Source organism: Rhea americana, unplaced genomic scaffold (assembly GCF_003343005.1).
Source record: "Rhea americana isolate MKP2758 unplaced genomic scaffold, rheAme1 scaffold_240, whole genome shotgun sequence".
NCBI classification, from domain to species: domain Eukaryota; kingdom Metazoa; phylum Chordata; class Aves; order Rheiformes; family Rheidae; genus Rhea; species Rhea americana.
In genome coordinates, this window is record NW_028186358.1 from 1028862 (window position 1) to 1100950 (window position 72089).

Sequence of the window (72089 nt, forward strand, 5' to 3'; positions counted from 1 at the left end):
CGTCTCAGTGTTGAAATCAGGGAACTCTCTGAGGTGGGACTGATTTACTCGGATGCCACCATGGTCTAAGTCAAAAGCTGACCTGGCAGGTTCCTTCTCTTGGGCACAGACCAACCTCTTTCRCTTGAAGAATGAAAGTAGATGAAAGCTTTTTAAACAGCAGGAGCGAATGACTTTTTTTCCAGCTGAATTCCTTTGGAAGAAAAGAGAAGGGAAAAACTGAAATCAGGACCCCAATTCTGAATTTAAGGGGAGGTGGATACTCTGGATCTGGGAAATGCTTGCTCAGCTGAACCCCTGGACAGCTGCATATGGTGCAGAGAAGGGCTGAAGCTTTAACTCTCATTTGGGAGAGGTACATTTGGCTTTGAGGGTCCTTACTCTGTTGTGCCCCACAGATTGGTTGAACAGTTTTGGAGCTGTGTGTCTACTTTGATGTGATCATTTTGTTCTAGCCACTGGCTCCTTCATTCCACCTGGCAGAACCAGCAGCAGGTTAATACTAATTGTGGACAAAGCCTCCAGCACACTGGAGTTGTAGGAAGAAAAGACTTCCTGCTTCTCCCTCATGGACTTCCCATCCCCAGACATGCAAAGTCTACATAAACCTCCATAAATTTCAGTCATGACTGTAGTTTAGCCTGAGCTGAAATTTCCTTCTTATTAAAGCAGTACTCAGAGTTGGAGCCTGGATAATTAGGGAGCTGCCTTGTTTGCTTTGTGATTTCAGGGAGGGAAGGGTCATTGCAACTTTATGGGGTGTTTGCATCTCAGACTGGCTTGGGCGTTTGCTCCGCGCTTTGTGGTCAGCAATGTTTGGCAAGTCAGTGCCCTTCATGGTGCTTTAGTTATCTCAACTGTGAAATGCGGGTGTTTGTTGTCTATCTTGTCAAGCTGCCGTAAGACTGAGTTGATTATAGATCTAAAAAAAGGGATGTGAGTAACAGTAGAAAATCGAGACAAAACACACATGCTCTCAGCAGTATGGGTTGCTGCTGCATACAGAGCACTCACAAGTGGTACAGACTCATACCTACTGGAAAAGAGTAGGCAGCTGGAAATTAAGGAGAAGAATGTGTAGCTGTAGGGTAGTAAAGGCATCCTCATTAATATGCTTTATTAGTGCTGATCAGTCATTTTGTAAGGGTTTCAGTAACCTTTATAAGATTTGGGGGCTGTAGAACTCGTGATTTCTTACCCATGCTTCATATTTTCTCTGAGATATCCAGAACATTATCATGATGCTGATGTCAAAAAGTCTGAAAAAAAATATTTTGGCCTATTATCATGATGCTGATGCCAAAAAGACTGACAAAAATATTTTGGCCCATTCTTGTTTTGTTCTGCCAAAATAGCACCTGAATTCAGCTGAGGAATTACATGGTGGAGGAAGAAAGACCCAAGAAATAGTTAGGTGAAATTTTTTTTGCAAAGAGACTATTGATTTTTCTTCTTATGCTTTTCCAATGACTTTCTATATTCGTCCTAATCAGAAATGAGGTGTTCTTGCATGCATTTCTATCTGTGAGGTGGTGTGCTCCTCAGTGTCTATTAGATAGGTCCATGATACCTCAGGATGAGNGGGGGGGGGGGGGGGGGGGGGAAGCATCTAGCTTCTGCTTAGTTTGGACTGTGTCCGTTTCAGACAGGGATATCAGCTCTTATTTTCTATTCCTTTATTGTAACCCTTTCTCTTCGTTGACTTTCCAGCCCTTAATTCTCCATGGCATCCTTATGAACGTATCAAAAAGTCCAAAGATGTCTTGAGATTGTATTTAAATGGGGACAAGCCTTTTGGAAAGGGGAGATTCTTTGCCAGTGATACCCCAGTGTTATTTCAGAGACCCAACACTGGAAACAGGTCACAGTGAATTTCACTGGGGTCACAGCAGCGTAGGAACACTTGGGCATACTGCTACTACATCTTTATTTGCGTTCCTTCCTTCCTCTCATTCTTTCCATTCTCTCTATGCTAAAAAGGGAATTTCCTCACTGCTCTTCCACGGTTCATGAGACTTAGGAGACAACCAAGCATTGACTCCATGGAGGTGAACTCCCCTGAAGTCAATACGATTTTGTGCATGCCCACAGGGTTCAATAATGGACAGGAATTTTGCAAGGAGTCCCTGGGACCCTTGCTCTGAGCAACCTCAGTTTCCATTCACGGATTCAGCTTATGTGATAAAAGTTAGCTTTCTCATTCGGTCTGCATCACACTGTAAGCAGCAGAGATTAGAAATAGCTGAGGGGATATAAAAAGAAGTAATTTTCATTGCCAGAGCTCTTGGCAACAGCTTATAGCCTCAGGGTCCTACTGGAGACTGGGTGGGAGAGTTGACTGTACCACTGGAAGTCACAACAAAGCTCAAAAGAAAGTACATCCCTGTAGCGAAGGAGGAGATACATGGTCATGGTTATTGCTTAAAAATAAGTGTTGAAGCACAATATATACAAGAACGCAAACCAGACTTTTAGTATTTCATACCGGACAAGCCATATGCTTTTCTTAGGTCACTTTGTTCTCTGTATCAGGATTAAACCCAGGTGAATTCATTACATTGGCCAGCCCTCTCCCTGCAAGTCAAAAAAACAGCAAATACTTGTGTTGAAAKAAAACATAGATTTATAACTTTTTTTTCAAGAAAATGGCTCATCTGAAAAGACTCATTCAGCTCAGGCTGAAATGTTGCAGTTGAGCTCAAGAACACTATTTCTGTTTTTGTTTGAGTAATTTTGCCTTTTCTAATGTAAGTCAGTTTTACCYTGGAAAACATTGCAAGCTTACCTATTAAGACTTCAAAAACAAATTATAAAATTCCCAAAGAGGCTTACAATTGAGCAAATATGTGGAAAGTATGGTCAGTGAGGAAGATTTGCAAGAAACAATGCTGATTCATTTAGTGGAGAGAAAAGTGTGGCTAAAAAGCCACTGCAAAGAGAAAGGGAATAAATGGTCAGTACGGACAGGACAAGTAGTTGTAGGTCTTTCAGTGAGGGAAATTAGTGCTGACCATTAGGAAATCTCTTWAAGGCTACAAGAATTGGAGTACTGYGATAGACTATCTGGGAAGTGGGATTTTCCATCACSTAACACTAAGTACAAGCTGGACAGTCTCTCGGAAATGGTGCAGGTCCACCAGACAGATGAGATGACCTTTTAGGGACCAGTCTGACATTTCTGCAATCCCGTTGTTTCCGAAGTGAAACAGGCTTTTAAAGTCTCCTTTTTCTCCTTGACAATCTTTTATTCATGCATTTCTGAAATTATTCTCCAAAATTTGACTGTATCTCACAGATTATTTCTGCTCCTCTGAAAAACAGTAAGTCTGCTACTGATCAAACGGTGTGCAGAGCCTCTCAGGGTCCTGTCAACATAGATGCTGTACATGTAGGAGGCAGAGCAGAAACAGAAAACACAAGGTTTACAGAGGAATTCTTTGCTACTTGATGAGGGGTGCAGAGTAAATTATTCAGTTGTCTGGGATGTCTGGGCTGATTCGCCAATGGTTGAATCCATAACTTTTGGGGGATGAAGGTTTTAGGAACAAACTCTTTGTGCTATCTATTTAAGGATCCTTATGGCCAAGGGGTAAACGAGGCACCTGGCCTCACACCCCAGGTTCACGATGGTCCCTTTTTATTACATTACAGTATATCCTTGTACTCAGAAGCTCACAGCCTCTCCTTTTCTCAAAGTCATTCAGACGGCTGTGCTTACCCACGCTACAGTGGCACATGGATAAGGACCATTARGTCACCCACGTGGTCCTCCTAAGAAAATATCTCTCTTTTCAATGAAGCCCCTGGATAAGAAAAGGAAAACTCTGAGAAAATGCCATGGGCAGAGGAGCTAAGAAGTTATGGGACTTCTCTCAGTCTAGACAGGTACCTACCCAACATCTGAGCCACCATGGCATCTGCATTTATGTGAATAGCTGCTGAGGATGAAGGAAGAGCTGAATTACTTGGAACTGAGAAAATGGGGAAGGACATCCCAGAATAGCTGTATGGAAGGATGATGTTTGAGAAATGGGCTTTGAGTGTAGGTTATATGAGGCTTATGGAAAAAACAAGCATAATCAGTAACTTGGGATGGAAGGAGGGAGAGCTAAGACCATACCAAGCAAATGAAGGAACTTAGATAAAAGCTCTGGCCTGACTCTTACCTCAGTTTTTCCCTGTTGTATTTTACCTATTTGGACTTCAGTGTTTGAGAAGCACAAGAAGAGGAATGTAGCCATTGATGGGAAGCTTGCATGGGAAATTACTCCTTTTCCTGTGCAAAATGTCAATATACTTTTTGTGTGTGTGTGTGACAGAACATGGATTGTTTACAACCGAGATGTTAGCCAGGTGAGAAGAAATCCTGATTGTATAAACCCAGTGCTGTGTGGGCATAAACCCATCATGTCTGTCCTGCCGACATTAGAGAGAGTTTGGACATCAGCAAAGCAAGATTTTTTTACTGATTCTATGATTCTGGCTCTGATAGGATAGAATTAGACTAGATCAAAGATGAGATAATCTGAGAGCAAATCAGCCCCACCACTTCCGTGCCATAAATAACGACTTCTGCAATAGAAGTGGCTGGAATGTATTGGCCTCATTCTCTCACACTTCTGTCTCCATCAAGAGACAGCCTGAATCTCATTTTTAATTCTGAAAGTCAAGCTCAGCTTCTAGTGTTGAATAAGTGGTGTGTGTGGAGAAACAGTGTTTTATCCTTCACTCCATCAAATGAAGGATAGTGAGCCATGTTCTCACTGCTTCAAGTAGCCAGAATATGCATGGTGTAAGCAGGGTGGAGAGAGGAGGACTGATGTGGGGAGGAGAGAGGAGTCGGTGCTGTCACACTGAGTGAGGGTAGGCTCCAGGTGAGCAAGAAAAAAAAGTGCAGGGAAGGCTCTGTCAGGGCTGATCCTGCCCCAGGGCAGAAGTTGGGCTTGGTGCTTCTTCTGTGGCTCTTTTCTGCAATTRTTCGTACTGATTCCAGCCAGTGGAAATTCATACTTTTATGAGGCCCCCAAAATGAGTCTGTTTAAAATAGTTGCATTTCCCTCCATTAGTTTTCTTTTTCTGTGTCTGTGAGAAAAAGAAAAAAGCTTACCATCTCCCTTGAAAAATGACTTTCATAACTGTGGCCAGACAAAATCTCTGCTGTTGTCCTTTCGGTAGAATTCCCCTTAGTTACCACCGGCCAAAGCCACCACTGCATTTTCATCCYGGTCCCTCCAGATAGCACTGCAGTGCCCAAAGGATTCATCAATAAATAATAACAGCACATAGAGTCACCCTCTCTAGAGAGCCCATCACCGTCCTTGCAAAGCCCAGGGCAGTGGCGGGTGCCCTGGATGCCCTGGAAACTGGGGCTACACAAGAAGCTGGCATCTACGTATCATTCTTTACACGTTTAGGGCAGCAAGTCTACGACCAACCTGACAGCTCGCACAGAGGGACAACCTGTCTCTCAGAAAGCAGAAACTCGGTGGGATCCTAGTGTCCCGGCAGACAAGCAACATAACCTGAACTCTCAAGCTGGGCTTTCCCAGGCACAGTCCAGGAGTCTGCATGGGAGTACAAGGATTTAGGTGCAACCACCTTATTTCAAAAGGTGACCAGACCAGAATGTTCCCACTAGCTGCAAAAGCAGAGACTKGGCCTTGATACTGTTCATTTGACTAGAAGTGATGTTACTTGGAAAGCTTAGAAAGTCTAACTGCTCAAGACTTGTTGGTTGATTATAATGCATAAGTACTTCTCTGGAGCAATAGTATGTGGCATTAAGCAAGTTTTTAACCAGTCAGGGGAGTAAAAACAGGAAGGTTCAGATGGTAAGTCAGGCACTCACTCTTACCAGGGAGGGAATGGGAAGAAAAATGTCTGTGCAGAACAAAAGCAAAGGTCTGTCTCACCCMGGTCCCTCACTGTGGTCAGACAATAAGAACAGTGTCTGGAGGGAATGAATCTTCTCATATATATGGTATATCTGCATCACTTGAACTGGCAGGGTGTAGGGAAGGAACCCCTGTGGTCAGAGGGGAGAGGAGAGGTGTATTCATCCCTCTTGATGTGTTTAAACCAAGGCCTGATGCCTTGGTTTAGGAGCAGATGCCTTAATGGGGCACTCTTGCTCAGTGTAAACTTGATGAAATGTCAAGCCCCTCCTGCAGTCTGGAGGTCTGAGCAGTGAACCCTGGTAGATGTGGGTTCCTCTTCCCATCGCCTCCTTTCTGGCTTTGCCAAACCCACAGCAAAASCCTGTGCGAAGTCAGCATGCTGGGAGGAGGTCACGTTTCCCATTCGGAGCTGGAAACTCTTGTTCACTCCTCCATCACTGCCTGACATCACTGCTGATGTGCCTTGTGTGGAGAAGGGTGGGAGATGACAACCTCTGCTGCTGAATGAGACTGCAGTCAACCCAATAGCATGGCTATCTGGTTGAGAAAATCACCATGGGCGGTTCTGGGTCATCCAGATGGAGGCTGAGCTCTCTCCATGGTCCACAGAGTGGTAAGTGTTAGAGAGGGGCTGCCCTGAGAAAGGTCTCTCTGTATGAGAGTGATGTTCATGCCATGAGCTGGACCTCTGGGCTTTGTGAATGTTTAAAAGAGACTAAAAGGTAGTAGGGAAAAGCTGTCCTAGGCACTGGCTAAGTCTTGTAGAGACCTRCAAAGCTACTAAAGAGCATCTGAGGAGCTACATTTGAAAAAAGGTGGAAASCACTACCAGACAGACCCTGCTCATACGGGTGAGATTAGAACTTTCCCTTYTAGACAAGTGAAGTAGAAGCAGGTGAAGCCCATCTGGACTGACCTGGGAACTGCGTACATGAGAGACTTTCTAGCTCTCTTTTTCACATACTTTCTCAATGTTCTCCCTCCATCTGCTTTCAAAGGACAGCCCAGGGCTAGCATTTCACGATTTCTGAGAAAGCAAGYTGCAGAAAGGCCTTCACTGTGGGGGTCTTCTTGACTCAAGATCTCACCTCAGACCCATGAGACATTGGCTTATCTAACCAGCCTGGAGGCAACAGGGGAGACACAACAGCAAAAGGTTCACACCTAACCAGGGTACCCGAAAACCTCCCTAGAATGTAATAGCTAGGGCTGCACCACATCTATTCCTTTTATTTAAACTTCTCAATTCTTAGCCATTTTGACTGTGACAGTCACTGAAAGGGTCTTTGCAGTAGTATGGCTACTACTGCTGGATTTCCCCCCCTTTTAAGAATAGGGAGGGTGTTTCAAATCAGAAGCAGGTTTCTGTCTGGAACTGCTGTGCTATCACCAAGTCGTCCCAAGATGACTTGGCAGTTGCTATTTTATTTCTAAGCCTTTGCTATACTTCGTAGTAACTCCTCCTTCCTACCTCAGCAGTGGATGGCAAGCAGCTTTCTRAAAAAGCAACTTCTCTTTTCATAGGAATAGGAAGTGAAGCTCACTTAGCAAAGAGCAGTCAGATACCTCAGATGTGCTCTCCACCAAAGGATGAGGTTCTGCTCTAAAGTTCAAGGCACTCCAGCTTCCCATGAAACTATCCTCCCCCAACCTCTGATCAAGTCCAGCACTCTCTTCTCTCCCCTGTCCTTGGCTAGAGGAGAATCAAGCTAGCAAAAGAAGGCTGAGGATGGAGAAGTTTAACAAACCTGTTTGCAAGGGCTTCCTCATTTCTGTATCTCTTAGGTATGCAAACGGCCACCTGCCTCTGCAGCACACCTGCCCAAGGGGGCAAAAGAGAGGGTGTTGGTTCTGGCTACCTTCAGAGACCCCCCTGTGCTGACCCAAACATGTGTCAGCACATACACATCTGTAAGGTGAGGGGCACAGCATGACCCCAGAGCAAGATACATACTGACTCCTGCTTTGGGCCTAGACCACTGTCCCGCAGACTTGCAGCCCGCCACAGGGTTTCCTTCCTCTCTCAGGAGCAAAGAGCCATTTCAGAGACTTAGTGATGTGCAGGGAGACTAATTTTCATGCCATATGTCCYGTGTGGCTTTTCTGGGGAAATATCAAAGGCGAGTGCACTCTACAGTCCCATTAGCAATGCCAGGGCAACATTTGTGTATCCTGGAGCAGCCTTGAAGCTACCTTCCCCAGTCCCATCTCACATAATGTGTCCTCAGCCAACTCTCCCCTATGCCTAGGTCTTGGGTCTTACCCATGTGGCTAGTAAAAGTTCTCTGCCTTGATGACCTCTGCTTCGAGTCACTTTGTGAAGTCTTTCCTTCTGTAAGCAATATTACCACTGTGTGGGTCAACTTTTAGTCTGTGCATCACACTCACAGCTATTCGCTTGTGTTTGTACTTTTCGGTAAGAACAATTGGAGTATGAGCTACATGAGATCGTTTCAGTCYGAAGATCTTTACGACCTGGAGTCTCTCCTCTCCTGCTCCCTGGTATAATGTAAAAACTACATCATTCAATCACCCTCAGAGGTTTATGTGGTGCTTTTTAGGATACAATCAACAGCTTAAGAAGACTAAATTGTGACCCAGCAGGTCTGTACCACTGTCCCTACATTAGTGTCATACACCCTGAAAACACCTCAAAAGAAGACAATTCTTTTTGCACCCTGTGGGAAGCCTCAGGCATCTGCAGAAAAAAAAATCTTAGTTCTTATATTTATCTCTTAAGACAGGCATATTTYTCTTTCTCTGTTGAACATGCTGAGGCAGAATGAGAAAGTAACTTCCCTAGAGTCACCCACAAGTCCCTATCTAGGTCTTCATTCGTCAGACTGCTCTGCATCCTCAATGCYATAGTTGAGTGAGTTCATAGAGGGCTGGGGCTGATTGGTACAAAATGCATTTCATTTAAAAAATGTCTATTATAATCACAAAAAGTAAAGATCGTTGTAAAGCCCGTTTATTCAGCTGTTTCCTAAAATTTAGTGGTTTGCACAGTGGAAACACCACTCATTCACAGTCATTGCAGCTGTTTTTAATGATAGCTGTTAAGTGTCCGTGGGTTTTGCAGGGTTTTGTATCTGGGTTCTCTTTGTGTTTCTTGCTTTTCTCACTGTTATTTTGTTTGGCCAGGTTCTCTGGGAAGTGCAGTTTACACTCCCTCCTAAATGGATCGTTTTGATATTCAAAATAGAGCAAGGAATCCTTAGCGAGAAGAAAAGATTCAATTCTGACAAAGACCTGATTAAAAAAAGAAAGTCCATTAAAAGCATCTGTAAAATCAGACTGCTCCTGAAATCTGAGGGTATGACACTCAAAATCATCAGGGTATAGTCCCACAGATGGGGTGGATGAAGTGTGAACAAGGGATACCTTCTGGAGAAATTCTGCAAGTGCTTCTGCCCTCAGCCCCATGGAGTATCTGTCATGGGTCAGACCAGAGGTTCATCCATCCTTGGTGATGGCTCCAGCAACAGCTGCTTAGGAAACAGTGTAAATAGGGAGCAGTCCATTGCCTTGTACATTCTCCTGACAGTGGAGAGAAGCCCAACAGACTTTTGACTATCTTCCTTTCTCCTCTCCACTCTACATGCCCCTCTGCCCTGTTTCCCCTCTCYGTGGGGCATAGAGATGATGGGACATGACCTAACATCACAGATTCTGGCCAAGTGAGCATGGCCTGAATGCACTTCCATATGGCTTAAACTACATTTAGGGGTGGCCTGTGCAGGATGGTTCTCCCCMGTGTGCTCCAGATTCACCCATGAGCAAGTTTGGCTCCTGTCCACTTTAATCAGCAGATACATCTGGCTTGAAATGTAAGCTTCAGCCACCGCAGAAATTGAGATTGAGCAATGCAACCTAGCGATAAGCTCTCTCAGTCGGAGAACCACAGACACATATCCGGCACAGAGCGCCCCCTCCCCAAAGAGATTCACCCACTTTTGCTGGCCACATCCTCTTCCTTCGACTCTCCAGTGCGTCCCGTCCCAGCTCTTCCCCGTCCCTATGCTGTAGGAGTTCAGGTGCTGTAGACCTGTCCCAAGCAGGCGTCCTACCTGGATGACACCATGCCTGGGGTGAATTCATGAGGAGAGCTTGTTTAAAGGAGACAAGAAGGGAAATCTGTCCTCCTGACCTGGAGGCTTGTTCTTACCTCCCCAGGACGTGGGGCCATGGCTGTACTTGCTGGCTTGCTGCCTCTTGCAGCTCAGCCAAGCATCTGCCAAGCTCCAGCAGGGCGCAATGCTCAATGTAAGCAGCCATTTTTCCTCCAGACAGATGTTTTGATTACCAAACGACTACTCTGGCAGCAGGCAGCTGTTTTCTACTTCTAGAAAGAGCAAGAAGCTTTTATTATCTTTCTCTTTTTCCTCTCCTCCCCTGTCAAGAAACTGTTTGCATCTGCTTAAACTCAAGGGCCTGGAAATCTGTGTGCTCCTACCCCAGCTTCCCCCACAGCTTTCTCCAATGGGGTGTCTCAGCTTTTTGGCTAGGCCTGAAATAACTGAATTTGCTGTTGAGTTTGTTTCCTTGGGTCAGAATCACCTGCTGCAATGAGAAATCATGGCATAAGAAAAGCCTAAGGTTTGGGACAGACATAAGTTGCAATGGAAATAGCAAGATGGCCAGGTTTTGATCGTACCAAGTAAGAGATCCCCAAATAACCCAGCAGACTCCAGTCTCTGTTCTGCAACAAATACCCTTTGCTCAGGGATAAATCAGGAGCACAGAGCTCCTCTTGAGTTGTTCTCTGGTCCCCTAAACACTGGATGGCAGAGGACAGCCCCTGCAGAGGGCAGTTCGGTCACATTGGCTATGCTTGGGACTGGGACTTGTAGTAATGCCACACCAGCTTGGGCTGACATTCCCTAGGGAGCCTGACTGCTCCTGAGGGACGCTCTGAAGGGCTCCTCACACTCCCTGGAAAGCATTTTACATGAGACAGAGTCTTTGGAAGATGTGAGCACAAATCCAGCCTGCTGTCTCTATCTGATAAAGACCAGGGACTGGGTGGGATCTGAGCATTGCCAATAGGATATCCACATTTCTCAGCTTGTCTAGCCAGGATTTAACATACAAGACACAGACATCTACCTGCTCCCCTGCAAAGATCATGATGCTTCTTGCTCCAGGCTCTCCAGCTCTTTACAGGCACTTTCTGCATTTCTGTTAATTCCTCCACGCACAATCTGCTTGCCCCTAGCGCAGAGTAAGTTTTGCCCATAGGAGCCATGCWGATACTAGGTGAAGACCCAAGAGTGTGCATACATTGCCAGAGGTCTCACTGTCCTCCCTCCTTCAGGGAGGAGGTCTCCATCTGGACATCAGCAGCTGCATCCTGCTGCAGAATGGTGATCTTTTCTCCACCTTCTGCTTTAGACAGGCCTTCTGTATCTGCTGTTTATAGCAAGGCACCTCCTTGTTATCGTTCATAGCTCTCTTCTAATCACCTCCTAGCAACAAAACTACTAATCATTTAGAGACTTAAAAATATATTTTTTTAAAAAAAGGCATGACTAAACCCCAGCAAAAAAAATAATAAAAAAAAGTAGCAGCATGGATAATAGATAGCAAATTTAAGATCTAACCAAGTTTTTCAGTAACTCTCCAGCTTTACATCTTGCAAAGCAATCCAGGAGTGCCAGCTTCAGGAAATGTAACAAAGAGCTATTTTGTTGAGGGGAAAAGAAAACTACTACAGCATTTAATGTGTCTGGGAAGCGCATATAACGGGGGAAATTTGTAGTGGAACCTTTTTGTTTTCACTAATGCAAAAGGGCAAATCTGCAACAATAAGCAAGTATTTCAGTAATTTGAGTAGGGGGAGGACACACAAATAGAAATTCAGCACTTAAAACCCTCCATAACTGTCTATATCTGCATTTTAAAAATAAAAATGTTAGAAGCCTTTTCCAATGTCATTTCCTTTTGAAATGTKTTTTTTTTTTWARGATATTTTTWAAAAATTTAAAATGAAGTGAAATATATAATCTTGGTCAAGCACAGAAACACTTGGTAGACCCACACTACAGTCAGAATGGAAAGGGGGGGCATCATTTTGTGATTACACTAGGCTTGGGTTAGGGKGGTTTGGAGCTGCCCTCACAGTGAAACACTATAGGCTTGCTCAGATCTAAAGAGTTTTTTCCATGGCACAGTTTCATGGGGGTGAGACAAATGATGAGATGAGACTTCTGCTTTTCTCCTAGAGTCTGTCTTGTTTTTCCCCCATGGCCGCCCATGCAATCCTATTGCTATCTGCCTGTGTCATCTACATCCCTGTTGCAGAAGACATGCACATGTCAGATCTACTCTGGAGACTCAGGACAAACAGGACACACGGGCAAGGCAGGTCCCCAAACCCCACAGTAAGTGAAGACCAGTGTCCAGCTCTGCTGGACCTTGGTTTCAYTGGGGTTGTTGGCAGAGCTCAATGGCTTGCTTCTCTGCGAAACATTTTCTAGCTTCATTTGAAGAAAGGCAAGTGATAAGACATATGGTCGCATCCTTTCATCTCTGCTGCAAAGCTGTCACGAAAATGCTAGCAGAAACTCTGCTTGGGCAGTGGCCTGCAGTGAGATTTTTCGGAAGAGTCCAGCAGGGCAGGTCCCTTCACCTATTGCCACTCAGAGCCTAAGTCCTTTTGGCTCTCTGAAACATCCCACCTGTATGGACTGAGGCTGAAACTCTATGAGATATCAGTTCCATTTACTACCTTCYGCAAACACGGTATCTGCTCTTTACAGTGTGTTTATAACACCAGCTGGTTCGGCTGGTGTGAATTTGTGGATATCCTTTGGTTTCTCCCTGCTGAAGGCTGGACAAGGGGGATTTCTGCTGGTGCATTAGATGGAGTGGGACAAGCTGCCATCTTTGGTGCTGGTGCAAATCAGTGGGCAGAAGTGCATCACGTCCCATTGGCAACATCTGGTGCTGGAGCATCTGTGCCTGCATCTAGCGCTCTCAAGCTGAAATGTCGGTTCGACYGCACCTCTGAAGGTTCCTGAAATAACCTTCTGCTGCACTGCACCTATACACTGACCTTCTCGCTGCAGACAAAATGAAAATGTGCTATGCTCAGTGAGTCAGGGCTCCCTTTTACAGGGCTGTAAAACAGCCTGAGTAAAATACTGCCTTTTGTAACAAGAAGGGCTCTGACCATCCACTTGGTTTGGGTTAGCCATGAGGAGAGAYGGAAAGATGCATTCAGTACAGAGGAGGTGGAGGAGGCAAAGGAGTATCATGGTCCAGGCCCGTTTCTGCCTTCCTCCATTTGATGCCCTGGTGTCTGTCTCTCACCTTACCAGGGTACAAATGTAACTGCACYGTCAAAATTTTTGGTAGCCACAAGCTCAGTTCTGGGTGCCCCTATGCATYAGTTCTTGGGACTAGGAATAGACTATATCCTTCTTTCCATTTAAAAAGCATACAGCAAATTTCGGAGGTCCTATGCAAATATTCTGTGTCTGTGACCTGCCTGTTTGTCCCACACAAGGTCAGAGATGGATGCTACACACCACTCACTGTCTTGTGTCTATTGACTTCCACAGGAAAAGCTCMCCGGAAAATATAAAGTATCTTGAATTTCCCAGAGAGATTTTTGCATGAMAGATTTTTACTCGAAACTTATTGCCAGGCAAGCTAGACTCTATATTGCTAAAGCTTCTTAAACATATCTATGATATGGAAAAAAAAATTGCTTCACCTTTGACACTTTTGTTCCATTTTGATTTCCAGTTACTTAAAAAAGAATTTGTTTTATATCTTTTCTTGTTTGGGACTTTTTTTTTTTTTTAACCTTCTCCTTTTTCAACTGGTAAAGAGGAAATGATTTTTTAAAAAAAAAACTAGAACAGTTTAGTTAAACATTGAATTGAAGTGATRAATAAAATAATATTTTCATAGAATCATAGAATCGGTAAGGTTGGAAGGGACTTCTGGTGATCGTCTAGTCCAACACCCCTGCTTCAACAGGGTCACCTACAGCATGTCAGACAGGGYTGCATCCAGACGGGCCTTGAAGATCTCCAGAGAAGGAGACTCCACAGCCTCTCTGGGCAGCCTGGTCCAGTGCTCTGTCACTCTCACAGGGAAGAAATTCCCCCTCACGGTCAGGCGGAACTGCCTGTGCTTCAATTTCTGCCCATCGCCTCTTGTCCTGTCACACGGGACAACTGAGAAGAGTTTGTCCCCATCTCCCTGACACCCTCCCTTCAGGTACTTGTACACACTGATCAGATCCCCCCTCAGTCTGCTCTTCCCCAGGCTGAACAGGCCCAGCTCTCGCAGCCGTTCCTCACAGGGCAGGTGCTCCAGCCCTCGGATCATCTTTGTAGCCCTCCGCTGGACTCTCTCCAGTAGCTCCATGTCTCTCTTGTCCTGGGGAGCCCAGAACTGGACACAGTACTCGAGATGAGGCCTCCCCAGGGCTGAGTAGAGGGGCAGGATCACCTCCCTCTACCTGCTGGCAACACTCTTCMCAATGCACCCCAGGAGACCATTGGCCTTGACCACAAGGGCACATTTTCTTACCCTATTCAAAAATATTATTAGAAAGTTTTTCCTGAYGTTCAGTCATTAAAAATAAAGAAGCAYTTTTAGATGGGAAAATTTTGTTTTCTTCAGATTTCTTTTTCACAGAAAAAAAAATGGCAAGGAAAACTATCAGTTACTTTTCTCAAAATTTTTGTTGCAGCACTTATTTTTAAATATATTAATCGAAAACATAAAACACTGTGGAAAAATGTCTATCCAGCTCCATCAGTTTTGGAAAGAAAATTATTTTTTAAAATGCAAACTCTACCAGCTGTGGGATGGGAGCTTATCAGAAGCTCTCAGCATCTGACAACATTTGTCTATGGCACTATTCTGGGATTTTGTATAACATCTACTGGCATGAAGGACTGTCACGTTGGCTAGCAAAGTCTTCAGAGAAGACCTGGAGAGTGTGAACTGTGGATTTTTTAGGAACAGTAAATATCTAGAGCTATCGTAATGTCTTTATATGAAGATGTGTGTGGTGGTGGTGGTGACGTCTATGGGAGACTTTTTACCGGTGTCATTTCCCACCCAAGCTGAGACATTCTGTTTGCGTCTCTGCATCACCTCACAACAAACTTTTCTTTGCTACATGCATGTGCAGAAAAGCTCTGGTTTACGCAAGTGCTCTGATTTGTTTGCGATAGTGTGTGTACCTAGGCTAGATATTGGTCTGGTGGTTAGCACGTGCAGTAGAGATGTGTCCTCATCTTGACGTTGTTGGATGCCTAAGGTGATGCAGCGGAAGGGCTGCAATGCCCACTTTGGCACAAATGCAGCATGGGGAGACACGTCACAGCCAGCTGCATGGTCCCTGCCTCCCACAGACCTTGTCAGGATGACCATGGGTAGGATGTCCTCACCCCTTCACCACCTACCTCCTTGTCCCTTTCTGGTCTGTCTCACTAGTGTGACTGAGACCCAAAACACACATCCACCACCCCACAGACAGCCCATCAGTCCTCTCCTAAAGTGATCTTGGTGACATGATGGGCCATCGAAGCATATTGCTGACTTGCACTACACCTTGTGTCTCCTAACTTTAGAGAAAAGAGAGCAATTGCTGTGTCTGTATGTCCCCTTTGAAAGCGGAGGATACCAAAGACCCTGAGATGCTCCAGTGAAATAGCAGCAAGGACCTTACAGAGACTTTCARTGCACATGTAGACTCTGGGCCTTTTTAAGATTAGTAGCAAGTGGTATCTAASACTTATTTATCATCCTGCCGTGACTAAAAGCAATACCTTGCAGCTCCCTGGAGGAAAAAGGAACATTAGGTACTCACAATTATTATCCTGATAAATAACATCATTCAGAATCGGAAGTCCTGGCACGAATTTATTTTCCAAAAAATTGYAAATGGAAGAGATGGAAGAGCTCCCTTAATAGGCAACCAGATCATCTAAGCAAAGTAAAACCTGGTTAAAACCTGGAGAAGAGACTGTCAAATTTAAATGAGCATGCTTGGGAAATGCAGTGGCTGATTTAGCAGGTGATACTTCCCCTCCAACTGTGTTGAGTCAGTGCCCAGAGCAGTGCTGAGACCTGTGTACAGATGGATGGACCATCTGAAAATTCAGGTGTGAAAAGAACTCTGAAATTCRGATGCTGAAAAATTTTCAATTGAAAATAAAAATAAAAATAAAAACGTGCATTTGGTATCCTGAAATATTTCACTAATTCATTTGACTTTACTCAGTTTATCAGTAAAAGTGAACTTTTTTAAAAAATAACACATTAAAATGTTAGAATGCCTCTGTTGGAAACAGAAGTCTCCATTTGTGAAGCATTATGAACTTCTTAGAATCCCCCCTCCAAAAAATATTTGACTAGACGAATTTACTTTTCTTGCAAAACTGTTTTGCTGAAAGTTTCTTTGAATGTGTTCTTTGGTTTCTGACTATCATGCCATAGCACCAGATTGATTTTTGTGGGAAYTGACTATCCACAAAGACATACTGATCCCTGGACCTTCAATCCCTGACACTCTGTGTTCACTATGGACCTTGAAGTATTTTAATGAGAACAGAAGTCAAAATATCTTTGCTCAGCCCTGAGAATTTGCACTTTTTTGGACATTTAGCCCACATGTTTCAATGCTTTCAGTTTGAACCAAGGTTTTACTGCTCTGGTTCTGTCTCTCAGAAACATTGTGATGTTTTTGACTGCAGYTAAACAGCATTTTTTTTCTTTTTATAGCATGAACAGCAAAGCAGGCCAGGTCTTAGTTTTCCCATTATTGTGAGGAGGTTGACACCTCCACCTCAACTTTATTCTCTAGAGCTGCAGAAAAGGCAGAAGATTACCAAGGGCATGGGGCTAGAGTGGACTTTGGTGCTGGATAGGGTAGATACTACTGGCAGTAGAGCTTCAGTGATGCTGCTCCCTACTTTTTCAGGGGCTAAAGTCTCAGGTTGCCATAGTTTGGCTATTTTGGCTCCCCAAACCTAGTATTACACTATGATTATTGGACAGAGCTGAAATTGCATTTCTAGACTTCAACATACACCCGCCCTCAGACACAAGGTTGGAAACCTTAGTGTGGAGCTGAGGACAGCCCATGGAAAGGGTTTGATTTGTTTGTGTTTAGTGCTCTTTGAGATGCTCCAGGATGTCTGGGACGCCCACATAGGGTTTGGAAACATAATCCAGGATGTACAGGAGATCTACACTTTGTATGACTTCAGGACATCTCAAGCAGCACTAGGGCACTGCACATGGACAAAAGAGCCAAGTCCTGGTGCATCTGCTTCACTCTGCACGGTGATATTCTCCAGGATCTCCAGCATCCCTTCAACTCCCTTGACCCTTCAGTAGTGCATGCATGCAGCATCTCTTGGCTTTGGAGCAAGGTGCAATGGCAGCTGGGGCATCTCCGCCTTGCAGAATGGACACGTTCGGAGTAGTCATTTGTGTCTCCTTTCAAAAATAGTACAGAGAAGTTAGAACTGGAGGGATATGATTCATCTCATCCCAATGCCAGCATCTAAAAGTATTACTGATGGACACCTTATGGTGCCCATTTTTTTTAGTGACTAACAGCCTCACCTGCAAAATGTGAATGATCAGACTTGTAGAAGAACAGCAGAAACTGTGAGGTGCAGATGGTCATAGGTAGAAACAGGACTGTAGATGGGATGGTTTCAGACTCACTCCTCCGCTATCCCGTTGCCCCTGCATTGTCATCTCCTCCAACTTGTTCTTTGTGAATGAAGAGGTCGTTTTGTCCTTCACTGCCTGCCTCTTCCCCTAGCAGTAGTCTCATTACAAAGTCCTTTCTGTTCTTCCTTTCAGGATGGGGTTGCTTGGGAGCAAAAATCAGCTGACATCCAACGAGAAATACACTTCTGGAAGTGACTTAAAATTCAAGAATAAATTTCCCCCTAACCTACCTAAGGTAAGTCTCTTGTTTCTTTCTAGAGTCCTCCACAGCTGAATTACTACTTAGAGAGAAAAAGGCAATACTTATGTTTGATAGTAGGAACCTGAGTGCTTTTATTTCSTGAAATTTGATCGACCAGTTGAGAAATGTGGTTCAAATGACAGAAGACAAATGTTTACCCCTGGCTGCCCCATTACGAGTTTCTTAACACCAGGAGAATTGTTCAATCAGCCCAGTCTACTCTTCCTCTGGCAAAAAGGATGCCCTTTTCTCTGTGGGGATATATTACAGTGGTGAATTGTCCGAGTGGGCTGACAACGATGGGGCTCTCGAAAGCTGGTTGTGTTGAGCACAGTTATTTGTGCAGGCTGGATAGGGGAATAGAAGAAAGGATGGGAGCAGGGGACACTGCTCCGTGTGCCGTGCTCCACTTGAGCAGAGTTCCTCCATGTTGCCCCCGTATCTCTTAGACAGGACTGCTGCCCTCAGCACTCTGCAACTCAGTCATATAGTGCTGATCTGCAAAATGGCACAAAGAAGGGCCAGATTCAAGTCATCAGATTRCAATCAAAACTTTATCATCAGGGAAGATAACAGGCTGAAGAAAGAGGGTCGGATGAGTACRACACTAGGTTAGGAGTCAGGAGACCTGGATAGACTGATTCCCTATATAAACCTGGGCAATCACTTCATCTCTCTGCCCATTGCTGTGCAGAGAGGATGAAGATGCTTTCTCTTTTCTGGCTTTTTACTGACAATGTTGCAAGGTTTCTCAAGACTGCATTAGACAGCCAGCACAAGAAGAGATCAAGGTGCAACTACCACGCAAGCCCATCTCAAGTCCCGACCTCTGAGGCTGTGGAGGAATTGCCTAACATTGTTTTTGGTGACAGATGGAGACTTTTTCACCCTGTTAGTTTCACAAACATCAGATTGATCAAGYGGATGTTCTTTTCCTAAATTTTCTTCTCCCCAACTTATTGGAGAGGAGCTGCTTTCAGTGCAAATATAACATCTTCAGTCACCTTCTGATACTCACTTTTTGCCACAGGCACCAACTCTCATACGTCAGGGAAAATCCATATTTATTTCAGTTAGATTAGAAAGAGTAGTGAGCATCTCTCCTACCCCACACTGCTGCTAAATAGGGATCAAGGAGTAGTATGGACAGCAGGCACTAGACATTTTTAACTCATTGACTGTGGTTCACTCCCTTTGCACGTGTATAAATACCTCTGGCTGTCGCCAAATACATACYTCAGTCACTAGGTACTATACCTTAGGCTGTTCACATGATCACAGGAAATGTGGTCTAAAGCAGGGTAGAGGGCMAGCGAGCCCACCTGGCCATTTCCATAATGTTAAACACAGCCTCCAAAACAAGGTGGTTGCATCCCAGTTGTCAATTAGGAATAACCTCTGACCCATGCTAACCCCTAAACCATTCCCGAGGTTGTGTGAGTCGGTGCTGGTTGGGCTGAGCCAAAGCTGTACTAGGGACCATGTTAGCATTTTAGCAGTGTGGGCAGGCAAGTTGCAGTGCCTCACTGCTGTTTAATGTGCTAGTACAGTTGCAGGCTCTGTTTCCTGAACATATCCCTGAGCAAAGAATGAGCCTTGAGATAATTATGGCAAAGTGTATCCTGGGTAGTCTGCTTAGAATAATACTGAGATTGTCATTTCTCAATGGGACTATTCACGTCTCATCCCCTATTTATCCAAGGTCTGGCACTAGTAAACAGAACTGAATAGACCAGGGTCTAAATGAGTGGGTAGCAGATTTATGCTTTTATTTAGAAAGGAGCCAAGGATTATTCAAGCAGACAGTCAAGCCAGCTATGAACACATCACAGCAAAATGTGCTAAAACMATCACAACACATAAGGAGACAGATGCAGGGGCCATTGCCAGCAATAGAGGGATAGTGACTGACTACAGTGGACTCCAAATCAGACTGTCAGTCATCTGTGTAGCTCGAAGCAGGTYCTCCTGCAAACATAAGTAATAAATGCCTCTTTTTTTTTTTTCTTTTTCTGTTTATATCAAAGGCCAGACAAGATATCAACAACCCTCATCTAAACCGAGCCTCTGTACAAGGTAAGATTCTTAGATCAATTGCTGTTTCCTTCACCTTCCCGTGGGGTTTTGCAAGATGGTGGTCTCTCAACAGCAGGTCTTGAGAACAAGTTGTCATGTAGCAAGCATGCGGTTTCCGTATTTTTACAGTTGCCAGGCAGGGAGTTTATCAGTATGTTTCGAAAGATTCAGTTTAAATCACTAAATGTTTCTATCTGCAAATTTCTCACACTCATCAAAGAGAGAAGGGGAAAAAATGTTCTTTCTTCGTTGATTGAGTAAAGTGAGGTCTGAGACATCAACTACATGAGATTTCTCTGTCTGTTGCCCCGTCTGGACAGTGACAACTTGTAGATGCTGTATCCAGCCATGTGAAAATTTCAGAGGAAATTGAAGGCATCAGAAGGCTCAAATAGACTGCAAAGTAAAAAGAAAGAGCAAAAAACAAAAATAAAGAACAAAATCAGGATGTCCAGAGCCTCTGCTTGGAGACTGGGTATTGGCTTCAACCACCTCTACAATTATTTGCAGATTGCAGAATTGTCTGATGGCACCTGATAGATGATCACCCTTTAGCAGAAAACTCTCTGCTACTTCTGCCAAACCTCCCACAGGAATTTGTATCTATTTGTGTCAAAAAAGATAGGGAGAAAGATAATTTGAAAGGGATATAAAATAGAGGATGCATGGAAGAAAGTAGATGGCAAAGGGAAAATCGAGGCCTTCAAATGGGAGAAAGAGTAGAGGAAAGGGAGCAGAGGGCTGTGCCTGAAGGAGAGAGAGAGAGAGACGAGCCTCTGGAGAAGCAGGTATACTGGAGAAATATGAGGCAAAAAGGGAAAAGAAGACTATGTCCGAGGGGCTGTTTTGAAAATGTGCCCCAAAAATTTTTTTGTAGGAGCTACTCTGAAGATGACACAATATCACCATGCTGGGCCATTTTATTCTTTTTAACAGTGAAGAGGGGAGAATACGAGGTGGAAGGAAGTGGGAAAATCTGTGGGTCATAAAAAAGGAAAAGATGGGGTGGAAAATAAATGGGAAAGCTGGGATGGTGGTTCTACACCTTCATGGTCTTAGGGATGACGATGGAGAGTCTCTCTCATGCAGCAGCCAGAGGAATTACTGCAATGTCAAGATGTTCTTCAAAACTGACATTTGTTACAGAGATTAGTATGGGAACACTAAAATGTTTTGTTTCGAGCTTGTTCAGTATTATTCTGTCTTTCCCCTGTGCTGGCACATGTGTGGTGAGAGATGTGGCTCTCCAGCTTTGTGTATTGGGGTGAGTTTCCACGGACATACCAGTTTTCCAGAAATGATGCTTTCTTCTGGGAAATTGTTTTCATGGCATGTTTCCAAGGAACTGTGCTCTTGTGTTTCCAGAACTGAGCAGATATTGCCAGGCCAGTTTTTCATGGGATTTTTATCAACGTTCTTACTCTGGCTAGAAGCACAACAAAAGCCAATTTCAGAGAGGCGGCTTTTACTTCTGCTTCGTGTCAGAAGGCAGAACAGGAAGGATGCTAAAAAAAGCATCAAGTAGCATGTTAGCCATATTCAGTTATCAAAAATGTTTTGGTTTGTTGGGTTCAGTTCCAGTTTGGTAGGAATACTCACAGTCATGGTATGGGGAAGTTCTTATTTTTCTCTTGTAGTGCTTGGATTTCCAGAAGTGACTCTGTCTGCCTCTGTCTTGCATGTCAAAATGGGCTGAGAGGAACTATGTGACATATTTGAGGCCTATGTTTATACTCTGGTGAGAGAAGGCAATGGAAGTAAATTTATAAAGCAAGCACAGAACCCAGACAATCTGATCACATTAAAAATCACTGATCTGAATTACATAACAAAATCAAAGACTTGAATTGTATTCTGTGGAGCAACTTATAAGTTCAGTCATTCAAAAATTAGTGACTATGGAAGTATGAGATTTTCTATAAAATTAAAAACAAAGTTTTCTTCTCTTTTTTTACACTGTTTGTATTCCTTGCATTTTGATTTTTTTTSCTTCTGATCTCAGTGCTGTGCAATTTGTTTCACAGCTTCAGATTTTCACTGACATCTCCAAAATTGTTTATTTATTGTCAATACAAGCCTAATTACTCTTGTATTTACTTGGCTTCTAGAAATAGCATGAAGAAAGGCAAAAAGTCTGTAACTCTGGATAAGACCGTAGTGTTTGCATTACTGCCAACAAACATTTTGCTTAGGGCAGATTCTTCTCTTGCGCGAGTTTCTCATTTGTTTTTCCTCGAGGATAAGCACTGATGATGTCTTTAAGGTCAGTGCTGGATCCTCTCTCAGCTCAGGGTGGTGAACTTTTGGCTTCTTGTCCTCAAGCATYAATTATAATAACCTAGAACTGCTCAGGGAGTCATTTTGGCAAGGGGGTGGTGGGGCTTTTATTCTGACTGAGGAACTGTAGCTTCAACCTCTCTGCTTGCTTTTTGCATAGTATGAATAGGGTTGACCGTCAGAGGGTGAGAGCTAAGTATGGTCTGGAAATTAAGGTCTTCTGAGGCATCTCATGATTAACATCAATTTTTACAGTCATTTTTTATTAGTTATTTTTGTAGTCTTTCCCTGCATGTGAATTTGAGTCTGAGAGGGACAGTCAGAAGCATAGCTATGAACTTAGTTGGAAAAAGGGAGGGTTGTTTCTGCTGAAAATACTARCTTTTCAAAGAAAAATGAAAACTGGTCAAAAGAAAGAGGGGGAAGGAAGATAAGGGGGATTTACCTAAAACATTTGAATTTCCTAACAAAAATGTTATGGGCTTGGGTTGGCATAGTTTTCTGGAGAAAGCAGAAATTACCTGCAAATATACTCACTGGGTCAAAACATGAGGCTCAAATATTTGGGCAGAAAACATTTTCACAGTGCCAGCTTGGATGCCCTGAGAGACATCTCCTACATGGTCACACCTGCACTTGCTAACTTCTGGGAGAGGCAACAGTGGCAGCACGCAGGCTCTGCATCTTCMTCAATGGGACCAACCAACATCCACTGCAGTGAGTGCAGCAGTAAAGCCAGTGTACAGTCAGCATCTGCGTTGCTCAGGCACGTTTTTCTCGCCTGCATTCACTCCAGCAAACTAGCCCATGCCGTGCTGAAATGGGAAGCTGGACCCATTTTCAGCAACAACATCTCRTAGCTCGGCGCACCCAGGTGGCCAACACATGCTCCGAGGAGTTTTCATTTACCCCACAACCATTCTAGCATTGTTCAAAACCAGCTCGCGGTCCTTTGAGGGACCTTGGCACAGTCTCAGCACGGCTCTGTAACCGTGGGAYGGCTGCAAAGGCCTCGCATTCATGACGGGACAGCGGTGGGAAGACTGTTTGAATCATTTCTATTAAGCCATCAAACTGGCACTCAGCCTACGCAAACTGAGCTGGTATCTAACTTCCCTGACAGCAACGCAGAGCCAAGACATATTTGGCTCACAATCAAAGTCTTTGGACTGTTAGCATTATCTGCAAAACAGCCACTCTTAGCAGCTCCAGCGGCTTCGCTGTGCCGGGTGCTGCACAGAATCGCTCGTGATCTAACTTGACCAAATGGGCCAAGAAAGTATTAGCAACACTTTTTTTTTTTTTTTTCCTGTGGGGTGGTAGACTAAGAGAGGGAAAGAGTCGCTTTCATCATGAGACAGCAAATCTTGCTGGCTTGAGCAGAGAGAGCTTTTCTTCTGGCTCGCTTAAGTGTGCAGTGTTTCTCAGTACACATGTTGAGATACATAATACATAATATTCTTCAGAACATAAAACCTTTCTGTCCTTGCTTTATTTGTTCTTTTTCTTTCCCCTTTTCTCTCTTGATCCTTTTTGTTTGTTTGTTTGTTTGTTTGTACCTCTTCAGTTGCTTCAAGATCAAAACTGTATTTTTTTAAATTTTATTTTTTGGAATGCATATCCATGCTGTGCTTGAAGATGTTTACACATTTGCTTCTATTTTTCAAAGCAAAAGTGCGAGCACTGTATTATTTTACCTTCAGAAAGAGAAGGACCAYACATGTGGATGAGCACATTCATTGTGAAGATCTTGCAGTAGGCATATGCCCAGAAACCTTTCATGTCAGAGAAGCTCTGTGCTAGAGGGTTTTGGACATTCCCCCACTGAAACATACCTGACATGACTACACTCTTGCATGAGTTGAAGATATATTAGGGTCTGAAATCTATGAGCTCACTGTTAGTTGAAATAATTAATCTTAGGGAAAAGACTTCCATTAACCTAATGAACAGATGAAGTGCAAGACCAAGGAGCAAGGTAGCAATTACACCACGAGCTGCATGGATGACTGTGAGAGGTGCTCACTGAGTGGCCTTCTCTCTTTTCCCAGTTGCTCATACCCAGATTCAAAAWCCGTGGTAACATCAACTTTCTCCAGGAGGCAACGAGAGTTTGGATTTACTTCTAATGCCAAATGCTTTGAGATCCCCCAAGGGGAAGCCTCCAACTGAGCAAGATATTTTAAGACTTCAAAGCATTCTCCCTTGTGCCTGACCATCCTTACCCCCATACATAGGAGTGGGTGAGGCTCTGTTGAAACCTCTCATTGATCTTCAAGTTCCTTCTTACAAGCCTGAAGGGAACTGCCCTTTTCTTTGGTTTGCAAAGCTACAGTTCCCTTCTGTTCTCCCCTCCCACTCTGGCCCTTTCTCATCTGACCTCTCTAATAAATCTCCAGGCAGAGCAGCAGCCTGGCCCCGCGTACACACAAAACCCGAGTTGCCTCAGAGACATGTTATCTTGTGATGACAAAGGGCCAGTCTGGCTCTCTTGCTCGTGGCGTTATTTGAAAAGGTCACACAGAGACAGTGGCTTGACAGTCTATTTTGAAAAACTATATATAGACCATCCACCACTCTTACTGCATTAATATGGCTGTGTACAAGCTAAAACCTTTCCACAGCCAATGTTCTCTGTTTTCTTATTCTTTTGTTTTTTGGTACTGTATTTTGGTTTGGTGCTGTTTTGCGTGCTGATCTTCTTTATAAGGTTTGGTCTGCCCTAAAATAGCTCCTTGTTTCTGCTTCAGTAGCTGTGAGCACACAGAGCACATGTGAACGTTTGCACAACCTCTCACAGAGCAGCACCGGCACGACCAGGACATGCAAACATAGCGATTCAGCTCCCCTGAGCCTCCCGCCTGCAGAGATCTGCACCAGGGTGGGTTAGCAGTGTTAAAAGTGATAAAAAGTGATATGTTAGGGTAGGGGACAGCCTCTCAGACCCACTTACAGCCCCAGTCTGCCCAGGTTGCGAGTGAAATGAGAGATAGGAAGACACAGAGCACCAGTTTCATGGTCTGGAGTGAGGAAATCCAAAATATATCATGGCCAGAAGAGGGGAAGGACAGCCTGGAGTGGCAGCCACCTCCATGAGAGTTGTAACAGAGTGAGCTGAAGAGAACAGATGGATTTTAGAGATGCTGGTTAGAGAACGGCAGTGAGATTTGAACATGGTCTGCAAGTCATCGTGCATAAAAGGGAAGGCCCAGTCACAGGCTGAGTCAAGAGCGTCTGGAGTGAGTGCTAAATCTTAGCAATGGAGTCTAGTAGCAGGGACATGGATGACTCTTTGCCTTTTTCAATCAAAAAATCCTCATCTTTCTGAATGAAATCCTAGAGCTACCTTGGGAAATGTTGCCACAGCACTTTTTATTTACCACCATGTAAAACTGAGGCGAAACACTGGCAGTTTATTTATGACTTCTCTTATTCCACACAAACGTTTTTTTTTTTTCTTGATGACTCACTAGTTTTTGTGGAAACAGGGGTCTGGAGTGCTTTGAAAATATTTATACAGCCAACGGTTTGGTGAATCAGTGCTAGACCCCTGAGGAGATGTTGGCATCAAAATTAGGTTGGTGGAAAGCTTGGATTTGGGGAGACTGGGGGAGGCCAAAGCTCCTGTGCAGGTGGGGGTTGAAACACCATGCTGTACACCTGAGTGTGCATCACCCTCTAGCAGAGACCAGGCTGGATTCAGTGATGTCATTTCTTCTTTTAGAAGACTTTACTGTGATTGCACTGTACGATTTTGATGCCTCAAGTGATCGTGACCTGGAGCTGGTCAAGGGGGATAAACTCCAAGTCCTCTCAAAGTAAGTAAACTGCTGCCAGAGGGAGCTCAAAGACGTGCATGGTCAGCCTGGGAAAGTGGGGGGCGGGCTCAGAGCTGGACACTCATTTACAGCTCACTAGAGTTGTGCCTGTTTCTTAGCTTTGCTCCAGATGCCAAGTGTGACTCTGGCCACTCTGCTCTTTTTCTCCAAGATGGGGAAAGTGGCACTTAACTGCTTTCCTCAGGTTATAGATACTTTGAGGTGAGGTAGTGTCCCTGCCTGAGCACTACTGGCACCTTCTTCACTGCAGCCCAAGTCTGCCAATGCATATGGGTGCAGAAGTAACATAAATAACAACAATAACCTATCACTTATTTCCTATATTTTGCTGATCGTGCTTTTGCAAAGGATGTGGGTTGGGCGTAGTCAGAGGAAAGGACAGAGTCTAGCCAGAGAAGTGAATGGTTTAATTTCTTTTTCTTCTTTTAATACTTATGAGAGGAGAGGCTGACAGTCCAACTGTCTTGTCCGTAACAAGGTGGAGGTTGGCTTTGCCCACTTTGCTTTGGAGCAGGCTGCTCAGAAGGGCTGCTCCATCCTTGACTGCTCTCCGAGTTGGTCTCCTGAGGTRACATTTCTCAGCCAGACACCGTCAGCTGAGACCACTCAGCTGGGGCAAAGGAGCCAGAAAGCGCACTGGGTGGGGATGGCTTTTGGTCTCAGCCGGTGGCAAGACTGAGTCACTTATGGGGGAGCAGTGACATGTCTGGCAAATAGAGGAAGAAGTAAAAAGGAGGAGCAGTTATGTCCCTATGCAAGAGAGAAAATTGGGCCACAGTGGCTCAAATTTCCTTCCTCTCACTTGGTGCGCTTAGCAGAGGTATGTTAGTCTGGGTCCATGGTCACTTTCTGCACATTGATGGAAAGACACTGCCACCTCCAGAAGTCTCTGAAAGATTATCTATCTTTTGTCAGCAGTCTTCAACTTAGTGGTGGCCCTAGAAAACTGAGAGGGGCCTGCAGARTAGATTAACATCTCTCTCCATGACGGCTGGCCTTCTTTTCTTGTAGGACTTTTTAAAGCCCAGAAACCATGCTGTCTCTGCAGCCTTAGCCTCAGCCTGTTGTGAAATCTCAAATTTTCCCTTCTTGGTTTGCAGTGAGGGGGACTGGTGGCTGGCAAAATCCCTCAGCAGTGGAAAGAAAGGCTATATCCCCAGGAACTTCGTTGCACAAGTAGACAGCTTGGAAGAGGAAAAGTAAGTACACAAGCTTACAGATGGTGGACATTGACTGATACAGGGCTTTCCTTTCAGAAAGAGCCCAATCTCTCAACAGGAAAAAGTTTACTTGCCAGCAGAAAGTAGTCACTGCTGGGCTGAAAGGCGAGAGGCCTTTCATCGTCCATGACAACACTGCCCAAAAGTTTAGGAGAAGTTTTAAGTGCAGTGTGGACGCAGAGCAGAGAGTATGAGATTGCTATTGGAAACAAGGCCAAAGATATGTCCACTGACTTCATCCACCATGGAAAACAAATGTCTGGGGGGAAGAACATAGAGTTATAATCACRCTGGCAAATTAACAGTGCTGGTCCCCATTCTTCAGAGCTGAGGGCCAGTCCACCCACATGAATAGTATTAAAATCCCTCTGCCACTAACAGGGTGGCTGTATGGAAACTGGGACTGAAAATCACTTGGGAGGGGGTTGGTTAATCAGGGCTTCAACTATGCTGGGGATCATGCAATTTAACAGTGAAGAAAATTGAGTGCCAGTACCCAGGCTCACATCCTGGCACTGCTCGTTTCAGGAGCACAGATGCAGCCTGCAAAGAAGATATTAAAAAAAAAAAAAGAAAAGCTAAGAGAGTTTCTTATTCCTATAATGCAAGAGGAGAAAGAGAGGGTTCCCATGAGGTTCCTTCCCCTAAAATTTTCAGCTATAAAAGATCTGTCCCACTTGCAATTTCATCTTTAAGGGACTCCATCATTGCTGAATTGAGCAGATATTTAACAATGCACAGAAGTTTGATCAGGGTATAAGTGCTCTTTGGATGCAAAAGGTGGGTTTTAGCAGCTGGGGACATACTATCCTCTGCCTCCAGCCCATGTAACTTCTTTATACACTGCCTGCCTAGGCATGGCTCAGAGCTTGTTAGCTCAACAGAAGAGCTGGGGGTCTCTATGTGCTTCGAGGGCTGTGTTTGCACTTCCCTCATATAGGGGTACTGGGCAGATCATYTACTATCTTCTCTGACTCAGTTGCTAGGCTGTGGAACAAGCCTAAATTAACTAAAATCTGGTGTTAATCTACTGTAAAATGTCTATTACTGGCCTTTTCCATCAGATAAAGCTATTTGCTGATAAAAATAACCCTCAATTTCAGAGTTTGATAGTAAAAAAGAAAAAAAAAAGAAGAAAGAAAAGAAAAGAAAAGAACTAACTGGAAATTGTTTGTTTTTTTTCCAGAGTTTTTTCTTTCTTTTTAATAATGATTTTACATTTTGTGTCTCCCAGGTGGTATTTTAAAACTCTGAGCAGAAAAGATGCTGAACGGCTGCTGTTGGCTCCTGGTAACAACGTTGGTTCTTTTCTTGTCAGAGAGAGTGAAACCAGCAAAGGTGAGATTTGCAGAGTGAGTGTAACTTCTCATTACTRCCAGTGCTTGGAAAATCCTTCAGAYTGGTGCGGCAGGGTCCAGCTGTGTCAGTGTTTCTATGGAGCTTACTGGAACTGCTAGGAGAAAATAACACTTGTGAGACTCAGGAAGGCTGTAGAGGTGAGCTGAGGATTTCAAGAGCAAAGATTTATTCATGTTGCTACCTTTATTTCTAGTTCAGGTTGTGCTAAAGATGGTTCCTTTCACTGTAGTTCATTGCAAAGATGCAAGGACACAGATAAGCAGCAATGACTTTCCAAAACAGTGATTAATGCGTTTTCTTTTCYTGTTCTCCCCGAGAAAATACTACTTTTTTTGGAAAATAGAGGTCCATGTTGGCACTTTTGAGGAAGCCTTCCTGCTTCCAGCAGAGGCTTGCAGAATTTTGGAGAGTTTGGGGGCGAAATATTTCCCTGAAGGAAATATTTGTTCCCTGCCAGTCTGTAGCAAAAGGAGTTGATGCAGAGGTAGAATTTTTTTGAAAGAGACTAGAGCAGGARAGGTGGACATCATTCATTTTCTCTCTATATGAGCCTGTCTGTCTTTTGAGGACATGACCCAGTGAGGATGGAAAAAGCAGAGCGTTGCGGTCACCTCTTTTGGGCAGTGGATATAGTTACTAACCACAGGACTTAATAACTGCGTAACTGCAACGTCTTTGTTCCATTCTATTAATTTGCAGACAGTCTGAAAGTTGATTTAAATCGTCTCATGGGAATTTCACTTTGGTTCTTCCCTACTTTTCTCCTCTTGCATCTTCCAGACTAGTAATTGTGCATGGAGGAAATGGTGCTGATGATAATTCCATGGCTTTGCTCTGAACCAGCTCCTTATAGCAGTTCAGGAAAGTACTTTATTTTTACCACACTTTAGTTTTGCCCTTGTGAAACATACACAGGAGTCCTTCCTTACTATATGGGGAAAAGCTGATCTGTTTATTCCTAACATGGATCAGTAGAGACCTGGAGCATCCCTCTGAAGTAACATGGGATCTTCTTTTCCTTGATTCACTTCCTAAATGCTTCCACAAGGCTCTGGCCAACCAGTAAGAGTGGGAGCAGAGAGACAAAGTCCTCCATTTTACAGTCAGTTCTTGTGCATAGTAGCTTCTTCTTCCTTTCTGATATCTCCCATTCACCTGTGTGCTCACCAAGGCAGTATCTGCCCCTTCCTCCATGGCTATGTATATACTAGTAAGTGAAATAATGTCAGAGCCTGGATGCTGCACCTGGGTTGTCCACTCAGTCTCCATGAAGGTTTGATCCTGGCATGAACAAAGTACCATTCCCAACAGTCAACTTGAATGCAGCCACTCTGTTTTGGAGGGTAAGAGAGTTTCGTCACATGGATGGCACCTCAGAGAGCAGGCTCTGGTGTTGTGCAGTTTACTAAGACAGAGGTAGTCTGGGTGCACAGAGCTTTGGCTGTATGGCCAACTTGRCTTTGCAGCCATCCCCAATAATAGCATCTCACTGCGTCAGTAGTGTCRCACTGAAGTGCCGCTCTCAAATAGATGTGACATCTAGAGTGCTAAGTGGGGCAACGAGATGCTCCCTTTCCTGTAGCTCTCTCCCTCCAGCCATCAGTCGAGGGTGCTGCATTAGCATTACAGCAGCCTACTTTTATCTAGACTTTTAACTCCTCTCTCTGCCCCYACCCCTGGTTTCACCTTTGCATGTCCCYGCTAAAGTGAGGGCAGCAAGGAGGGCTGCTTTTTATGCAGACTTGCAGTTTTCAAAATTTTGGCACATTCAGGCCAGGAAACTCTGAAGAACTTGTTTTTAGCATTGCCCCTGCTGAGTCATTTGGTTGCTTAAATACTGTTTCCCCATCTGTCTTTGTGGTGTCTTTGAAATAGTCAAATTGGACTAGTCATGAAATTCTCCTGTTCCATTCATCCCTTTCTTGCTCTATCCTTTGTTTTCTGGGATATTTGACCAGGTGTCTGTCATGGTCCAAAGTGGTGAATTGCATCTGGGGGAATAGGGGACAATTAATGTGTTGTTCACAGGCCCAACAGACGTGTTGCAACTGAAGGGCTGGCAAGGGTAAGGCCCTCTGTCCACACATGCTCTTAGTCTTTGTGGTATCTCTGGATGCTTGACACAGCAGGAATCAACCATTCCCTACACTTACTCAGGACAATTATCCTCTGTTTCCGCTTTCCTTAAGCTGCAAACACAAAATGAAATTATTCCCTCAAAGGCTGTAATTCTCTGGAGTGTGGGTGAGTCCAGATTGCTGGGACAGAGGTGACGTCCTGAGATTCAAAGAGGAATGGCACGTTAGACCTGGTCTCCAACGTCGTGTTTGCTGACTAGAAGCAGACCTAGCAGGAAGYATATGATATTCTGCATTAGCAGCTGTAGCATATTCCACTTCTGTGCAAGTCCCCTCTTAATCCCAAAGGGTCAGAAATCAGCTTCTGCTCTGAAAAGTGAGTCTCATCTCTGTCTTTTTAAATATTCAATATTCTATCTCAAAATATTGTTTCTTCAAACATCTAGTCTTTCTTTGAATCATTCTATGCATTCAGCTTCTATTCGCATATTGGCTGTATCTTAGACTTCCTGAATGGCCATGGTTACGCCATTTGATCTATCTCAACCACAGTTTCCTACTCTGTAAAGCAAAGAGGAAAAGAAAAAGCCCTGCACCTCCAAAGGTATTATGAAGCTGCATTTTATAATATATATAGCAGTATGACCCACAAAAAGATGTCCAGAGCAGTTCCACAGAATTAAGTCTGCCCTTTGAACCCCAGAGGTTCTTCTTGATTTTCTCCTTGCCATTGTATATCTTCATTCACCTAGCACATCATCAACAACATTTGACCTTCATGTTCAAGTATGGAGTTGAGCTAGGGAAATTGCCCCATTAGGTGCATGTTGTGCACCTAGTTTGCCKATGCTACCAAGCTGAGAGAAATGGCTGATACAGCTGAGGGTTGTGTTGCCATTCAGAGAGACCTGGACAGGCTGGAGAGCTGGGCAGAGAGGAACCTCMTGAGGTTCAACAAGGGCAAGTGCAGAGTTCTGCACCTAGGGARAAATAACCCYAGGCACCAGTACAAGCTGGGGKCTGACMTKCTGGAGAGCAGCTCTGCAGAGAAGGACCTGGGAGTGCTGGTGGATGACAAGTTGACCATGAGCCAGCAATGTGTCCTTGTGGCCAAGAAGCCCATGGTCTCCTGGGSTGCATTAGGAAGACTGTTGCCAGCAGGTGGAGGGAGGTGATYCTGCCCCTCTACTCAGCCCTGGGGAGGCCTCATCTCGAGTCCTGTGTCCAGTTCTGGGCTCCCCAGSACAAGGGAGACATGGAGCTACTGGAGAGAGTCCAGCGKAGGGCTATGAAGATGATCAGAGGGCTGGAGCACCTGCCCTGTGAGGACCGGCTGGGAGAGCTGGGCCTGTGCAGCCTGGGGAAGAGCAGACTGAGGGGGGATCTGATCAATGTGTACAAGTCCCTGAAGGGAGGGTGTGAAGGGGAGATGGGGACAAACTCTTCTCAGTTGTCCCATGTGACAGGACAAGAGGCAATGGGCAGAAATTGAAGCACAGGAAGTTCTGCCTGACCGTGAGGGGGAATTTCTTCCCTGTGAGAGTGACGGAGCCCTGGCACAGGTTGCCCAGAGAGGTTGTGGAGTCTCCTTCTCTGGAGATCTTCAAGGCCTGCCTGGATGCAACCCTGGCTCACATGCTGTAGGTGACCCTGCTGAGCAGGGAGGTTGGACTAGATGATCTCCAGAGGTCCCTTCCAACCTTACTGATTCTATGATATTGGACTCAGCCACAGCAGTAGGCATTCTGTACCCCACCTAAGTACACTACCTTGTCACAATCCACCCTAGGCTGAAGGTGTCTCATTGTGTTTACGGTTAAACATACTAAAGCTGTGCAAGCCTGGAGGCTTTCCTTTCTGTCAGCATTTTGCAGAGGCTGCGAAAGGCACATTTAACATCCCAGGAAGATGGGCTCCTTGTTAGGAGAGTGTGGGAATCAGATCAGCAGTGAAATCATCAGCAAAGAGCTAGCCTTACTGAAGCTGCTGAAAATAAACAAATCTTCCCCCGAAGTAATAATCATTCAGAAACCTGCGGGAACACAGTCGCACAGCTGTGCCGAGTCACGAACTCCTGGCTAGCAGTAAGACTGCTGTGTCTGTGCTCCCGGCGGGAGGGCCCTTGCAGAGTTCAGCCACAGTTTCCAGCTGAACTCTTGGGTTTCTTACCCTGAGTCAGGGAGGCAGCGGATGCTGGAAGACAGCATCACCCATATCATAGAGCTTCAGCTTGGTTTTGGAGTCTGCAGGATTCCATTCTCTGCAGAAGGGGACACAGGGTACAAAAGAGTTATCTTTATCACAAAAACAGCGCTTAGTACCATCCGACGCTCTGTGCAGATGGTAAGGTATTAAGAGTCCCATGAGTCCTTTAGAAATAAAGGATCACACATTCGCAATATGAAAGCAGGACTCAATCTGACATATAAAAATCGAAATGTAGATATCTGTACATGCRGCAACAACATGATTGTTGTATGAGATCTCATTGTAGGCAATGAAGTTTAATTTGCTTGCCCAAAACTGGGCATCTTAAAGCCATTTGARATGCCCCAGAGTTTCCTGCTTGGCTCCAGGTGCTCCACCAGAATGTGTGGGTTYGCACTATGCCTGCCAGACCCATGTGGATGTCCCAGAGTATTTTGAGTGGTATCAAACATCCATGTWTAGGTGATTGAATCAGCCCTGTGTATGTGAATCTGGAGCTGAATCTCATTCACTGTACCTTCTGGAGGTCTTCCTCTTTTTGTCTTTTGAACGGAAAGGAGCTGAGAGACCTGTGAAGGATGGGGTGAAGATCCAGTGAGCTACAGAATAGAGGGGTCTAAGACCCAGACCCACCCAGGGCAAGATTTGGTGGTGCCCACACTGCTTTGTGGTGGTGTGTGCTGGTGTGGGCCTGCCTGTATGTTTGCCCAGGGCTATGCTGGGATGTAGCATCTGCCTGAGGGCAGGCGAATGTCCTTTGTGACTAAGGAGGAGGGACTCCTGAGGCATCCTGGTTATTGTTGGGGGAAAGAGAGAGTCCTACCATCTGGCTCCACTTAATTTTATTCATTTGCTGTTGTCATTGAGAGGAGAGAGAGATGAAACTTTTCAGCCCTGATGCTTTGCCTTTCCACTGCACTCCCAGCGGAACCCTTCAACCACAGTGAATGATGGGGAAAGCTCTACGACACTAACTCCAGTGAATAAATTCTAGCATGGGGTGAAATACAGTTGTTACCTCTAATGACAGGATAGATATTAACATTGGTGTTAGGCAGCTGATAGACTGGCCTGGAGGGTACTCTGTCACTGCTGCGTGATGTGTGTCTTTAGTTTGAGAGATGCAAGAGGGTTTAAAGAGTCAGTGGGATTTGCAGAGCAGGTCCTGCTGAAGAGGAAACATTTTGGGTGCCACCACACTAACAAATAGATCATTTCCGCTCTTCTCTGCTAACTCTTGACCTCCAGTCACACACTTGTACATGTGTTAATCATTAATTCCTAGGCTCCCTTTTGCAATGCTGTCAATCATCAGTACAGCTGGATTCAAACCAAGTTTAGCTCCTTCATCCTAGATACTCTTCTAGCACTCCTTGCATTCACAAATAGCCACACATATCCTGTGCCATGTCCTAAGCACGTAAGGCACCTCCATGTTTTCATGCAATACAAGACCAGCTCTAATGGGCTATACCCAGGCCTGCACATTATTTCAAGCAATTTTAAATTAAAATAACAACATAATCAACAACAGCAATCACAGTAATGATAGTAATAACARTAGTAATTGTACTTTCAGGCTGCACAGGTACTAGCAGAGGTACAAACTCATGGTAAAAGAGAGGGCCACAACAGCTGAACCATTGGCTTGACATAATGACTGTAGGGGGTAATGGGGACATGTGGTCCCTGGATTTTGCTGAGAAGGGACACACACCTCTTGACCTTGTCCCTTCCCCTAACTGGAGTTCTGGTCGTGCTAGCTGGGTGATTCAACTCATTGTCAGTCCTGTGTACCTGCAAACTGGTGAGACTGCAGTCACTTGTTGCATCTTGATGGGATGTTAAGGGTGAGACAACTCAGATGCTTGAAGCTATGGCAGAGGACCTTAATRACCTTAAAAGAGTCTGATTGTTCTGGCTGGAGATGCACTAAGGAGGTTCGGATTGCTGTATTGTTCCCTTGGGGCTGTTAGTTGTAGCAGGCCTTACTCGATGAAGCCCCAGTAGGCCCAGCTAGACTCTGGTGAACTTTGTGAACTCTCATGTCTCCACCTGACTCAGAGAGAAGRAAGTCTGTAGCCTGGTAGGACTTGCCCTGAGGAGGCCTCAGCAGGGACTGGGAGGGAGGATCTGCAGAGATTTGCTGCAGTTGTAGTGTGCAGAGGAAAGAGAAGGTAGCTGGTCACTGCATCAGGCATTACTCATCCTCATAGTTCCTTCTTCTGCTCTTTATCCAGGTGCCTACTCTTTGTCTGTGAGAGATAGCAACAGTGCTCATGGAGACATCATCAAACACTACAGGATCCGCACCTTAGATGGTGGGGGGTATTACATCTCCCCCAGGACTACTTTCTCCAGCCTGCCACAGCTAATCCATCATTATAGCCGTAAGTTACATGCATTCCCTAGTGGGTCTGTCTGCTAGCAGAAAGTGGAGGCTTGGGAGGCATGGGCAGGCACGGACAGGGTCATCAATCACCCACCATTGGTCCATCCACATTCATGGGCAAAGTGTCCTTTTCCAAGCTGAACTTGGGCACCCAGGTCTGATCCTTCCTCCTTGGGCACTGTGAGGACTAGCTCTGCCTGCAGCCGTATAGCCAGGGAGTTTCTCCAGCAGTCAAAGAAAGGAATCAGTGTTGGAGGGGTATGCAGGAGGAAGGGTTTGGACAGACTGGGCAGGGGAATTTGCTTTTATATAGCTCTCCTTGGATTTTTTCCTTGCATTAGGTCCATTCTGGATACCTTGATCCCTGTGACTGAAACAGCTATGGTATGACTGTAGAGGTATCCCACCGCTTGTGTTTTTCCTAGCATGAGGATGGAGAGCAGGCTAGATGTGGGATTGAAGGGTCARTTTATCCTACTGAACTGTCCTGTGCTTTCTCCTCACACAGAGAAGGGTGATGGCTTGTGTCAGAGGCTCACAGTTCCCTGCATCTCTCTGGTTCCCCAGCGACCCTGGGCGCAGGATGAATGGGAGATCCCACGGGAGTCTCTGAAACTTGTGAAGAAACTTGGCTGCGGGCAGTTTGGGGAAGTGTGGATGGGTAAGTACAAGGCTCTCCGTTCCCGAAAAGAAATATGTAGCCCTGAGATGGGAAACCCTGAGACGGAAAACCTTTTCTCTAAGATAGAACTTGCCTGGGTTTGGAGATCCTAACCTACGAAAATACTCTTTATGGATACGCATGTGGTAGCGGCATTATAAGCTCTGCACTTTGGAAGGATCAAACAGGTTGTGCTTGTACAGACCAATGATTCAATATGAAGTCTCATAGGCTAAATACCTGCAAGGGGTGTCAGGGAAGCTGCATACTCACTTCCCATGACATGCTCTCGTATTTCTGCCCAGRGATCCTGATTGTGAATTTAGGATCCTAAATTGCACACAGTAGGGTACCCTGGTGATACTGTGCCACCTTCTCTGCTTCCCTGGGACTCTGCCTCCCCACAGAGTCTTCCTCACTAACCCATTCCTTATGTGTCCCTGCACATTGCTGATCTGTGGAAGAGGAAGTGGGACATGCTCAGCTTACTTTCCTATTCTTTTTGTGGCTGCTTGTTGCCTTGGGAATTTAGATGGGACTAGACTGAGTCTACCTCCTGACTGCAAAGTCCTTACTGGGGGAGCTGGTACACAGTGGTGGACAGAGGGCCAAGATAGAGAGAGAGAGATGGGGATGCAAAGAAAAATGATGGTTCTATAAGATCAAATCACTGCCTGAGAATGAGGGTCCCTTCAGCTTGGAGGGCTGCCCCTGCCCAGAAAGCAAGTGGGTGCTCCAGCATTCGGATTATTTCAAACCCTRGCCAGTGGAAGGCCTCAGGGAATTCCTGGAGGAAGAGACAAAGCTGGGAGGACAGAGTCAGGATAGGTTCACTGCACAGATCTCCTTCACCTGGAGCAGTGACAACTCCTTGTGAACCCATGTTGATTGGCATCTGTGCCATATCTCTCCTTTCTCCACTCATCCCTGCTTGTTGCTAGGAGCCCACTGGCACTCAGATTTACCACTTGCTTCTTGCTGGGAGATTGAAAACCGTTGATCTCTGAGCCTTTCTCATCAGCTGCTCTGAAACAGGATCCACAAAGATCTCTTTCTTCCCCTACCCACACACAGCAGGGGAAAGCAACCAGCCCAATCCCCTTAGCTTCTTGGTCTCCCGCCCTGCTGAGCTAGATGGCAGCATTCTCCAATCTCAGAAGCATAGGTCTCTCAAGACACCTCTGAGATCTCTTAGAAGTGATGCTGAGYGTATCTCTACCCTCTTCTCTGGCACTTTCTTGCTGTAGTTTTCTACTCTTTAATCTGCAGGCTCTTGTATTCCTTATTGCACAGCACAAGAGAGCCTGCAGAGAGGTCAAAATTCCTCAGGGCATCATTATCTCCCTGCAGGCTACTACAAGAACAACATCAAGGTGGCTGTGAAGACCATGAAGGAGGGCAGCATGGATCCTGACGCCTTCTTGGCAGAGGCAAACTTGATGAAGAGGCTCCAGCATAACAAACTGGTCCGGCTATATGCAGTAGTCACCAAACAGCCAATCTACATTGTCACAGAGTACATGGCCAATGGTAAAGAGCCTCACGGAGCTTTTTGGTTGGGGTTTCTGCAAAAGCAGGTTGATGAGCTGATTGGTACTGACATGCATAATGTGGAGAGTGTTATCTCAGATCTGCAAGGAGGAGGATTAAGTGAATCTAGAAACTCGTTTCCAGCACTGGAAAAGATTTGCTGGATCATCAAATCCTGCCTCTTGTGGTCTCACATTTCATAAACCCTTTCACAAAATCAAGATACTCCATCTGAAGATTTCCAGGGTTCCTGCTGGAAATTTGTTTCAAATGTTTACTCCYTTCATGGTGAAATTCTCCTTTCTTTTGCCCTGTGAGACTCTGAGTGAAGAATGCACAGGATTTTGCAAAAGGTCTGGGGAGTGAGAATGGGAGGCAGAAATTGTCTGCATTTGGGAACTTTCCTAATGGAAGATGCTCGGCTGCAGGTAGATTTTTTCTTCTTCAGTGAAGGGAAAGTAGATTCATCCAATTAATCAGAAGAGTCATAACAGTCCGTCCTCTTTTACAGGATGTTTGCTGGACTACTTGAAGACAGAAGAAGGAAGCCAGCTGAGTCTCCCAAAACTTATTGATATGTCTGCTCAGGTTAGTGAACAGACTCTGGGAAATGGACTTGAGGCATGATTTGATATAGTCCTAGTGAAATTCTTGCGAATTTATAGTGTATGTCAGARTTTCGATTTCATGGAGAAAAACAGCACCTCCTGGTGTGCTGTCTAAGGATTTCTCCCTCAGCACTCACACTGATATGGATGTCAGCGCAGCGTTGCTCTTCCTTCTTTAGGACAACCCTCTACGGAGCTTTGTGAAGTGCTGAGGTATTTTTTTTTTTTCTGTCTTACTGAGCAGGAAATAAGTTTATTTCTCTTGTTACCAAAACAAAGAGAAATCTCAACAAAAGGATTTTCAATGTGGAGATGTGCTGGCCTTTCAGCAGATCTTCCCTTCTGATGATTAGGCACACAGGATGTCCACCAAATCTGGAAATATTGCTCCTTACAAGAACAAACTTTTGCCTTAGTAGGGTTGTTTCCCTCAAAGCCTGCTCAAGCTATAAATGTTAATAGTTGTAGCTGTGCCGTATCTTTTTGATTCAGCAGGACATCCGAACTCGAAAGAGTCAAAGCTAGGGAAACTGAGACCCAGAGTGGCAGCATCTTGGCAGCAAGGTAGACATGAAGGATGAGACCGACAAAATCCCTCCACTCTGGTCCTAGACAGCTGTCGCCACAGTTTGGCTCACCCTTGAGCAGAGTTAAGCTAATTTTGGAAATGTTGAAACAAAGCCATGCAGAGCCAGTGTCATGGCTGAGTACAGCTGTCTTGAGGTGCAGGTTTRGAATTTACCCACAAGACCACCCAGCCTCTCTGGGCCAAAGCCAGCCCAAGCAAATGCTGTATAAATTTGAGTTCTGCCATCACACAGAGGAACATTAACATTTCAGTAATATGGGGAATATTAACGTTTCAGTAAATGTTGTATGATAGTGAAAAATTTTGTTTCTTGTTTGCAAAATGCCTTAAATCAGTTGTTTTTATTCTCAACACTATGAATAATATAAAGGAGTGTATTTCAGTTCTTTTCCTCTTCATTACTGATGAAACTTCCCTATCTGCAGTTTTACCTTTGTTGTCTGTGACAGGTTATAAAGCCAAATGCAGCCTCCCTGTTTAAAATCCTTCTTTTCTGTTCACTTCTTTCTTTCTTCCACTTCCATCTTCCTTTCATTCTTTCATTCTTTCATTTATTCTTTCTTTTTCATTCTTTTGTTATTTCATTCTGCTCCAAAAAAATAGCTTGTGGTTTGTTTTAAATTCCTGATGATAAGCAGAGGGGTGTAAATTAATCTATGCTACAGAACCCTTGGGCTTGCAGAAGAGAGATAAACTAGAGAATGTGAACTAATATATCAATACAGAACAAGAAAACACCAAAGTCAGAACAATCTGAACTCAATTGCAGCCACAGAGGTGACCCAAAAAGCTCTGCAGCAAAGCTATTGGCCAATGCTGCATCCAGATTTGAGGAATGGACAGCAGAAGCTACTAGTCCTAGTGCATTTATTTAATACACAATTTATAACTTGTTTTGAGCACTTGGAATAAYGAAGTATCTCCAGGCAGGCACATGCAAATGTTTGGAGAGAGGGCAATGATCCTGCTTGCCCTAGGAACGGGGTTATGTAGGTTTGCCAACAAACTGGCTGCAGGAGCCAAACTGGGGCTGCGGTGCACAGGAAAGACCTGTCCCAGGGCATCCTTCAGAGCCATGCACCCAAACACCCAAACCTCCTCTCTGAGATCAGAGTTCAAATCTTAAATGTGACGATGTRACGTGAGCTGGCCAAAAGCTGCTCCATTATAGTGGTGCAGAGCAGGTTCCAACAGCCCCCCCTTGGTAATGCAGGGTCAGTAAGTGCATGAGGATGTCACCATGGGCTCTTGCAAACACCCATACCCCTCCCGTGTARTATCTCCACAAAAACCATCTGCACTGAGCAGAGTAAGAAGCAGTTTTTTTGCCCATCCCTCAAAACCCTTGGAGACACAGGTGTCAGTCAGTCTGAAGATCAGATTTAACCACTCCCCTCCCATCTCAATCACCAACTTCCCCACAGCAGTAGGATTCCAAAAAATCATTCGATATCTCTGTGAGGAGGAGGAGGGAAGTCTCTTGAGTTATTTCACAATCTGTTTRCTTGTGGTATCTTGATGACACCATGGCCCAAAAGGAGTCCAGCTCTCTAGAGCACAATTTTGGATTCAATAGCCTTTACAGGAGATAAAATTAGAAAGCTCTGAGCTAATGCACTTGATCCTGTGGTCATTTTTGAGGGCACATGCTCGAATGCACTCTGGGCTGAAACGAACCCATTACTGGGTACTATCTTATTAGCATCAGGACAGGAAATGACATCAATTCTTCCATTTTCCACTGCAGCAAACAGCACTTGCACTGAATGGGTGTTGACACAGGTTAGAAACGCAGCATTGGAAAGTATGTGTTAGTATCCTGTTTAAAACCACATTCAAGCAAAGATGCTGATATGAATCTGTATGGAGTGGAAAATTGCTTTGCCTTCACCCACAGGCACATGAAAGCTTGAAAAGGTGCTAACCATTATTAGCAGGGGCTGCATGTATCCATTCTGAGAAAAGCTTATCCCAAATTTGAGGCTCGACTGATACAGAAACTGTTCAGTCTCCCGCTGCTAAATCCCTCAGTACCTAGCAATTAAAGGTCATTRCCAGCATTTGTAGGAGCTTGTCACATGCTAGATGCCTCCCCAGTGTTGCTCCCTGCTCCAAGATGCTAGAAACAGAGAGAATCCAAGAAAGAAGAAAAGTAAATCCCTCCTAAGGTAAATTCTCTGCAAAGCAGCAGTCTGTACTGGCGGTGGTGGAAAAAGGCAGCGATTGTCCTTGATAAGGGATTTGCCCACGGATGTGCCTTCTATCTCAGTCATATTCCAGTGGATGCCTGGGTTTTCTGCTTTTTTTTTGCTTCACATATCTATCAGAGGTGAACTACGTTGTGTCCTGGGTCCTAAGCAGAATCTAGCACAAGGAAAGCAAGCACTAGTCTCAGTTTTATTGTAGAGGGACATCCAGGGGATCTCCTGCCCACCCCAAAGCAGACCAACTAGAAAGACTGAGGAGGTTGCTGAAAAACATCTAATTATCTTAGATTTGAAGTCTTCTGCTGTGACTGAGAGACTGATGAGCTCCTAGAGTTTTTTTCTTTTTTAATGCATATATTTAGTCTTCACRGTTTATGATTAAAATCTCAACTAGAGGGAGAATCTTGTGGCAGAAACTGGGAATCCAGTGATGTGGATTCAGGTTTGTTTCAACTTTCTGCATCTCACTGTGGACATGTCCCAAAGCCRTAATTTCTGAGTAGAACAGAGGGTAATGCTTCTGTTCTGCTTGACCTGTTTAAAGCTTTTAGAGGCAAGATGCATGTTGGTAGAGCTGCACACATGTAGATACACATGGCCAGTATCTATCTAATCTATCTATCTATCCATCCATTCATCTATGGAGCATATATGGAGGCCCATACACATGCTGGCAACCCTACACACAGTGTTTATATGTTTGTGTTTGTCAAGATGGGTAGGATGCAGCTAGACCAATGTTATGTCACGGGAAAGTAAATGGATTAAGACAGAGCCCTTCCTTCTCTCCCAGGTGGCAGAAGGAATGGCATACATTGAGCGAATGAACTCCATCCACCGTGACCTGAGAGCYGCCAACATCCTCGTCTCAGAGACGCTCTGCTGCAAAATTGCTGATTTTGGCCTGGCCCGGATCATTGAGAATGAATACTTGGCACAAGAAGGTAGGTGTTATTCCCAGCATTGCCTCACCAATGCAGCCCCTTGGCTGGCCTTCCCCTTATCTGCAACCCTTCTGCTGTGTGGAGCCACGCTGAGATACCCGGTGCCCACAGACTGGGCTAGGAGATACCTACTGGGATGTGGACACGGGGCACTGCAGTCAATGGCRTGAGCGCAGAGCCCCCGTTTCTGCTGGCACCAGCACTCAGACAGCAGACAGAGGAAGTGAGAACGCTGAACAGGGCATCCCGGGAGAAGCAGTAGACCTTGGGGATGTGACAGAGACGCTGAGATTTGTGGAGGGAGATGGAAAAAAAMCAAGTCTTTTTGGCACTGTTTGGGGGAGTCCTGCTGAATCTCAGGTTCTGTTACTGGAGATATTTGATGGCTACTAAAGCAGCCCTCYGCCTGTGCTTGCGTGCTAATAGCGAGTCAGTCCGAAGGGGAGGAAATAGCAGTGTAATTATGTCATCAAGCACCTCGAGGCTGCAGAGGGAGCTGGAACCGCAGACCTAGGGCGTCAGGCGGGCTTCAGACATCCCCGGCAAGCTGAGCCCAGGGCGTTCCTTCAATAACTGAGGGGCAACTTCCACGGTACGGGTCTGCGTCTGGAGTTTGGCAGGTGTCTCTGATGGGAAGGGTGTACCTGGAATATCCTTAAAAAAATGCAAAAACCCACTTCCTGCTTGTTAATATGAAATGTGCTTATGACTCCATCTGCAAAGCCAACCCCTTTGCTGGAGCTACTGGTTTAATCTCTGAACTGGTGAAGGACAAGACAGTTTGGCCAGGAGATGTCACACTGAGTCATTTTGCTTGATGCAGGCATCCATTTACAGTCATTTGACAACAGGGTTAAGTCAAATTCTTCCAGTAAAAATGTTTTTCCTGTATTTAGAGGTCAGTTATGAGTGTTATTCAAATTGCTAGGATCCTTTATACAGGATCAGGGAAATGAGCAGAAATGACTGAAATAAAACAATTAAGTATAGTATAAGAGGCTCTTACTAACAATTTTTCAATCTTTGGAAACTGGCCCTCCTCTAGAGGTGGGATGAAGGCTTCTAATTCTGCAGTCTCCCATAAAGAATATTTTTGGSGAAAGGAAATTAAATAGATATTTTTCCTTACAAGATCAAAAACATTMATTTCAATTCGCTGTTCTCAAAATCCTTTATGATACAAAATGTGCCCATTCCAACATATAAAATTATTTCAAAATGGAAAAAAAAATCACAAATATCATTTGCAAAATGTCATAAAGGGCTATTTTGAGATTGCTGGGACTAGTTGAGGGAGTTTTTCTCCTTAAAAAGTAGTCTTTGTGAAATCAGTATACTTTTTTAACATACTCAGAAAATCTACATTTCCAGTGGAGACTAGTTCCCATTAGCACTTTTCCAACTAGTTTTAATCTTAAATAACAACTGCCCTTATCTACTTTGAACAATTTTGAATTAACAGATTGCATTTCCTATCCTCATCTGTCTACTTGTCAAAAGCATGATGCAAGAACAAAGGCATTTATTTCATGCATTGTATTTGGACTTTCAGTGCTGCAACAAGATATGCAAATAAAAATGTTCCTACATAATTCAGTCCCTACATATCAAGTTCTTTTTTAACCTTAGAAAAACTTAAATTGCAATTTTATGGTCATTGGTATCTGCAGTGTGTGAAACAAGATCTTTGTGGACAAAATGGAACTTTTTCTTTAATTTAYGTATACATCTGTTAGAAGCAGTGAACTTTTATCTATCTGCATCTTTTCTGCTTTTTTGCTAAACAGAGCTCCCTTCCAGTGAGTGATTTTTATAAAGAATAAAATCTTACCATTGTTGGCTTGTAATAGAGCTATCCTGGGCATTTGCTTCAAGCAACACAGGCACATACCCTGGAGAAACCCACTGACTTCTCACAGCAGTTAATTAATCCTGGCAGTGTAATGGGTCTCTAACAAGTAGCTGCTCCTACTTCATGCACCAAGCGTGGTGCTGCTTGGCTCTGCTCAGCTGTCAGGACTGCAGTTCCCGGGCTCCATTCCTGAGAATCTATTGCAAAATACATGAGAGATGCAAACGTTGTACAAGTCTGCTGATTTCTGCAACTTTACCAGTAAAATAGTTTGCCTAGATTTTTTTTTTTTTTTTTGATATAGGTATTATCATGGGTATTATGAAATATGGATATTTCCTAGTGCAATCTTTTTTTTTTTTTTCCTTATTTGGTCTCTTCGTATCATTATCTATGTATGCTTATGAGCATTTGCCTGTGAAAGAGTCTTTTAAGGTGAAATAGCTTTGATTGCACTGGAGAAAGATCCAAGAGGGGCACAGAGATGCTAAGCAGAAGAGACCTTTTAATGAAAGCAGGAGGCAGGCAACGATTACCTTCCTCTTGGCTGTAAATGTGCCTTAGCTTAAAAGTTTGACTTTATCCCCATAACTCTGCAGTACCTTCAGTTATTCCCATCACAGCCCCGTGATGAAGTCAACAGGGCTCAGTTTTTGGGCAACTATTTGCCAGCAGAAACACAGGGAGATGCTCCACCTAAATGTCCTCTTTCCCTTTGCTTTCTCCTGACAGGCGCCAAATTCCCTATTAAGTGGACAGCACCAGAGGCCATTAACTTCGGAGTTTTCACGATCAAATCTGACGTGTGGTCTTTCGGTATCCTTCTGACAGAAATCATAACCTACGGCAGGATCCCCTATCCAGGTACAGTGCACTGCAAATTCAGGCTGAGCACAGATGAGCTCCAAAGCATCTAATGCTGCTTTACAGTTGGATGCATATATGCATGTGGACACACATACCCATGTGTCCAGACACACACCCCTACCTCTTCCCGCAGGATTTTCTCTCCCAGGCTCCCTGAGCCTTAGACATACCAGGTGAAAGCCATGGAGGGAGGTTGCAGGGAGTCTGAAGAAGGGACTGTGTCCAGATGCTGTCCAGTGCCATGGTCCCAGACAGGCCCTGTCACGGGGCTGAATGTGAGCTGGGCATCATCCCTTTGGCACTGAATAACTCCTGTGGGTCTCCCTTTCTCCCTAGGGATGACCAACCCCGAGGTGATTCGCAACCTGGAGCGGGGCTACCGCATGCCCTGCCCGGACATGTGCCCCAGTGAACTCTACAACATCATCCTGAAATGCTGGCGAAACAGGCCTGAGGAGCGCCCCACCTTTGAATACCTGCAGTCGGTCCTTGAGGACTTTTACACTGCCACGGAGAAGCAGTACGAGCCAGAGCCTCAGCAGTAACTGAGGTCCCACCAATTAGCTGGGGACTGAGCCGGAGGAATGCCACCAGCCCACATGGCCCATCCTGTCTCCGACCAGCGATGACTCTTTTCTGGTCCTTCCCTTTGTCTTGTGTGCTGCCACACTATGTATGTGGAGATGGGGAAGAGAAGGGACATGAGGGAGGTGGATGCAGCTGACTGTTGTTTTCCTAGAGATTAACAAGAAAAAGATGGCTAAGAGCTGGCACTCCTTCTCCCTTAGCCTTGAAGGTCTGTACCCATATCATGGTCATTGCTCTTTGCCATGAAGGAGGGTGACTGTTTTGTGAAAAGCCCCTTCCACTCCCGCATCCAGCTGTGGTCCTTCTGCCCTGGGCTGCCCACAGGCAGGRAGCTGCAGGAGGAAGACAGGAACGGAGACAGGGTGATGCTGGGTTGGGGAGCCTGCACAGTCTCTCTCCTGCCTGTGACACCACTGCTGGGAGTACTACAACCCCCTTCATGCCACGGGCATGGGTGGAAATGTGCCTTCTCCATACTACCCTGGGCCCCCCAAGCTCTGGAGCAGTCTCTCACCAGATGCCCCTTCCTCAGACAACAATAAAGAATGGGCCAAAACCAAATGCTGCTGCTTTTTTTTGGGGGGGGGCATCATGTGAAAAACAGCACCCTCCATTGCCTCTCTGTCCCCAGCTCATAGAGGAGAAAAGGACCCCTCCCAAGGTTGCAGAGGAAGAGCTAGGGAAGGTGGTTGGGGCTTGCCCAGGGTGCACCCCGACAGGCTGGCACATGCGGTCCAGAAGTCAGGAGAGATATTTCCTGGTGTGGCCACGAGATGTCCCTCCTTCCTCGCAAATCTAGGGAGGGCTCCTGCCTCCTGCTACTCATCCAGAAAGGGAGGCGGCCGCCCATCCGGAGAGGGAGGCAGCTGGCAGGGAGGGAAAAGGGAAATCGAATTAAAAAAAAAGAGAGAGAGATAAAAATCCCCCAAACCTCACCCTCCCTGTTTTGCTGAGCCCTTGGCTGCAGAAACYCTCTGTGGCTGCTCCTCCTGCAGCAAGCACTGACACAGCCTCAGAGGATGCTGGCACCAGGAGGGTTCAAATGCTCTTTTACTACCCACTAGGACATGCATTCTGCCATATACAGCTGGGCAGGTGTCCACCCCATGTGGTGGAATGGTCTCTGATCAGCAGCAGTGTATTGCGTTGGACATCAGGGGAGGTGAAGAATGAAGAAATAGGGCACAAACCAAAAGGGGCACAAGAAGGACAAAAATGGGCACCAGGTGGACCTCTGGTTATTGCCCAGCAGTGAGTCTGGGTCAGCTACAGAGAGCTTCCTGCCAACACAGCTGCAAATTTTGTAGATTGTGGCATTAAACAGTGTATCCCTGGTCTGCTCAAGAGCTGGAAGTTGTAAGGTCATAAGCATCCTGGTGAAGAGAGTTAACACAAAAAAGGGGAGCAATATCGGGGTGCTCCTTTGAGTGGATGTGCTTGCAAAGGCAAAGATTTGACAAGATTGTCTCACTTTCTTGTAAGAACAGTTGTGCCAGATAAGAGTCTATTCATGTAAGAGTGTATTCTCACTGCAAGTGAGAAATAGCAGACATCCAGGGAATACTTTAAGAAAAGAACCAATATTCAGCRGTATTTGCTCTCTTCCAACAGTTAGCACACTGTGGACTGTCTGAGCCTGAAGTGATATCTTTCTTTATAAGCCCTCTGTGGATTTCTCTTCCATAAAGTGTAGAAAGGGAATAAGATGAAAGGTAGAAATCACGGAAGGTTTAAAAACATGATTAMAATTTGGTAAGTGGTTGAGTAGTGTGCAGCAAGGCCATACGTAACCTGGGTACAAGGTGGGCTAAGTTAATGCTAGGATAGCTACCTGGCCATGTTAGCATCACACTGCAGGCAAACATGATCTGTTTCAAAGTGAAAGCCCTATTTTCTACTCCACGAACTAGATTTTGAGTCCTGCTAGAGCAGGCTTCTCACAGTGTAACATCWACAGGAAGCTGTGAGAAAGAAATTGCAACGATGACCACCTACAGACAGAAAAAAATACCTGACCTTCATAAACACATGGCACGGAGTTAACGAGTACACTTCTTTACTGCAGGTTAGACTTGAAGGAAAAAGGTGKGGAAAGGTTCACAACAAATCTGTAGGTACAACTGGGCTATTGGCAGCTGCATACTGGAGAGAGTCCAGTGTATGAAGATGATCCGAGGGCTGGTGCACCTGCCCTGTGAGGAMCGRCTGSGAGAGCTGGGCCTSTTCAGCCTGGGGAAGAGCAGACTGAGGGGGGATCTGATCARTGTGTASAAGTACCTGAAGGGAGGRTGTCAAGGGGACGGGGACAAACTCTTCTCAGTTGTCCCATGTGACAGGACAAGAGGCAATGGGCAGAARTTGAAGCACAGGAAGTTCCACCTGACTGCGAGGGGGAATTTCTTCCCTGTGAGARTGACGGAGCACTGGACCAGGTTGCCCAGAGAGGTKGTGGAGTCTCCTTCTYTGGAGATCTTCAAGGCCTGCCTGGATGCAACCCTGTCTRACATGCTSTAGGTGACCCTGCTGAGCAGGGAGGTTGGMCTAGATGATCTCCAGAGGTCCCTTCCAACCTTTCTGATTCTATGATTCAGATCAAGCCCTTGCTCTTCAGTGCCGTAATGCATCTGTTCATTGCCTGTGATGAGACAATACCTCCTATTGGGATGTCAGCATAATTTTCCAGGTGTTCCTGATGGGATAGCAGCATTTGCATTCTTTGCCTGGCAAACTGTTTCTTCCTCCTTCCAGGACTCACAGTTGAGGATAGGAGCCATAGGTTTGGCTTATAAGACTGGAGGCTTTTGGCCTGCAGGAGACTGAAGTCCCTAGAAATGGTAAGTTTGCACAGCCTGGAGGAGTCATTGCCTGAATCTCTAGGAGGGAAAGGGGCTTCAAGAGCAGTAGATGTGGGCTCCTAGACACAGGAGGAAGGGAACTAAGTGAGATGATATGAGCCTCAGAAATCCTGTGACTAATCTCTCCCGTATGATTCTCTGCTGGAGCAAATCAGTGCAACTACACTAAAGCCAGCAGAGATACTGWTTTAAACCAGCTGAGGATTCAGCCCTGTAGGTCCCTGACACTGTCACAGCTGGTCTGGGACCCAGCTTTAGACACCTCCTCCATGGAGGAGTCTCCAAGTGCACTAGGGCATCAGCAGAAAGTTAGCTCATGATACCAGCAGAGCCTAGGAAAGTTTCAGCAAACACAGGTGTGGTAAGCCTAATTGTTCCCACGGTTCTTTCAACTGTGCAGCAAAAACTGATTGCTAGATCCAGTGGAGACACCCCACAACATCCAGGGTATTTTCTCTGGATTGAYGTAAAGGATATATGGTCTGTGGAACACCTGCACACACAGGCTCTGCAACTGGATGCTGGATGGGAAAGCTCTGAGTATCTAATAGATCATGAGACACCTTTCTTCATGCAGTGGTATCTCCCCTAAGTGTCTAAAGCTGCAGGTAAATCAACTCCTGGTGTCTTAGAGCTCTTCTCTTATCATGCCTATGATAGCATATTTGATCTGTAACTACTTTTCACAGTAAAATAGCAGGCAATTTTGATCATCATGGAAGAAGATGTGGTTCCTCCTGAACATTTCTTCAAGTTGTCAKAACTAATCCTCCAAATCAGCTTGAACAGCTGGGGAGCAGCCAGGGCCTGGACACAATTATATGGACTTCTTCATCCTAATCTTCAGTAAAGCTTKTCCACCCATCTCTGTCTTCACAGCTTGGTTCCTAGGATCCTTGAGCCTGTATGTCCTGGTGCTACATTAAGATAAAAAAAAACAAACCAAACCAAAACAAATAGACTTGATCCATTTGTTTCATGATTCCAGCGGACAAGCTATATGTGCTATAAACATACAAGGGCAATTTTAAACACAAGGGAATTATTAGTTATTTATTCAATAACTACATGTGAGTTGAAGAAACAGTCTTTCATCTTTCTTGAGTTTCAGCTTGGTCTCTCACGTTTACCAGAAACCTTATGCAGGGCTAGGAGGGCTCTTAACTAAATGGCATACTGCAGATAAATACATCTGAAATGGGCTGCCTGTAACATATGACTCCTTGGCAGCAAATATTTTACTGAACTGAAAATTGTGGATAATTTGTGCTGGAACAAACAGTGAAGAAGAGTTACACTGTGTCTGCTAAGTGTTGTGCATTTCATTATCATTCAAGGCCAGARAGTCAAGTATTATAGCTGAATTTAGAAAGGAACTGGATATTTTTACAGCCAATAATGTGGCCAAGYCCAGGGTAAATGTAACAAAGGAAGGATTGTAAGTTATACATCCTCTGCACTGGATATCATAGCCTTTTTTGTTCATGCTGCACAAGAACTTTTTGAATTTTGATTTTTACCACACCTGTGATAAATGGTTGGCAACAAGATGCTTGCCTGGCTGCATAATCACACGTGTTTGCACCACTAAGGGGCTCGATGAGCCATCGTGGAGGTCACTGGCAACTCGCCCTTTGGCTTCAAGAGAGTAGGGTTGTGAGCTGTGTCACCATTTGAGACTCTTCAGTGGCTGAGGGTGACCATCGGCCTCATGACCAGTCATGTCTGCATACAACGGCTGCCAACACTTTTGGGAAAGTAACCCTACAACTCTACCACAACCAAAATCATTCAGCTGGAGATAAGGGGACCCACACTGGCCCCAGTCAAAGGCTCACATATGAGCCATGGAGCAGGAGAAAGGTGGTAAGAGGGACCCAGGATTTCATGTTCAGTTTGTGATTCTTGAGAGATCTGAATCAGGGACCCTATCACTGTCACCTCAAGAAAACAGCTTGGTTACAAGGGCTCTTCTTCAAAGCTACCAAGAAAAACGTGTTGTATATTTTGGCAGGCATCAGGCTGTGCAAGGTGCTGTACAAGAAGCAATCCCTGCCTTAGAGTATGAACTCACTGAATGACCCAGACAAGGATTAAAACCCAATGTAGTGTATCGTGCATAACAACCAAGACATCCCTTTCCATTTTTCCCAGGGCACCAATCTCCATATGGAAAGACCCAGACTTCCATTATCTGTCTCCACTATTGCTTGCCTATTTAGCCTTGGTCCCATCACTTCATCCCCATTCTTTATCTGAAAAGCTTTCTCTACAGGAAATGCCTGGCCTTTTGTTGATGTTGAATTCATCTGCATTAACACTCTGTTTGAAAGTGATTTTAGGCTCTAGAGGGAAGGTGTCTGTGTCATGTTTTAGTACTCCACCTTACTGATGTGGAAATATGCCCCTGGCTGCAGTGTAAAGCCTTCTCCTGGGAATATCTCTGCACTGTGACATCTTACAAAGCGGAAAGTGCATCTGGGAACTTAGAGCCAGGGCTAGGGGGTGGGATAGACATGGAAAAATCAGGAAGTGGTCAAAGGAGAGAATGAGAATGAGACCAAAGGAAGACCAACATGGGAAYAGGAGAGCAGGAAGCAATAGAACTGCAGACATCAAGTGGCTTCTCTGATGTCTAATAAAGCAYRAGCTCCAACTAAAGCTTTTCACATAACAAAGACACTGATAACAATGTGGATTCTCTAGTATCTAACAAAGCATTGAACATACACTCTAGTCTTTCCTGAACGTCTTTGGGAAGCTAAGCTAAAATTAGAGCAGGACAAGAAAGAGCTTAGTGGAGCTGTAACAGAAGAGAAGGGAGAAGGAAGGCTAGRAAGTGCATGGCTCTATGTAGGGGATAAAGACCTAGGGCCTCTCCAGGAATATTAYTTCATGATGCAGTTTGGAACCAGGTCCTGCAGAGCCTTGATGCTGAAGGAGGCAAGAACAGAGGRTGTGTTGCTGCATTGGTGGTGAGCAAAAGAGGATGTCAGGGCACCCAGAGACATAATCTCTTTTACCTGAGCAAATATGTTGGAAGTAGGTAGAATAAGGCAGCCTCCCTTCACCCTAAGGTGGTAGTCTTCAGTGTGAGAGCAAAGCAGCAGGATGTCTACCATATCTTAGGGAACACATTTCTTCTTCCTCYCCATGCTGCATAGGCACCTGGGACTGCCTGGCTGGCTCACACCGCAACCCTGTGAGGGCAGGACTTAGCCTGGGAAGACGCAAGGTACCCAGGGCTACTGAGCACTATTGAGAATGCAACACAAAAGCTTGGAGGTAAGACCTGTGTCCATTACATTTGGTCCCCCATTAGCTGGTACCTTTTCCTGGGTGCTGGTTGCTCAGTARAGACTTCTGTATCTACTTTAACAGGCTGCAGCCACAGCTGGAGCCCAGAGCTGTGGGGGTGGGATCACTTGGCTGGTGTAGAGTAAAAGCAAAGCCATTATGTACCTTGAACACGTTCTGGGAAAGGAGCCCTTTTGAATGCCCTCCCATGCCAAGGTCTTGTCCRGTTCTGAGAGGAGCACTGCTGGCAGGCACAGCCTCTTCAAAGCACCTGCTGATATGTGCTGGGASCTCAAGACCTCTCCCAGGTCTTCCCACCTATTCCTTGTAGGACAGGGTGCCTGGTGTTTGCCACACTTCCACTGAAAAGGCAGGCCAGGCCCCTGGGGAAGGAAGGTGGTAGGAAGGCCTCAACTTTCTCTGATTTACCTCCACCCACACAAGGCAGAGCAAATATCCCCTGGCAAACAGTGCAGAGCAAACAACGACATCAATGCCCTGCCAGGCTGAGCCTTGGTCTCTTGGGCTGTTCCACCTTTTCACTGCTTCTTGAAAGGGAATAATGTATAGGGATTTCCTCCGGCTTCTGTTCCCAAGGGCTGGTGAAGCTCAAGTCTAGGTCTGAAAAGTGTGGGTAGCTGGTCAGTCATCCCTGAGGCACCCATGAACCAAGGGAGAGTTTGGAGCCAGATGTCATASCCAGGCTGTGTGGGTCACAGAGAGTAGGGATAAGCTGGTGATGGGAGGCAGAGACAGAAATCCACAGCAAATCATCACCAGAAAAGGCCTTTCCTCTGGCCATCCAGTATAATGTCCCAACTCCAGCAGCAGCTAGGAAAACCTTCTATGGAGAATTAAGGCATGAGTAGGCCCAAGAAAAGCCTTTTTTCTCCCTTAGGGCTTGAGGCTAAATCGGATTGGTTTGTGGGATGTGTCAAAGATAGTCTTCTTCAGTCCTTCTGAGATGCAGACAGAAGGGCTGGACCTTCTTCTGGATGATTGACCACCCCTCAGTGATKTAAGTCAGGTGTTATGACATCATCTCTCTGTCAGAAAGACTCTAAGTTGCAGATTTGTTGTTCTGTTCTCTTAAGACTCTTGTTCCATGTTTCCCCCATTCTTCTCATTGCATCAGCAATGGCCTACTGTTGGAGTCAGGCTTTGCTTTGACCTGCCATGGACTCTCCCCTCATGCTATTGCCTCAAACAGAGACAGAAGCCTCTTTTTCTAGGCACTTCCAGACCTCCCTTCCCCTGAATTTCATTCCCCATCATCTGTTGAAGGTCACTCCCAGTTAAAATTAGCAGCTTATTCAGCATTCGTGAGAAGAGCCAGCCAATTTCCCACAACCCACCGCGGYGCTAGCCTTGCCTGCTTGTGGGCTGGAGCCAGGCCTCGTGATCCTGGCAGCTAGCGTCAGAGGAGTGGACTCCCCTCGGAAGTGAGGGGAGCCTGTGCCTGCATTCCTTGCGCTCAAGCAAAGGACTTACAGTCGTCTCACCCCCTCATCCTCACCTGATCTTTCTTCTTGGCCTTATCTTTTCTTTTTTTTTTCAGAGAAGCCTGAAGCCACAGGGTGGAGATAGCAGAAAGCAACCTATGGCAGTGTGATGGAAGCTTTGCTGTGGTCAGTCTCCTGTCTTGCACTGGGGATGCTTAGGGGATATGATGTCTGGTCCACCAGGAAAGTGCACGGCTGGTAAAAAGAATCAGGGCTTTGGTTTAGGTTTGCCACACAGTTCAGCACAGCCCAGCCTCACCTGTGAGGGGTAGGAGAAGAGGAAACAGCTCCCACCACTTGCAGCCCTTAACASTCACGTAACTTCTCTTTCCTGCAACATTGGCACCAGAATTTGGTTCAAAGGAGGAAGAGCATCCTTATCTCCCTGATACACTAACCAGGGCATCTCCCAGAGTCAGGGCATATCCTGTGGACTGATCTCAGTCTAGAGACAGGCATATGAATTCAAACATCAGTGCATGAGCCACTGGTAGCTGATGTGGACAACACAGCGATGGCAGAAAAAAGAAATACACATGCACATACCTAGGAGGAACAAATGAGCATGACAGTTTTACCTTTGCATTGGGCAGCTGTGCATGAAAATCCTTGAGGTGACRTTGTGCCTGAGAGGATACTTTTCAAAGAGAAAAGTGTCCCTATGATTAAACAAAGGCCAAGAAGAACTGCTCTATCACCCAAGTGTTTCCTTATCATTAAATGTCCTCCACAAACCACAGGCTTTGGACCTTTGCTTTAGGGACATTTGAAAATATCTAGATAAAAGCAGCTTTTCACAGAGAAAATTCCGCTTAATTGAATTGTTAGCCAGACTGTTGGGCTTAAGACACAGCAGAGAGGTAGGAAAGATGCATACCAGGTAAGTGAGGGATTTGGTGGGCTTTTKGGGGAAAACCAGGATCTTCAGGAAACTGGGTGCTCAGCCCAATGGTCAGTGCCTAGACCAGCTACTGCATGAAAAACTCCTGTGCTACAAATCTCTGACACAACTGAGAAGAGCTGAAGGGTAAGAAGAAGTTGTCCCAGACAAACCAGTAACCTCTGACAATAACATACCCACAGAGCACCAGAATTTGAATCTAGACAGCAAGGCCTCAGTTTCATCATTTGTTCAAGCCCTCAACCTTCTGGCAGTGCAGCTGGATACCTGTGTCACCTTGCTTTGAGCCGTCTGTGCAGGACAAGAAAGTCTCTCTTGCTGTAGGCCCAATTTCCTGAAGATAAAAATGCAGTTATGCCTATAACTGCCAGCCTCTCACACACCAGCTGTTGCACCTATGTGCCATTTCAATTGGCCAGAATGCTGGACATCAGAGACCTCTTGTTCCTGTGAGCTTCATGAAACGAGGAAGAGGGCCAATGAATGTCCTTTCAGAATGGAAAGGCATGAATGCAGTCCTTGTTAGGACCTAGTTAAGAGCTGAAAAAAAAGACGAATAAATGCCCCAGCTGCAGAAAAAGGTTCAGATTAAAGGTGCCATCTTATTAGACAACAGAGAGTTCAACTGCAACCCTCCACTCACACACCTTTGAGAATCTGGTTCACTCATTCCACACCTCCCCAGACATCTCATTTAAGTGAAAAACTTTAGTGGGTCTCAGGCAGACCAGGAAAACATTTCCAAAAACTCAGAAATCCTGAGACAGTGGAAAAAAAACACTCCCCCAAGTTTGCATGTACCCTAAGGCAATATGTTCCTTCATGAACCCCTTATGGCTATATCCCTCACAAAGTTTTGAGGAACAACYGTTTTATTTTAAGCCCTGCACAAATATTGTGGCCATCCTTCCATACAAGGTCTTGTCTTGCAGCTTTTATTCCAGCTTTGCCTTCCCAAGACGTTGCTCTTTTGAGGAAATTCTTCAAAGTGAGCTGCAAAATGGAGGAGCAGGCAAAGTGCTAGATTAATTTGACAGCTGATCCTGGACATTGTGGGCCTCAGGACCCTACTTAGCTTTCACGTTGAGGGCTTTCATAAGGCCAACAGAAAGAACATTTTTTTTTTTTTTTTTTTTTTCTGTTGGCCTTATGAAGGTATGAACCATTGTAGCTCCTGGGCTTAGACATCATAATGGATGGTCACCATATGTTCCTCAAGGGCCAGCAATCAGTAACATGAAGGTGGACCATGATTATCAGATGATAGTAAAGTCTCTGAATAAGAAAAGCAATAATTTTAATAGTTTAGTGTTCTGAGAAACATTCAGTRCATATAGGTGTGGACAGTTTGTGCTGCCCCACTTGCTCAGAGGCAAGAGTTAAGAACATATAACCACATTGGTCTCTGGGAATGAGGATATATTTTTTGGAGCTATCTGCTGTTGCTGGCATTTGATGCTTACGTACCCCCACCCCTCTGTGCAATGTTAACAAAGCCTGCAATCGGTTTTCTGGGTTTTCCTGGAACCTGAGTGTCTGCCTGGGGACTTCAAGCAAAAAAAACAAAAAAACAAAAAACAAACAAAAAAAAACCCAGAGAAATAACTCCCGAACAGCAATTTCAATGTGTTAGTAAGCAGAGAGTGGCATGTAGGCACCTAGCCAAGAGCTGAGCTCATGTTTTGTTTGGGAAGAAACCCTTGCATGAAAGACCTGGCCTGGCCTCCAGGTTCTTCTCTGCTAAAGATTAGCAATATGATGTGAGAAACGGCTGGTCTTCTTCCCCAATGAGCCCTACATGTGCAGTCTGCTGCTCTTCTCTGCACCACAGGCTGAGTCCCAGTTAGGACCCCAGTTTGATCGCAGGGATATATTAGAAAGGGGCTATACAACCAGTCCTTCTACACTTGGAATTGGAGCCTGCCCTACAGCAAGGCTGGGCTCCTGTCTTCCTTCTCCATCAGCATCTTGCCTTTGCCATCTTCATCTAAGGACCTTAAGGGTTTTGCTTCTGGCATACAAATCCCACTAAGGCCATTCTGGGTGGTGCTGATTTTGCAGTACCTAAAACTTTAGAAGCCCACTCATTACAGCTGTACTAGTAAACAGAAAAAAGTGCCTGGCCTGGCCTCTGACCCTGAGGCCAACTGGCTTGGTCTGGCATGTCCATACTGTTAAACTCTCTCAGCCACCTGAACAGGGTGTCCACATCCAAAAAGCCTTTTGGGAATGATTCCTGGTCTGTGCTGTCTCCAGATCCATGCCCGGGGATTGTTTGAGTCTATGAGAGCTGGCCAGGGTCAAGTTAGTGCTGGGTTCACAGTAACAATTTAACAGTGAAGATGACCRAATTGCTGGCAATATTTAATTTACTAGTAAAGATATAGCCACTAAGCCCAGTTTTGCTGGAAATTACTAGCATTGTCTGTCATTTGGTGGACAGAGCCATCTTGCTCCATGGGCTGACCCCACAGAGGAGGTTAATCAGTTTGTCTTGATAGACTGGGTGAAAGCTCCTCTGCAGGTTATGGAGCAAAAGATATTTACACTGGGAACCTACGGATGTAGGTTCCCAATCCTGGATCTACATGGGCCAGAAGTCCTCTCTATAGACAGACAGATGTGTATCTAGATCTCCTCTCCTTGAGCTGTGCAAGATCGTCACACAGCTCAGGTCGCACTGTAGGTGGTCCTCCAGCCCCACCGCATGGTCGTTTCCCTCTGATAACTCTGAGGTCTTAAAGGTCAACTCAAGGGCAGCGGGTGGACATGTATCAACCAGCTTCGACATGCTGCACTCCAGGAGTAGCTGTGTTTAGACCCAGGGACTCTCTGATCTTTAATAACCTGGCAGCAGCTTGTAAACAGTGGGCTTGATGTGATAGCATCCTCAGTGAGCAATTTACACCCTTCCCCCCAGATCCCCCTTCTATCTTTCTCACTCCTGTGACATTGCGAACCTGAGAAAGAGGCATGCACAGAGCCAAATTTGTTAAGAGTGGCTCAGTTCTCTGTGGCTGAGGGTTGCTTAAGGTGGGCTGGAGAGTCAAAGTGGACTGAAGGTACAGGCAGATGAGTGTAGAAGTGTGAATGTATGTCCATGCACACTGTACACGAGCAGCTTTGTGTGGGTAGTGCTAGAGAGAAACAGTTCTTAGAGGGTAGAGGCCTGTTCATGGAGGATCTCTCCATCATTCAAGGACTGTGGTATTGATTCAGGGGTGGCCATGTCAGAAGTATCAACATAAAGAAACCCTAATGAACACTGGATTCTGCCTGGCATGGGAGTTCTGGGACYGACTCCCAAGGGGTACAGAAGGTGGATAAGTTGATTTCTACATTGCCCTGATTTCTTTATTATGTTTTTGATCTACAAAGAGTGGGCTGGTGGAAGACTGTAGAGCCTTCAGCATAGCACCTGTAACATGCTTGCCTCAAGATGTGACCTGCAAATCTACAGCTATTACATGGGAAAAGATCATCACCTACCAGACTGATGGTCTGAACATCTCTCCTGTCTCCCAGTTTCAGCTCCCTGTACACAAGCAAGGCAGATATGAGCCTGCAGGACAGGCTATATTTCACTCAGAGGGCTCCAATGGCCTTGTGCCTATTGCAAGTGAAAGACCTGGATATCAGGATGTCGTTTGAGCATATGCCTAGGCCAACCGGATGGCATCTAGCCTGAAAACAAAGTCTCACCCACCCTTCTCTTACCCACCACAGCACATATCATTGATGCTGGTGCTGGTTGCCCCTTTGGTGAACTGTTCCAGGGAACAAAAACCACCTCAAATCTGTGTGTGTGTGGGGGGGTGGGTCTGGACAGTCAGTTTTCAGCTGGTTCATTTCCTTTCACTGCAGGGGAAACGTTCAGCCACAGTTCCCTGCGATCCCTTTCTCCTCCACCTGGGAAGAAACTGAAGTGTGAAGGCAGCAGAAATCAAAGCCCCCCCGCCCGCCACGTCCTCCCCTTTCCTTTTCCCCTAGCAAAGCAGAGAGGTGAAGGCCATGGGACAGAGCCCAGCTGCGCCGGGTGTTTCCAATGCAGTCTCCCATGCGATTCCTCCCGACCGTCCCGCTCCTCCTCCTCCTCCTCCTGTGCTTGGAGGAGGACTGAAAAACAAGCCGACCGCATCCCCGCTCACTCCAGAGACGTTCCCCGGTGCTCAAGGTAACAGTCAATGTGCATCTGTGCCCAGGCTCCCTTGCCCACCCCAGTCTCCCCAGRGCGGCCGGGAACGTCCTGTTCCTGGGCACCAGAACGTCGTGGGGGGGAAGAYGCCTGCGTCAGGCGCTCCCGCCTCGGGGCCTTGACTGCTGTCTGGGAGCGGGAAGGACAGGCAAGGGCTGTGCTTTCAGACAAGCATRCAACAGCAGGGTTTGGGTGCAGGGTGCTCCGGCCCCGAATGCCCTCTCCAAGCTGCCAGCCCCACAGCCTGTATCACTGGGGAATGGAGAAATTGCCATGCTTGATCTACCTCCTCTGGGGCAAATGAGTGCTGGTTGCATCAGAAGAAGGTGCCAGATACCCCAAACAGCAGGATTAGTTGTTCCTTACAGATATTTCTTCCATACCTCATTTAGCTGCTACTCTCAGACATAAGTGTTTGTATTCCTTACAAAGCCCTAGCTCATTATTTAAGGTCTTACTGTTGTTAACATTGGATTTCCTTGTTATCCATATAAACATTCMCTCTGTTTTCATATGGATTTTAAAGACACTTTTATCCGGGCTCTTGTGACATCTTGTGGAAAGGACTCACAGCACTAACTRCTTATTTCCCAGTGCAGTTGTCCAGCCACAGCTCATCCAGCTCCAATTTCTGATGGAGCAGAAGCTGGGGGCCATGCTCTTCCCTTCTGTCGATACTGTTGGGCAATATCAGCAAGAAATGGGATGAAGAGTGAATTGTCCTACCTCATTCCAGTATGGGTTTCCATAGGCCAAGCTATCGTTGGCTGTGGAGGGAAGGAGCGTGAAGTTTCACACTGTGACAAGATCTGGACCCTTGATCTCCAAATGCTAGCAGAGAGGAGACTCCTGAAGCATGGGATTTAGAGAAGAACTAGGTGTCTTGTAGTGACTTCAATTCCATTATCTCTGATCTCACTGGGTCATTTACTTTTGGATCTCAGAGAGAGGCTGTGTCTACCCCAGGAACCTTCTGTGTTCRCATGAGGGCACTCTTGACTGCCCAAGATACATCTGCAATGAAAAGGGGATGGTTTGAGAAGCAGAACAGGACATGGCTCCTCTCTTCTCTCCAGGAGCAAACAAGTCAGCCAGGGAAGTAGCCTCATCTGCTCTGTCACATGGAGATCATCTGCCTCACTTCATAGYTTTTCTCTTCCTTTCTTTTGAATGGGTGGTGGGAAGGGATGCCTGCAGTGTCAACAAGACTTATGTGCAGGGAGCACAACATAAAACAATCCTGACAGATCCTGGATGGAGGTAAGCCCAAATCTCTTTCAATTAATGTAGGAGAGGAGAGGAAAGAATGGACTCACACCTGAATGAAGACGAGCAAACTTTAAGACCCTACAGTGCCCATAGCTGCCTGAAAATATCAAGGGCATTTCAGACACAGAAATGCACCAGAACCTGTACACACTATGCACAGAACAGTGTCAGTTCTCAGTTTTTGCTGCCAGCCAGCCCTTCACCAGTACTGATGGAAGAAAAGTTTTTTTTCCATCCTGAGAAGAAAGCTGTTTCTTAACCAGAGAAGGTCATCTACTTTCTTGGTCATCCATTGGCCATAAACAACTCAGGCAAGTCATATCTTCTTCTCCTACCTCTATTTCTCCTTCAGCCTTTTGTCTGCATGCAACTGTTGCAAGGTCCTGAAGGCTCAGCAAGGCAGAGTTGCCTCAYTGCGGAGACCCCTTAAGAGTGAAAGCCTTGGTGCCATGGGGAACTCAGCCACACCTGAACAGGGAAGCCACTTTGACCCATATTCTTCACAAGAAAACTTGAGGCATCAGGAAGCAGTGCAATGTCTCAGAGACAAGGCAGGATCTTGGTAAACCATCAAACCATATCTGAGCCCTGAAAACTGCTGCCCTGCTGTGGTTCTTCAGACAATGTTGTTTCCACTTAAGCTCTGTGCCTAGAGCTCCTTACCACCRGGTAGATCCCAATTTCACTCCTATTCCGTCCCTCTCAGTCTTTCCCCAGAGGCGCACCAGACTCACTCCATGSAGTAGGCCAGATTTTAGGGCCACCTATATCCAATTACAACAGCCCCAGCAYAGTGAGGCTCTAAACTTATCTAGAGGTACAGTGCAAATAAGTAGTCACTCTCCTGAGGCCATTAACACAACATTTGGGACATACTCATCAAGGAAATGACATTTTGGTGCAMAGCAATGCCCTGTCTGCCCAGCAATGCTTCTTTCCTTTTGCTTTCACCTCCTCCTGTTGTTTTGGGGTATATCTATATATTTGCCTAGGTTTTTAGCTGCCTTGTCTTAGAATAAGTCAGCAGTAAGAGTTACAGGCAGTAAAGAGGTTGATCATAGCTCCTCTGAATGGATATGGGTTGGTAAGAAAATGTTTGGCAGGGAGAGTTGACATTAACTGCTTGGGCTATTTAAAAAGAGTGATTTAATCGGCCAAGGTATGTGCACAGTGTATGTGGCAGTTCATTGGAATCACACCAGGGCCTTTTATCAAGAGGAGTGTGGAAGGGAAGGAAAGGGCAAAGCAAATGCAGATGCAGATGGAAGAAGGAAAAAAAAGAAATAAAAACAGCTTCTAAGGCTCTTCTGTAAAGAAAAGCAAGGAAGAGAAAACAAGAGTTAAAAATAACATCATGGCATGTTCTGGGCAGAGATACCAGTGTCCTAGGAAAAATAGACGCATTTTTTTTGCCAAGAGGGAAATAAAAGGGAGGATGAGGGAGGATGCTGAGGCTGTTCTTTGATTTGAAGATGAAGCAAGGCCAAAGAGCAGAGCTGGTCACTTTTTTTTTTAGCAGAATATGCACTTTATAGGTAAGGAAAGCTGAGCTTGAAACCTGCCAAGTGCAGAAATTTGCTCCTAGGGAGAATSGCCAAACCACACAGGACAGATCCGTCACACCAGATGATGTGTTACCAAATGCTGCTCAAATAGTACTCTAAGGAAACTGTGTAAGTCCTTGGACAGGGGTGAATGGAGCTACTATGAACTCTACCTTTTGCTCTTGGTAATCATTGGTTCAGTCTTTTCTGCTGTCGAAAACTGCCGTCATCATATAAGCATGAAGGGCCAATGTCATCCRAGAATTAAGTACTTACTCTCCGTGATTTGAGAGGGAGTTAGGTACATGCATTCCTTTAAGAAGCTAACCATAAAGGCTTGTCTGGGAAGACTTTCGCACCATTTTATCTCTTTGAAACTGCTCTGGGCTTTGTCTGAGCCGGCTGAAATTTTTCATGACAATCATTAATTCACTGAAAAATGCAGTTTCTGGCAGATTGAGTCTCTTTGGAAGTTCAAGTCAAATTTGGCAAATCATTTCAATCAAAAAACTGAGAAAAATTTGAATCATCTTCCTCTGAGTTTCAAAATAAAACTTTTTGCTTTTTCTTCCTATGCAATGGTTTTACTTTGAAACGAAGCTATGATCCCCTTATTCAACTTTTTCTGGAATTAAGTAATAAAACGAAAATGTATGAAATATTTGGTATCATTTCTCTTTCACCTGAACAGAACGATCTGGTTTCTTTGGGAAGAGGAAAGAATTTGTCTTTCAAATCAAAAAAGTCCATTCCTTCCTCAGCATTACTCTGTCTGGCTTACCWGGATGTGGATACCTGGACAAAACATTGAGAAACAGCTGCTGCAGACAGCATGCAGTAGCAAAGCTGTGCTGTGGGCAGTTGTACTAAAACCTCTGGAAAAAAACAGGCTAAGTGGGAGAGAGTCCAGTTTCGCCAATATAAATTTGAGCTAGTCTGGGCCTTCTGCCAATAGAGTTTTCAGGGACCGCAGCTCTTCACCCCCAGCTTTGGGAGATGTTGTGTGGACACAGTCGTAGTTAAAGAAGAAAAATCTCCATGGGGTAGATGACATAGATGACATTATGTTGACATGAAAGAGTTCATACTGTTGTAGCTTGTTTCTTTATGCGTTCCTTATCATGTTCGCATCTGCTCTATCAGGTTGTGTTGGTTTAAAATTACACTCTTAATGCATGCATTCTTGTATGGGTTCCCCAGCCTGTGCAGCTGAGGACCAGACTTGCTGAGGATCAGCAGATGGTAGTTCACACTGGATGGGTTTTTTCTGCCTGATGTGAATCATCTCACATCCCCCCTGCTCCTTCAGGAGCTGCCCTCCTGCCTGCTTAAATGCTTTGTGACTGCCATTTCTCTCTGCCTCTAGCAGTGGCATGAGTATACCTGAGCAGAAATAGGATACCCCCTGAAACCTTGTTTTCCGCAAGTGAGGAATCACAGTCCTCAGGGGAAGCCTTCATCAGCCAGAAAGACCCCCACATACATTTTTCCTCCAACTCAGGTCATGAGAGTCCCCTCAGGCAATAGGGCACCACTGGCAGATGAGAGCACAGTGCTGAGACACTCACCACATTTGGCCAGGCTCCCTGCCATACAGTCCCTTGAGAAACTCACCCACATTATCCTAATCTGTCCTCATCTCTTGTCCTCATTGCTTTCATAAAGAGACCATTTCCACCCCTCACAATGATAAAAATTTGGCATTTCTTACCTCCAGTTATTTACAGCCAATATACATTTCTTAATGGCTATGCCARCCTTATCTTTTGACTTAAACTGCCAATCACATCCTTTTCCCTACATCATTTTACTAAGTGCACAAAAATGTCCTYTCAGTCTGCTCTTGCTTGAAATCCTACCTTTCAGACACCTTCCCTTAGCCACCCTTCCTTGCRTCTGTGTTAATTAGAAATCATCTCTCTTGAACGTTCATTTCCAGAGAATATACTCCATAATCAACACGAACAATTTCCAAAGGCATTCATCCATCAGCGGACAGTCTTGTGATACTGGGGTTATCTGACCAAACTCCTCAAGAGATAACCAACAGCATGCAGGGAGAGGAAGTGATCCTMTGAAAATATATCTCACTCTTAAAATAATTGTTCCCAATAGTTCTTTTTCTGTTAACAAAACAAGAATCTGTGCAGTCCAAGACAGATGAAGCTACAGCCCCATACTCCACTAATATTTAGGTAACAGCCAACAACTTTGTATTTCTCTCTCTTATGGCTGTGTTGAACCCTTTTTCACAGGTAGCTCTTTGGAAGGGAGGACTCTTTTTCTAGTGTCTTTCCTAGAATTAATTAGTTAGCCAGGGCTTTTTAACAAGGAGTAAACACTAGCACAGACTGAATAACATCATCTCACAGAAGCTGAAGCTCTCAGAAAACTTGTATGGGAAATGAGCAGAATGTGTCTCCAAAGTTATTTCTGGGTTCTACCTTGGATAGGAGGTAAAGAAGATGGTTAAGCTATGAGAAAAGAAAATCTTCTGGTATTGCTTGCATATAATCAGTAACAAATATTTCTCTCCCCAGTGAATTTGATTACTTAGTTCAGTTCATTGACAAAGCATCAGTTTTCACAGCAAAATCCAGAGGTGGGAAATGCTGAGCCATTGCTATTTGCAGAAAAATTAGGGCTATGAAGATCAGGATCAGAGGGCTGGAGCATCTGCCCTATGAGGAACAGCTGCAAGAGCTGGGCCTGTTCAGCCTGAGGAGGAGAAGACTGAGGGGGGATCTGATCAATGCGCATAAGTACCTGAAGGGAGGGTGTCAAGGAGATGGGGACAAACTCTTTTCAGTTGTCCCATGTGACAAGACAGGAGGCAATGGGCAGAAACTGAAGCACAGGAAGTTCCACCTGACTGCGAGGGGGAATTTCTTCCCTGTGAGAGTGACGGAGCACTGGACCAGGTTGCCCAGAGAGGTTGTGGAGTCTCCTTCTTTGGAGATCTTCAAGGCCTGCCTGGATGCAACCCTGGCTCACATGCTATAGGTGACCCTGCTGAGCAGGGGGGTTGGACTAGATGATCTCCAGAGGTCCTTTCCAACCTTACTGATTYTATGATTCAATGAAACTACTGGTTGTCTTTCAAAAAAATCTGCACATCCATAGATCCCTATATAGCTCTAACAATAAGTAAAAGGGCTGTAGATAGGGTGCTGTATGAACTTCTGATTTGTTTCCAAACTAGAATAGCTGTAACAGAAAGCCACTATCTTGCATCAGCTGTTGGGTGTATGAATGTTGGTCTCAGTCTATTCCAGTGTCAAGAGGCTACAATGCAGAAGTTGCCACAGCAATGCTGCTGGCATTTTCAGAGATTGCTTCTCCAAAAGATCGTAAGTCAGAAGAACTGGGCTGCACGTATGTCATCAAGTATCACTGCAGAACATCTCTCCTTCCCAGAAAAGTGCCTTCACTAGGATTTGACTCACAGCATTAGACGCCTGCATGCAGAGATCTAGTTGCTCTCACAGAGGCATCTCGTGACCTTTCAGATGCCTCAGAGTTTCTGAGAGACCTGCATCAAGATGGTAGATGTGAGGCAGGGTCTCCTGGGGACAGGCAGCTGGAAGGGACACCCAGTGATCCCCAGAACTGCTAAATATCTGTGTTTACACGTCTAAATTCATCTTAGCCAATACAATCAGTGGAGCCTGGAGAGCAGTTCAGATGGTCAGATGCAGATGTCTGCTCCAGTGTGAGCTGAAACTCCTGCTGACTGTATGGACTACATCTCCAAGGATTATATTAGGAAAACACATTCAACAGAGTCAATGTGGGCAAGTGGAAGCTACAAAATTGCTTTGCTGACATATTTTTCAATGAAAGGGCAATAAAGGAATAAATCTTATACCTAGGTTAGACTTTGATCTGGAAGAGATATTGAAACCTGCAAGAGGAGGCTGAGTCTCCTAAGATCTGGGAGGATGTCCCAGGGCTAGGTTTCTCTTGGAGGAAGTAGAAAATCTCTGCAGCTGATGGAAGCTGCTATTCCCATGAGACAGCTGTGGCACAGAGCAGGTAAGTGGGTCATGACGAAGTAAGGACTAAAAACCARGCTTCCTATGGTGGACATTAATTCCTGAATCACGGATGGCTCTGCTTCTCTTCCTCTTTGTTTTCAAACCAAAAGTACAAATTGCGACATACTCAGCCCACTTCCCTCACAGCCACCATCTGCAGCATCTCACAATGCATGTCTCACTTCAGTAGTTCCTAGACCCTGTGGTCTAAGAAGAAACTAAAACTATCTCTTCACTTCCCCATGTTACAGCACCAGCTAAGTCATAGTGATCATTTTTTATGCAATCAAACCCTACACTTTCTAGAGTATTCTAAGGAAGTCAGCTACTCTTAGAGGATGCCAAGAGCACAATTCCTCCTACATGTTCTGCTCTGAGACCTGCCAGGTCTTGCTGCTGTCACCATGCATGTGTCTATCTGGAAAAGGATGCTGTCCCATGACTCAGGGTGCAGTTCCATGTCACATTGTCTCTGGTGACAAAGGTGGTTTAAGGAACATCAGCAGAAATGCAGGGGAAGTGAAAACTCATCTTTTCTGTTTTGAGAGCAGAACTTCCCTCTTTATTTTTCTTTTTCTTTTATGTTATTCTCAATCATTTCAATGATCTAGTTTAGGACACAGCACCAGAAATGGTTTCACTGATGTAATGGTGGGTTTGGCTGCATGAGACACATGCCTGGGAGATGTCACTAGGGCCAGGCTCCCTTAAACTGGCTTCCTGGCCACAGAGAGTAAAACCTGGGACAATATCCTTAGTRTCTGATGGGTTTGCTCACAAATACCTGTTAAATGCTGCTAACACTCACTTTGATCAAAAGGACAGCTCTGAGAATGTCCCCCGCTTCCACTTCTTTTCTCCAAAAGTGGTTATTCACATGAATCCACATCTTTGGACTAGCARCTCCAATTACAGAGCAGCTTTTGCTTGAGTCACTGATATGATCCATGTGAGAACTCCAAATCTTTTACAAATTAAATGAAAAGTCAATTTGTCTCAGATGTCCTGAGATGTCTTGGGCTCAATCAGAGGAAACTTGGGAGCATGCAGGCAAAACTAGGCTTTGTGGTAGTTTCACGTGTGTAATATCCCAAGTTCTTGAAGAAGTCATCTAAGCAGCATGAAAAACACAAAGTTTTAAAAATATTGTTGATTTTCAGCTATCTTTGCCATGCAATGTGAGCCTGGAGAATTTTTGTTTTTCTCCACATAGTGACTTTTACAGCTGAAAGTGTAGGCATGCTGCCTTGCACTGCAATTAGGAACCTCCCCAGAAAGGCCAAACCACCAGCAGGTTTACAGCAAATCTGTGAYGGGCAACATCACTTCAGGACAACCCCTGGGCCTGCTGGGGAGGACACAGTCCATGCAGTTGGAGGGTCTGAACCCACACAAAGATTTGTCCAGCAGCAGCCAGACTGATCCCCTCTAYGGCCTCTTCGCCTCTCGTTCTTTCCTGCGTTTCTCGTTGTCACAGGTGCCTTTGGAGTATTTCTTTGGTCGTTTCCAAGAAGGCTGAAGGGGCAGTCAGCTCCCATTCTGTTTCTGAGGAATAACGTTCACTATGATCAGCCATCGGTCACAAGCCACAGGAAGAGCAGTGAACGCAGGGGTAAATGAACAGAATTACGATGTTAAAAATGCATGAGGATTGCCAGGAAACASTTGGAGGGTATCTGAATCACAGCAGGGAAAACAAGATGAAAGCAAAATCTAGTTTAAGGATGAACTATCCAGTTTGCTTTCATTATCCTCACCCTTGCATTCCCTTTGGCCACTTTTAGATACAAAACCTTTTTTTAGGTTCTTGGATATTTGGGATTGCTTTCATATTTAGTGGAAGCACCCACAGGAAGATGATCCTGTGTGATTTACAGCCTGGCCAGAAATCAGAGGTAAATGAAATCTGTACGAGAGGAACRTGCATGGCTTTGCCCAGCAGCCCCTGCTATCAGAGAGCCAAGCRCACTGAGGCAGTGAGCAGCTTGCCAAAGCTACTAAGAGATGATGGTACCGCTGGGATCAGAGGGGCTTTCTCCCCCCTGGGGAAAAGCTCATTGCTTCCTGACATTTTGGAGCTCCTTTCCCAATCCTTAGCACCACCCTAATCTTCTCCATTGACCAGATTTCCAAAGGAAGATGAGCTATAAAAGGGCTACAGAACTACTCGGAACCTGAAGTCTTTTCCAAGACATTCTTGTGGGTTAGCTTTTGCTATTCTGTATTTTATTACCTTGCACAAGCAGCACAAATTTTAGAAGACCGGAGGAAGTAGGTGCCTGTAAAGCAGTAATTTCCATGGCAGGGGACAGTGCAGTCTCTAACTTCACCATCTTACTGCGTTGATACGGGTGCACAGACAGCAGCCAGCCTCCTCTCCATCTGGTTACCTTCACGGTCAATGAGTCACTTTTATTTTTATATATAGTAGGCCAGTTTCAGGAAACAAAGCTGGAGAAGGGATTAGAGCTCCTCCCTGGGAAACAGAAGGTATCAGTCCCAATTTTCTGAGCCTGAGGGGGGCTATGAACTGAAGTCTTCACTCACAAGCCATCTAGCCGCAGGGGTGCTCTGCCTYCTCCATTCCCCCAAAAAAGATTGAAGAGAAAAATGCAATTTTCAGTCCTGTATCACCCTCTTCTTCCAAAAATGATTCAAGTTAATAATTTGTAACTGCTGATGCTTCCCCACTTTAACTGTACCACAAGGAGAGTGAACAGAAGTAGTTGAGACTGCCAAACTCAGATCAAGCGGGACCAGAATTTGTAGCTGGAATGAACTGCTGGGCATCAAGTCCCCTTCACATTGCTCTCAGATCTCTGGTCACTCATCAGCAGGCCCTGAAATGCAGGTCACTAAAAAGAGTCTCCCTGATTTGGGGGCAGAGAACAGGGGGAAATCAGTGTTTTTGCATAAATCTGGACAACGTGTATATCACTTTAATTGATGTCAAACTTTCAGCCTGACATGCTTTATAAACCCTGGGCAGCTTTGATCTCCTTGTCTTTGCCTATAAATGCAAGGATTACAAAAACATTCCAAAAAACAGCACCAAAAAGTGTCTTTCACTGAGGTACTTTGCTCCAGCAGATAAGGCTAAAAAGCAAAGAAACTCCAGGTATTAGGAAACGAGGCTTTCCAGGAACTTACTCCGGGGTGAGGAGAGGGGGGTAAAGCGGCTGAAGGATATTGATGCTTATGCTCCCCCTGTCATTATTTCACGATATTGTTTATATGCCCGAGACATGGATAAAGGTAGCTGTCACTTCTGGCACCAYTCTCCCCGCCCCCCCTTCCCCGGGAGATTACAGCGAACTGTGGCTGACACTGCCCAACTTTGGGCTGACTGACAGCCCTCCCCCYGGCATGGTTACTGTCAGCGCTCTGGGGCTGGAGAAGGCAGGCTRGGGGTGCCCGCTGGGGGTTTGCAAGGCATGGGGAAGGGAGGAGGAAGGCAGGAGGGTTTTTGGAAAGCTGTGGGCTCTGCTCGGCTTCTGGCACATCCCCAGTCAGGAGGAGGTGGCTCCTCTGTATATGCTAATAAGGTGGAGGTAAAGGTGTTTCACTGGCTCTTTTCTTGGTGCAGGTCTTGACACTCAAATGTTGGGGTCCCTCTGAGGACCAAGGCTGTGAGGTGCTTCAGTGCCATGCTGCCGGGGGTCTTCAGGAATAGGATCTTGCCATGCAGAAGGAGCTCTCAACCTCCACCAAGCCGGACAAGGGGAGGGCTGGCCCTGCATGCAGAGGACAGATAAGAATGGAAAAAGGAGATGTGAAAACAGAGTAAGGGAGTGTGTGGAGATGTCTGGGAGACCTGGCATTCTGTTTCAGGACTCAGCTCTGGATAAAGACAGATATATTTCTCCAAGCCAGTGCCAGAGGGATGTCTAAACTGCTCCTATAGTCCATGACACTCTCAGAAGGTTACAGTTGACCAAACAGACACAGCCTGTGTGATCTTGAAGGTACCCCAGACATCTACACATGGCCAGTAGAAATAGCACAAGATTCACAGCAAGCAGCATTGCTTACTGTGCGTAAAACGGCCTTAGACATCCATGTGGCAACCAAATCCCACCCTAGTATTGACTGGAGCTACTCCACAGCTACTTGATCTGCTCAGCAGCAGACATCCATGCTAGGTGAATGACTGTTAGCAGTGAAATGTGGGCATCTAACATCTGTAGGGTGACTACCATTCCCAGTCTGCACTTCCAAACCCCTTGGCAAGCTAGAAAGCGTTTGAGCTTTGGGAAGCTCAGTAGAGTCATGACATTATCTCTGAAGTTAGCTATGAAGTTATCTCCTTGGTGCTGGGAATACCTCAGCTGGAGTGCTGGGCCCCCTCCTGGGCCCTGGGGTTTGAGGGAAAAGAGGTCAAACTAGGGACAATCAAAAAAAAAAAAAAAAAAAAAAAAAAAAAAAAAAAAAAAAAAAAAAAAAACAAAAAAACACAATTAAATCAAAAAAAAAAAAAAAAAAAAAAAAAAGTCAAAGAAATGACTAAAGGAGTAGAAGGTGCAGATTAAGGAGGAAGCACTGAAATTGGTTAGTCTTAAAGACACCTGAGGAGAGAGATGTCTCCAAATACAGGAGAGGAAAAAGGGGAAGGGAGCCAAGGGCAGGGGAACATAAGAAAGAAAAATTGCCTAGGAAAATCTCCATTAAGCATCCTTAAGAACAATGTCTGGCAAGGGTAGGAAGGTAGGGTTGACCCTGCCTTGAGGCAGGAGGCTGGGTAGACACGTTTAAGAAGCCCTTCTAGTCCCACAGCGCTTTGCTGTATGGTGTGACTTGTCCCAGGCACCTCAGGATTTTTGGAATGGAGCAGGGAATTAGACCTAGCTCTACTGAGTCCCACATCAGCGTTTCTCTGTATCTGCCTGTATCTGTCAAAAAAGCTGATTAAGAAATCTGAGAATAGTGAAACCCAGCAAAATGGGATTGTCTTTTTGATAGTATTACTTGGATCGCATTGAGTGAGGTCTAATAGACTTTGTCAATGAAAATGAGGGGGRAGGGGGACAGGGATTTCCAACCATGGTAAATACAACCATGGCTGTTCATGGCTTTGCTAGATTTCTCCAATACTTTTTCTTCTTTTTCTCTTTATAGGCTTTTACTTACAATAGATATATATATTAAAAAAAACACTCTACAAACATTAGTTCTGTGCTAGACTTCTAAACTCTGTCCGTTCCATAGGACAGAGGAACAAACCTAAACTGCATACATAATCAAATTTGACAGGAAAATGGTTTCCAAAGAAATTCATTTATATGAATTAAATGACATTGTTAATTAACATGATTTAAGATGACAAATCATCTAGAAAGGATGTTAACCCTCCTGTTTCCAAGCTGAAAGCTAGCTCTAGTTTTCAGAAATCCAGATAAGTGTTCTCTGAGAAATGAGAATATTGGCTCCTAAATCAATTAGGCCTGCCAACTCTGCAAAGAGAAATTTATAGCTGAGCACAGAATTAACCCTAGACCTCACAAACTGTATGTCAAGCTGCTGAGCACTGCCTCTCATCTCTTTGCCTAGAGGAGTTGCAAGGCCTGAAGACAGAAATTACTTTGCAGTAATGCTGTCAGAAACCAAGGCAAATCTGGTGCTCCCAGATATGTTGAGGGCACAGGCCTTGACCGGTGGCTATAACCATCTGCAAACCAAAGATACACCCACCTGAGCATCAGAAGAAACCAAAACATATAACATCTCTGTTTTCCTAACTCCCTCTACATTGGGAGTGAGCTGCCTCTATAAGGAGTCCTGCTGAAGTCCAGGGTTGTTGTAAGACCCAGTAGCTCATGCCCATATGGTCCTAGCAAATGGCCTGAACTCAGACCTACGCACTTCATCTGACCTGGCTGGAGACAGAGTTGGCACTTTTGGATGAAGCATCTTGGATCGCTTGGTCTGCCTGACATTGTGTCCACCAGGACTGATGAGGAGCACTCATTCATGCCTAAACAATCTTGTAGACATGCCATTGAGTTTTTTTGTATAGATATGCCATTGAGTTTTTTCTAAAGCACCTGGTGATCTTTCTTCCAGTGCAAATGTGTCATTCAATAGCCACTCATAGCATAGAAACACAAGCTGTGGATGGCTAGCTGATCTGGCCTCAAACCTGACCTTCAAGCCACTCTTTCCAGCTATGTAGACAAAACTTGGCCAGCTACGGCCAGACATTCAGAGCAGGAGTCACCTGCTTTGATTTTAGCCGCTTGACTCAGTTGCCCATGAATAGGCCTTGAGTGCCATTTTACCTGTCCTCAGTCTCCAGTTGCTCTTCAAGACCTGAATGGGTCGCCCATAGGTGTTATGTCTGTGAGTCCTGTGCAGATGTCTCAGAGGCCATAGAGCATCTCAGAGGGCATTAGGTGCCTACGTGTACGCAACTGAATGGATGTCTGAATTCAAGCTAATAGCTCCAGGCTCCCTTTCTAGTCCCTGTAGACAAGCAGGCATGAATCATTTGACCTCTCTGAGGTGCCTGCCTTGGGCTGAGAGGAACTGTGCCTTAGAAGTGCCTGTCTCTCTTCGTTGACTACAAAGGGAGCTCAGGGTGATTAGCCCAGCTCTGGATGTTTACAACACATATGACAAAACTTGACCAGAAGAATCTCACCCTTGGGCCTTTGGTGTTCTGCATGTCCCTGTGTCCCTTCCAAAGCTGCATTTCTAAAAGAAAAAGGGAAAAAGGAAAGATGAAGAGGCCCTCCCACTCTGTCTCTGCTTACATCGTCCTTACACTAAATGGAGAGGATCCTAATAGGATATTTAGAAGAGGTTAACTCTTCAGAAGCCTCTGTCTCTGCCCTACGTCCTGGACGCCTGCCAGAGCAAAGCCAAGGATAACAAACCAGCTTTCGTTCAAGTATTCTGAGCCAATTAAAAAAGACAAATTAGTTTGGCCTTATCTCTCCCTCCTCCTCCCCCTTCCCACCCGAGAGACAAGAGGGGATTCGCGGAGGAATGTTTCTTCTCTCTGATGGCTCTGCCTCACTGAACTCTTCAAGGTCTATGATGGATGAAAGCTCTTTCTCTTCCATTATGCTTCCGACAGCCCTGCTGGGTCCTAATGGGGCGGGGGGCAGAGGATATAGTGGAGGGACTGGAGTGGCAATGTACAGAGAAAGATTTACATGGTGAATGAAGACAACGAAGCTAATGGAGCCTTCTTCCTCATCCAAGCTTGGCCAGAGGATCTCTGCAACCTTGCAAGCCACAGTGTGAGATAAACAAGAACTACTCCGTGCTATCTGCCCTTTGTTTTTGTTGTCCTTTCTTCCCCTGCATTTTTTGACATGCAGTTGCTACATTTTCCGCACA

The 72089-nt window shown here is 45.3% G+C and overlaps 1 protein-coding gene across 1 annotated transcript; it reads left to right on the forward strand.

Annotated features, from left to right (window-relative positions):
* The first annotated feature begins 17745 nt into the window (after positions 1–17745).
* BLK (BLK proto-oncogene, Src family tyrosine kinase) lies at positions 17746–45512 on the forward strand. Its single transcript, XM_085306522.1, has 12 exons — positions 17746–17847; positions 19881–19929; positions 25931–26024; positions 27146–27244; positions 28500–28603; positions 35151–35300; positions 35811–35963; positions 37314–37493; positions 38005–38081; positions 41691–41841; positions 44426–44557; positions 44897–45512. Exons 1-12 carry the CDS (start codon positions 17746–17748, stop codon positions 45103–45105), a joined length of 1500 nt encoding a protein of 499 aa, XP_085162648.1. The 3' UTR covers positions 45106–45512.
* Positions 45513–72089: the final 26577 nt, after the last annotated feature.